Below are 72089 nucleotides of genomic sequence, written 5' to 3'. Positions count from 1 at the left end.
CATAAAATGGTGGACATAGATATTTTCTGAAACATTAAAGGTGACATTACATGGAAAAAGTGTTCTACATTTTTGAAAAATGTCTGTTTCTGGATTATTTTTGTATGTAAAATTGAACATGTTACATAAGCAAACTATCTGTTTCTCAACAATAATGCACTACAAAATACTGTACATTTATGCGAGAAGTGATTATTTACAACTTTGAGATTGATAAAACAGGGTTGAATGAATAAGCTATGATTTTAATGTTATATACTCCATATCAGTATTTAAGTGAAAATTAAATCATGAATAACCTATAGTTTTTTTTATTCACCTGCTAGTCACCTCATTTCACAATGGAAAGGTTTTAAGAGTTGCATTATTTGTTTGAGATAAAGCAATTTAGCATGCTATTTTATTAAAATTAACCACGCAGCTAATACCTTTTACTGGACAGTTTAATCTGCAAATGTAGTTCTGATAATGAATCTGAAGATGTCCTTTTACATGTTGATTGCCATTGTGAGATAAACCTTTATGAAATAATATGCCACGTTCACAAAATAGCCATTGCTTAACCCTATTAATGCCAATCATGTGCTATTATTAGTAAGTTTGTACCATTTTACTTTTGCAAAGCAATTTCTCTATCTTAATGCCTTAAAGAAAGCTATAGAACAGAGAAAACAAAATGAGTATTGCTTGCAGGTAGTTGAATGACACTACTTACTATGTTCCAGTATATTCCCAGAATTAACCAGGTTACTGATGGTTATTGGAAAATATTTTGAAAGCAAAAGAAAATATATCTAGTGGCAGTTCTGAGCATAGGCTGCAGAACTGGGTCACCTGTTTATTACTGTGAAAAACTTCCTATTGATTTGTGATAACTGATGCTAGACAGCTAAACCATTAGAGTTTTTTTTTATGCAGCAGTACTGGCAGCAAATAATCAGTGTTGCAGAACTGGTTAGAAATACAATGGAACTGTTCTTTTTTTATATTTGACAGCATATATATTGGATTTTTTTCCATTTTTAAACTATATTGCTTCAGATATAGCCTGGCTTTGGACACCATGAATTTAGGCATTAAAGTTACATTGGATGATTACTACATAACAAATGTTTTTCCTTAGCATGCAATTTTTTTAGTATATTATTTTAACAGAGTTGTTCAGCCGTTTAGCATGACTGTTACATAGAAGTGAAACAAATCGCAAATGGATGCATTTGCTAACTACAATTTGCATCTGTACTGCTCTATATTGTGGTAATACTAGCCAGAACCATCTAGGATGTCTTGGAGAGATCTACTGCTGCCAATCATGTTCACTGGTTTCATGCTGCCATTAGTGATACCCTGTGCTCTGAGCCCAACAATCTTCAGCTGTTTGATAAATAACATTTCCTCCATCATCAGGTCAAAAGTCAGCTGTTACTAATGATTGTACAATGTTCAGCACTATTTATAGTTCTGTGGCTACTCAAGTGACCCATGTTCAAATACAACAAGATCTAGACAATATCCACACTTGGGCTGACAAGTAGCAAGTAACATTCACACTACATAAATGCCAGAGAATTACCATCTCCAGGAAGAGATTATCTAATCACTCCATGATGCAGTCCAGGATGAAGGAGCTCACATGATTGGCACTACACCCACAAGCATCCACTCCTTCCACCAAACAACTATGTTTAATTGCAGCAGTGTGTCCTATCTAGAAGGGAAAGGGCAACAGGTGTGTGGTAACACCACCACTTGTAAGTTCTTCTCCAGGCCACTGACCATTCTGAATTGAAAATATATCACTTTTCCTTCATTCCTGCTTTGCCAAAATCTTGTAATTCCCTCCTAAAGGACATTGTGGATTGCAACATGTGAACTGCAGTAGTTCAAGATGGCAGATAACCACCATCTTCTCAGCTAGGGGTGGGCAATAAATACTTTCTAGCCAGCAAAGCCCATGTCCCATGAATGAATAAAAAAATACATGGCCACACAAAGTCTGTGGCACCAGATTGATTTAGTGTTGTTAAACTGAATACATATATTTCATATTACTCAATAACTAGCTACATTACATCTAAAATAAATGAAAGTATTTTCCATTTTTTATTTAAGAGGATGCAGGCATCACAGGCTGGTTTGATATTTATTGTCCATCCTTAGTTCTCTTTGAGAAAGTTGTGGTTAGCTGTTTCCTTCAACCGCTGCAATCCATGTGCTACAGGTCGACTCTTAACACCTGAAGAAGGAGTAAGACTCCAAAAATTTGTGTTTTGAAATAATCCTGTTGGAATCTAACCTGGTGTCATGTGATTTCTGACCTTGTCCGCTCCTGTCCAACAGCAGCGTCTCCACATTATGCTTTTAGGGTGGGAATTCTAGGATTTTGACTCAAACACACAAAAGAAAAGACAATATATTTTCAAGTCAGGGCAGTGAGTGGCTTGGATGGGAACTTGCAGGTGGAGGTGGTCCTATGCATCTGTTGCACTTGAAAGCTAAAATCGACACAAAATCTAGCGCCTATGTGTTATCGATAACCTTAAAAGATATGTTCATTTCAATGCCACTGCATCAAAACATGTGACCTGAGGATATAAAAATCTCACAGATCATGTGAAGCGTAATTTGCTGCTGTTTGTAATTTAATAGCTTAATATCAGCCCAGACTCAATGTAATATAAATGTAATGTTTCATATCATAGTTAGTTGTCATAAATAACTTTGGATTCTTCAACACTACAATAATCTGTGCCCAGTTTCTTCTTATACAGCAGATAATATAGGCAATGCCACTTCAAATATAATGATCTGTTGGAGGCAAAATCATATCAACAAAGTGCAACATTTTTGCTCTTGCTGGTAACAAACCTGGAAGCAGGAAGGGAATTTATGAAGCTATTGTCCTCTTGCTTCTACCAAAATTCCTGAGTGGGAAGACTCATGGTTAGCATTACTGCAAGAACCTCAGCCCCACACCCGCTGGGATTACCCCATCACGAGGTAGGCCTGTTGCCATGTGGCAACATCTATAACTGTGTGGCCAGCTTTCCACCTTTGACAAGGCACAGTGCCCGATTGAAGGACTGGATATTAAGAAGTGGGGATGGCTGAGAACCATCCCCCTCCCACTCTTGCTGCCAACTCCTCTGAACAATTCTCTTTACAAATCTCATCACATGAATCCCAAACCTATTGTAGTAATTACCTGCTGACTTGCTCCTGGGTTGCTCAATGTTCCTTAGCCTCTAAGAATTATATCAACTGCAGCAGCCACAATCTCATCTGTGGCATTGCTGAATACAAGAACTGTGGTCTCTGATTAGTCAGTGCTTCTCTGTGACCTTGGACTCCACCGGTGGGATTGATTCCAGTGGAAGGCACAGAAAATGGCCTCACCACTTTCCAGTTCTCTGCAGAGCAATATTTTTTGGAGAGAGAGCTAGATGCTTTAAATTCATGAGTTCACTGTCAAAACCCCATGAACATTAATATGTTATGACTATGATGCATTGATTAAAGCATTTGGCTATGCTTTAAAAAAAATGTAGCAACAAAATGGGTGAGATACAATAAACAACATAAGAGTTAGGGACAATCATTGGTAAGATATTGTGAGCAGAGTTCTGATGATGAGTGAATTAGAGATCATACAGCTCTTGATGTGAGGGTTGAGAAGTTATCAGGTTTCTTTCTATCCAAGGAGGATTTAAAGTAGCAATGGAATTCACAGTGTAAGCAAAAATTCATGGCCGAAAATTAGCACCATGAGGAAACAACAGGGATTATTCAAACTTGGTAGAAGCATAAGAAGCATCACCCTCCCAAAAGCACAAAAAATGCAAAAAGAGTCAGAATCAATTTTTTTTACCATATAATGTTACACAAGAATACACCGAATTACAAGAGCAACAGCTGCTGCGAATGGGGATCTAAAAGCAATACTTGTAGCCAGTTCAAAAACATTAGAAAATGTTGTAAATGAACAGGACCACTTTTCAATATTTGTGTTTCTCATTTGGTGTAAGGCTTTATCATATCATTTTCCCTCTTGATTGTGTTCCTTCTTCATTTTATTATGCACTAACTACTAACCTATGTAGCCTTTGATTCTGAAATAACTGCACAGCGGGTGGTGTCCCATCACCAAATCACTGTATATTTACATGTTCATAGTACATGGGCTCTGACCAGCCATTTTAGAGCCAGGGCATAGAATGAGGAGACTCTCCAAATCTCAGCCAGGCCTCCCTGGCTGGCCCAGGTTAACAACCCCAATCAAGAATTTCAAAGCCAGTACGATCCAAATGGCCCTCATTTCAATCACTATGGGTTCCTTGTTTCCTTTCTAGTAATCTAAGCTTTGCCCTTTGAGGTGTCTGACACACAGGAGAACTCAAATGATAGATGGCTGAAGCAACACTGCCCCATTGGTACAATAACTTCATAGATCATAGGCCATAGAATCCCTACAGTGTGGAAACAGGCCCTTTGGCCCAACAAATCCACACTGACCCTCTGAGCATCCCTCCCAGACCCATCCCTCTAATCTACATCTTCCTGAACAATATGGGCAATTTAGCACGGCCAATCCACTTGCAAATCTTTCGACTGTGGGACGAAACCAGAACACCTGGAGAAGACCCACACAGACACGGGGAGAATGTGCAAACTCCACATAGACAGTTGCCTAAGGTTGGAGTCGAATCTGGATCCCTGGCACTGTGAGGCAACAATGCTAACCATTGAGCCACTGTGCCGCCTCAACAATCTTGACTTTGTTCTAAGGGTATCTTCCAGAACACGCTATTGATATCCAACTTTGTGAAAAATTCAAATTTGCCAAATTATCAATCATCAACACATGGAATAGGATGGATTTTAACTGAAAGATATCCACAGTTGACAACAGTAGAAGATTTAATGTTCTATGACCACAGGATACTTTTATGAAGTTAATGTGAAGAAAAATCCTACAACAACACCATGGACAACATCTAGGTGATGGCCTAATGGTGTTATCACTGGATCATTAACACAAAGGCTGAAATAACATCAGTTTCTGGAGACCTGTGTTTGAATCCTGCCAAGGCAGATGGTAGAATTTTAATTCAATAAATACCTGGAAATAAGAACCTAATGATGACCACGAATCCATTGACAATTGTTGGAAAAACCTTTCTGGCTCACTAATGTCCTTTAGGGAAGGAAACTGCCAACTATTCCTGGTCTGGCTGACATGTAACTCCAGTCTCACAGTAATGTGGTTGACTCTTATCTGCCCTCTGGGTAGTGAATGAGTAAAGGGAAAGAAAGGGTATCACAAAACACAAAGCAGACACAGACCAGTCAGTGTGGCAGGAAGTCAGAAGTCATGGCCAGCAATCAAAATCATATTTCAAGAGGAGCAGGAAGGCATTGAGACTAAGTATAATCCAAAGGAAAATATGGGGTAGTCATATCTGTACTATGCATAATGGAGAGCATGGAGCAGCTATTACTGACATTGTACTACTTCATCAACATAGTCTTGAACTCAAGTGGACCAGATGAGAATAAGTTCAATGACCTCAACTTTTGAGAGTTGGATTTTGGGAGATGTTGGATGTGGGGTAGAATTTATTATTTGGAATAGTTGATGACAATGGTGATAATAGTCATGTGGTAATAATCATGTCAATAATGATGTTAATTAATACAAAACCTATGTAAGTAATGAAATAATATATACCAGTAGGGAAAAATCTAGGGGGCGATTAGCATGAGATTCATGTAAATTGTAATGATGTAGTTGACTCCGAAAATGGTAAGGGAGAAAACACCAGCCTAGAATGTGCTTATGAACAGAACAACCTCAGACTCTACACAAGAGAGCTGTAGTTAGTAATTTAATATTTACAGATGTAAATAATGTGGTGTTACAGTACATTAGGCATTGAACAGACTTATTTAGAGACAAGGAGTAAACAATCTTCAGGATAATACATAGCTCAGAGAAATTCCAAACAGGAGCTCGATGCTTCAATAAGCAAATTGTATTGACTTAAAATACAAGATTAAACAATGTCAAAATAGCAAAAATTGAAGTATCTCCCCTGGCAGTTAATGGCATATTATTACTGAACCCCATGATCAACATGCAAGGGAGTACAATTGACAAGAAACTTAAGTGGACCAGCCATATAAATACTATAGTTACAAGAGCAGGTCAGGGGCAGGGGATTCACTTCATGAGTCCCTACCAAATATCCACCATCTACAAGGCACAAGTTAGGAGAGAGAAGGAATAGTTTCTGTATGCCTGGATGAATGAAGCTCTAAGAACACTCAAGTTCAACACCATCCAGACAAAACAGCCAATTTAACTGGTGCCCCAATCACTGTTTTTATGTTTTATCTATAAGTGATGCACAGTAGCAGCAGTGAGTACAATATGCAAGATTCAGTTCACCAATGCTTAAACGGGACATTCCGAACTAGCAATGTCGATCACCCAGAAGGACAAGGGAAGTCGATGCCTCAGAGTATGTAAATAGCACATTCCCCTCCCAGCCAAATAAAAGAATAAGGCATACATCATCTTAATTTTGAATTATATTACAGTTTCTCCACTGTTGCTCGGTCAAAATCCTCAACCTCCCACCCTAACATCACTGTGGATGTACCTAAACCACATGGCCTACAGCATGTCAAAATAACAGTTCACTATCAATTTCTTGAGAAGGGCAATAGGAGTGGGCAACAAAGCAGTGGGCTTATGCCTTCATTTGTCTCTGTTTTGATTGTGTCAGCATCACAGTCTAATGTCTGTACTCTGCTACTGATTTTATGCATGAACTGCAATGTAATAATGAGCAGGTGATCATTTTTTTATGGTGATAGTTGAGGAACAAGCATTGATCAGGAGTGGGACACCTTCCCTCCTCTTGTTTGAACTAGCGCCATAGGATCTTTTATATCCAATTGTACAAGCAGATGGGAGCTCAATTTAACTCATCTGAAAGACAGCAATTCCCTGTATTTCACAGAAGTGCCAACCTTGATATCTGTACTCAAGACCTGGAGTAGGATTTGAATCCACACCCATATCCACATTCCAGAATTTAGAAAAGGTGTAGTCAGGAAGACATTTGTTAGTCACTGTTTTTTCCTCTCAGAAGCCAGAGTTCAAATGCAATTTTCAGATAAAAGGATGAAGGTTTTTTCTCTCTCTCTCTTTGCTGGCCTCACATGAACTTAATTTTAGAAGTTGCATTTGAGTTCCTATTGGTTAAAGGGCTGCAATGATACAAGGCCTAAAATTGTGATATCCCAACATCACTCAATGCAGATTTAAGAGGGGAGGTGATGGCCAAGTGGTATTCTCACTGGACTGCTAATCCTGAGATCCAGATAATGTTCTGGGGACGTACATTCGAATCCTGCCATGGCAGATGGTGGAATTTGAATTCAATAAATATCTGAAATTAAGAATCTAATGATGACATTGCTGATTATCAGGGGGGAAAAAAATACTTCTGGTTCTCTAATGTCCTTTAGGGAAGGAAACTGCCATCCTTACCTGGTCTAGCCTACATGTGACTCCAGTCCCACAGCAATGTGTTTGATTCTTAACTGCTCTCTGGGCAATTAGCATTGGGCAATAAATGCTGCCTATCCAGCAATGTCCTCATCCTGTGAATGAATAAAGAAAAAAAATGTTGCTATGGTAAAAGGGAAAATGCACCTCTGACTGCATAAAATTGAGAACAGAAAAATGTGAGACCTTATTCTGTATCCAATTGGACCGCCTGATCTAGTGGGGCTTGTCATAACTAGCTCATTCGTGCACAGAAGATGTGGTTGAGGGTATCAAATCCAAAAGGATGAAGTTATCTGATCCCCTAGCATGCCTAATGGTGCCATCATGAGAGGTTTGTGAAAACTCCAAATTTGCCTTTCAAGGTTGCAGACTTAATTCCACGCCTGGATTACTAAGGTGGATCTCACTCCATCTTTGGATGGTTTGTTACTCCCAATCTCACTTGGAGCATTAACTGACTAATACCATTTCATCTAACCGGTGCTGTGGGACTGTTACACCAAAAATATGAGCAGTTGTTAAGAATGTAGACTTTCAATAATTGAATAAATTGAACGAAATGCCATAGGAGGAACAGTCATGAGGTGTGCCTCCACTGAAGCATTTGGTAGTTTGTCAAATTCCTGTACAACCATACCTAAGATGATTATTTGCACACAGAGAAACATTAGCTCAGAGTCGCTGAGCCGGAGTCTGAAATACCCATCTAGGGGTTCACTATTCCCTTTTAGCGAAGGAAATAAATCATCTCACCTGGACTAGCCTGAAAGTGATTCCACACCCCTAGCAAGTGGTTGACTCTTAACTGCCCTCTGAAATAGTCCGGCAATCTCAAAAATAAAATGAAATCACTTGTGTCCAAGTAAGCCAACATTGGGAGAGTTGTCTCACAGCCAAGTAATCAAACAACAGCCTAACATAGTCATGCTCATGAAGTCATATCTTACAATATCTAAGACACCACTATTATTATACCTGCCTATGTCCTGTCGCACTGATGGGACGGACCTACCAAAGGTCTACAGAATGTAGACCCTGGGAATCCTCAACACTGATTTCAAATCCTACGAAGCCTCATGATGTCAAATCAAATATGGCAAGGAAACCTCCTACTGATTATTGTGTATTCTGTCCCCACCCAAAACTCTCAGCTAATGTTGAACACCACTTTGAGGAAACACTGATGGCGACAAAGGTGCAGAACATACTCGAGGTGGGAGGCTTTGATATCCATCATCAAAAATGGCTTAAGACCATAAGACCACACGACATAGGAGTGGAAGTAAGGCCGTTCAGCCTATTAAGTCCACTCCACCATTTAAATCATGGCTGATGGGCATTTCAACTCCACTTCCCTGCACTCTCCCCGTAGCCCTTGATTCCTTGTGAGATCAAGAATTTATCAACCTCTGCCTTGAAGGCATTTAATGTCCTGGCCTCCACTGCACTCCGTGGCAATGAATTCCACTGGCCCACCACTCTCTGGCTGAAGAAATGTCTCCTCATTTCTGTTTTAAATTTACCCCCTCTAATTCTAAGTCTGTGCCCATGGGTCCTAGTCTCCCCGCCTAACAGAAACAACTTGCCAGCATCCACCCTTTCTAAGCCATACATTATCTTGTAAGTTTCTATTAAGTCTCCCTTCAACCTTTTAAACTCTAATGAATACAATCCCAGGATCCTTTGTCACTCATCGTACGTTAAACCTACCATTCCAGGGATCATCCGTGTGAATCTCCACTCGACATGGTCCAGCGCCAGTATGTCCTTCCTGAGGTGTGGGGCCCAAAATTGGACACAGTATTCTAAATGGGGCCTAACTCAAACTTTATAAAGTCTCAGAAGCACATCACTGCTTTTATATTCCAACCCTCTTGAGATAAACGACACCATTACATTCGCTTTCTTAATCTCAGACTCTACTTGCAAGTTAACTTTTAGAGAATCCTGGGCCAACACTCCCAGATCCCTTTGTACTTTTGCTTTATGAATTTTCTCACCATTTAGAAAATAGTCCATGCCTATATTCTTTTTTCCAAAGTGCAAAACCTCGCATTTTCTCACGTTGAATTTCATCAGCCATTTCCTGGACCACTCTCCTAAACTGTCTAAATCTTTCTGCAGCCTCCCCAACTCCTCAGTACTACCTGCCTGTCCACCTATCTTCGTATCATCGGCAAACTTTGCCAGAATGTCCCCAGTCCTTTCATCCAGGTCATTAAATATAAAGTGAACAGCTGCGGCCCCAACACTGAACCATGCAGGTTGTCCCCGGTTGCCAACTCTCTGCCTTCTGTCAGACAGCCAATCCTCAATCCAAGCCAGTAGCTCACCTTGCTCAGCAGCCTCTCCTGAGGCACCTTATCAAAGACCTTTTGGAAGTCTAGATAGATACTGGGTGGAAGTCTAGATAGATAACATCCACTGGGTACGCTTGGCAGCATTTTTGCTGGTTGAGTCCGAAAAGGCAAAGGTACTGCATTGGGTCTGTGGTCTGTGAGGGAACCACCAAATGCAAACTTGACCTCATCTTCAATAATCTGACTGCTGTAGATGCTTCTGTCCATGACAGTATCAGTAAGTATGGACATTGCTAAGTCCTCACGGAGACACAGTCCCATCTTTACAATGAGGATACTTTACATTATGTTGTATAGCTCTATCACAGTGTTAAATGGGACAGATTCCAAACAGTTCTAGCAACTCAAGACTGGGTATTCATAACAGGTTGTAGGGCAGCAGAAGCATTGTAATTTAATCTGCAACCTCATGGCCCAGCTTATTGTCCACTATCATTACCATTAAGATGGTAATCAACACATGTTCAGTGAAGAGTGCTGGAGAGCACGTCAGGTGCAGCACCAGTTGAATCTAAAAATTAGGTGTCAAGCTGATGTAACTGTAAAATAAGACTGCTTGTGTATAAAACAGCATAAGCAGTGAGTTGGAGAGAGAACTAAGTGATTCCACAATGAACAGAACAGATCGAAGATCTACTGTACTATCTCATCTAATCGTGAATGTTGATGAACAATTAAACAACTCAGTGGAGAAGGAAGCTCTGCAAATATCCTAATCCTCAATGATGGAGTACCCCAACACATCAATGTAAAAGAAAATGCTGAAGCATTTACCACCATCTTCAGCCTTATGTGGTAAATAGATAGTCCATTTCAGCCTTCTCCAGATGTCCCAAGGATCACAGGTGCCAACTCACAATTTCAGGATGCAGCTGGAGATACTGAATACTACTAAAACCATGTGTTCCTGAATTTTACATGTCTCCAACTAACCTGTTTCTATCCTGTCGTAACACTTATATCTACCCACCAATGAGGAAAATTGCCCAGCTATGCCCTGTTCACAATGTCCTGTACACAAAAAGCAATACAAATCCAAATCAGCTAATTGAAACCCATCAGTCTACTCTACATCATCAATAAATTGATAGAAGGTGGCATCAATAGTGCTATCAAATACCACTTTCTCAACAATAACCTGCTCACTAATACATAAGTTTCTCCAGGACCACTCAGCTTGTGACCTCATTACAGCTTTCGTTCAAACATGAGCAAAAGAGCTAAATTCCAGAAGAGCAGTAGGCATGCCATTGATATCAAGGCCAAATTTGACAAAATGAGAAATGAAGAAGCCCTGGAAAAACTTGAATCAATGGGGAAAGCTCTCTGCTGGTTGCAGTCATCCTTAGGGCAAACAACGATGGTCAGTTACCTCTGCTGCAGGCCAAATCTATTCCTCAAGGTAATGTTGTACAACTTACAATTTCCAAATGGTTTGTAATGGTATTCCCTCAATTGTAAGATCAGAATTGGGGATATTTGTGAATGATTACATAACGTGTAAAACCATTCACAACTCATCAAATACAGAAGCACCCCAGGTCCAAATGCAACAACTCTTGGAATATATTCACATTTGGATTAACAAGTGGCAAGTAATATTTGTGCCACACAAATCCCGGTCAATGACTATCTCCAAAAAAAGCCAACCTAACCATCAACTGCTGACATTAAATGGCATTGCCATCATTAAACCATATACTACCAGGGAGAGGGTCTTAACCAGAAACTAAACAGGACTAGCCATATAAATAGTGTGTCTACAAGAACAAATCAAAGAGGCTAGGAATTCTGCAGTGAGTAACTCACTTCTTAATTCCCCAAAGCCAATCATTACTAAAAGGCACAAGTCAGGATGTGATAGAACACTTCAGAGATAGTAGGAACTGCAGATGTTGGAGAATCTGAGATTAAAAAAGATATAGAGCTGGGTGAACACAGCAGGCCAAGCAGGCACTGCAGATGCTGGAGAATCTGAGATAAAAAAATGTATAGAGCTGGATGAACACAGCAGGCCAAGCAGTATCAGATGAGTAGAAATGCTGACTTTTCAGACCTAGACCCCTTTTTCTGAAGAAAAGCCAAAAAAGTCAGCCTTCATGCTCCTCTGATGCTGCTTGGCCTGCTGTGTTCATCCAACTCTACACCTTGTTATCTGTGATAAAACACTGCCCACTTGTCTAGATGAGGGTAGTTTTATCAAAATTCAAGAAGCGTGACAGCATCCAGGACAAAGGAACTGCTGATTGGCACTGTTTCCACAAACATCGGTCGCTCTGTAATGATATTCAGTAGCAGCAGTGTGTACCATCCACACAATATATTGCAAAAATTCACCAAAGATCCTCTGACAGCACCTTCCAAATACATGATGACTACCATATTGAAGGACAAGGGTAGCAGGCACATGGGAATACCACCACTTGCAAGTTTCTCTTCAAGCCACCCACCATCCTGCCTTGAAAATATGTCACCATTCCTTCATTATCACTGTGTCAAAGTCTTGAAGCTCCCTCCATAATGGTGTTGTGTGTGTACCCAGAGCAAATGGACTACAGTGGTTCAAGAAGAAAACTCACCACCACAATCTCTAGGGAACCTAGAACAGCAAAAATAAAGGATACCAGTGATGCCCCTAATTTGGGAATAGATCAAAGAATTAAGTAGATTCTCAAAACTGGTATGGAGAAGTCTCAACTTGTCCACCTATCCAAAAGGTACCCTGTTCCCGCTGCTTATGTTTGTGACTGCAAAGTTGGATAAGCAAACTGACCATCACATGGTACAGGTTACTATTCACATGTGAGGGAGGGAAAGGAATGTAATAGTATTAAAGGATCATATGGGAGAATGAGAGAAGAACTTGAGGTAGTAGAAGCCAACAACATATTAGAACCAGGAATGAGGGTCTGCAAAGAAGGTTTGAGGAGTTAGGATCAAATCAGAAAATCAAAACTTCACGAGAAATGATCTTTGGATTGTTATTTGACCCATTTATAAATGGCATAGGGACAAATTGATTAGAAAACTAAATGTCTGATGCACATTAATATAAGAGACAGATGGTTCATTTCATGGAGCACTCCAGAAGAGTTAACTGAGCCATTAGGATTAGTTCCATCTAAAGCAGCAACCAGTGAGCTGATGAATTAAGTAGTTAGAAGGAAAAGATAGGGATAAATTAATGAAAATGAAATATTAAGACTCAGGAAAGGGCAATCTAAAGCAGTAAGAGAAATGTCAACAAGTGCATCAGCAAAGGAGAACTAACTCAATTAGTTTCATTTGAGGCCAAAGTAACATCAGGGAGAAAAATATAGAAAACTGGCTGAGGTGAAAGGGACCAAATCTGGATGTGCACAGCCATTTCTGAGATAGATTAATAAAGAGCACACATGGAAATAAATGGATCTAATGTCATGACCACTTCAGAAGCCTGCTTAGTGACTAAGGTTGAAAACTAATTATTCCATCAAATTTGACCTTTAGAAGTGCTAATCAAAATAGCAAAGGAAGCAGTGTGCCTATGATAATAAACTATTGGCAGAAGGAAAGTAGATAGAATGGATCTGAACTCAGAAAATTAAAATCTAAACTCAGTTATATTGAAATAAGGAATAACAAGGAACAAAACACTTGGCCTGTTTTCTTGCTTGGACAGATTACCCCTCCCTCATTGTAAAGTAACTCATTGGGGCATTAGGCCTATTTCAGAGAGTAGTTAAGAATCAAACACAGTATTGCAGCTTTAGAGTCACATGTAGGCCAGACCAGGTAAGGATAACGGATTATCTTCCCTAAAAGACGGTAGCAAACCAGATGATTGTTTCAAGATCTCTGTCACTGGTGCCAACTATATCTTCCAGGTCTATTAATTGCATTTAAGCTGCTGTTGCAAAACTTGAACCTGTTTCCCCAGAGGATTAATCTGGGCATCTGGATTACAACTCTAATGACATTATCACTGTTCCAGTATTTCCTCTCCATGGAATGCAAGTGGTTTATAATAATCTTACAGGAAATATAATGTAGAGCAGAAATTCATCAAGGGTCCTTCCACCACATCTTTCAAACACATGACCACTACCATCTAGAAGAACAATTGCAGCAGATACATGGGAACACAACAACCCACAAGTCTCTTTCCAGGACATTCACCAATCTGACCTGGAATATATCACTATTATTTCATTGTCACCAAATGACAAAATTTTAGAGCTTCATTCCTAGCAGCATTATGTGTCTATCTACACCAAGTGGACAATGGCAGCTAGCTTCTCAAGAGCACTAGGAATGGGCAACAAGTACCAGTATACCTGCATCCTGTCAGTGAATTAATAAAGATATAAATCAGGAAATTAGAGATGCAGGTGCCAAGAATACAGAGACAATTAAAGAACTACTTCACATGTGTCTTTATGGTAGCAGGCACAAAATGTATCCCAATAATAATAGGGAATTAAAGCTCAGTGAGAATAAAGAAATAAAGAAGAAAATATTCATAAACACAGACTGGAGAAATTACTCAGACTAAAACTTGTCAAATTTTTCCAGACCTTGATGAGGATCAATGGAGGTTGGGACAGAATGGGCTGACTGTTTGTTTCGACCTGAATCTCAGAAAATCCACTAAAAATGGGCAATTGTGATAGTAGGCACTGTACAAGTAAGCTTGTGATTTATGACTATTATTGCAGTGTTTTGTAGTGAACTTTACCTCAATAAAGAGCAATTGGCTATACCGATTGTTGGGACTGCCTTGGGTTATTGATATCCAGTTTAAAACTGACGGACCAAATAGGAAGATAGGAATAAAAATTCACAAGCAAGATGATGGGTTTAATACATATTATGGTAATTAATGGATTATATCAGAACAATATGGAACTTGGACCTGAGTGTGTGATGTCTCAGAGAAGTTCTCTCTAACCCTTTCTAGTATTCTGTATAATGCTTAATTATCCCTGTTAATATTCATACACGAATCAACCTGATTTCACTTTACTTGGGATATACATTTTTCCTCCGATTTTGTATCTAGTTATTTTAGTTGTCAGGAGGAAATGCCTGAATTTATTCCCTTGGTACCTAGAATATAGAACAATACAGCGCAGGACAGGACCTTCGGCCCTCAATGTTGCACCGAACTGTGAACTAATCTGATCCCCTCCCCCTACACTATTCCATCATCATCCATATGCTTATCCAAGGACTGTTTAAATGCCCCCAATGTGGCCGAGTTAACGACATTGGCAGGCAGGGTGTTCCACGCCCTTACCACTCTCTGAGTAAAGAACCTGCCTCTGACACCTGACTTAAATCTATCACCCCTCAACTTGTAGTTATGCCCCCTTGTACAAGCTGAAGTCATTATCCTCGGAAAAAGGCTCTCACTGTCCGCCCTATCTAATCCTCTGATCATCTTGTATATCTCTATTAAATCCTCTCTTAGCCTCCTTCTCTTCAATGAGAACAGACACAAGTCCCTCAGCCTTTCTTCATAGGGCCTGTGCTCCAGACCAGGCAACATCCTAGTAGATCTCCTGTGCACCTTTTCCAATGCTTCCACATTCTTCCTGTAATGGGGTGACCAGAACTGAATGCAATATTCCAAATGAGGTCGCACTAGCGTTTTGTACAGTTGCTGCATGACATCACGGCTCCAGAACTCAATCGCTCTACCAATAAAACCTAACACACTGTAAGCCTTCTTAACAGCACTATCAACCTGGATGGCAACTTTCAGGGATCTATGTACATGGACACCAAGATACCTCTGCACATCCACACTACCAAGAATCTTTCCATTGACCCAGTAGTCTGCCTTCCTATTATTCTTCCCAAAGTGAATCACCCCACATTTATCCACATTGAACTCTATTTGCCACCTTTCAGCCCAATTCTGCATTTTATCCAAGTCTCCCTGCAACCTATAACATTCTTCCACACTGTCCACCACTCCAAAAACTTTAGTGTCATCTGCAAACTTACTAAAACATCCACCTATGCCTACGTCCAAGTCATTTATAAAAGTGACAAGCCGCAGTGGTCCCAAAACAGATCCTTGAGACACACCACTAGTGGCCTGACTCCAGGCTGAATATTTTCCATCAACCACCACTTGTTGACTTCTTACAGAAAGCCAGTTTCTAATCCAAACTGCTAAATCTCCCTCAATCCCATGCCTCTGTATTTGCTCCAATAGCCTACCATGTGGAGCCTTATCAAAGGCTTTACTGAAGTCCATGTACATTACATCATCTGCCCTACCATCATCCACATGCTTGGTCACCTCCTCAAAGAACTCAATGAGGTTTGTGAGACACGACCTGCCCTTAATGAATCCATGCTGACTATCTCCAATCAAATTGTTGCTTGCGAGATGATTATAAATCCTATCTCTTATAATCCTTTCCAAAACTTTTCCTACAACAGACGTAAGGCTCACAGGTCTATAATTACCTGGGTCATCCCTCCTGCCCTTCTTGAAAAAGGGCACAACATTTGCAATCCTCCAGTGCTCTGGTACTAAACCTGTAGACAATGAGGACTCAAAGATCAAGGCCAAAGGCGCCGCCACCTCCTCCTTAGCTTCCCAGAGAATCTTCGGAGAAATCCCATTTGGCCCAGTGGATTTATCTATCTTCACACATTCTAGAATTGACAACACCTCCTCCTTATTAACCTTAATCCTTTCAATTCTAGTAGCCTGTAACTCAGTCAACTCCTCTATAATATTCTCCTGTTCCTCAGTGAAAACAGATGAGAAATAATCATTTAGTACCTTTCCGATCTCCACAGGGTCCACACACAACTTCTCACTTCTGTCTTTGACTGGCCCTATTCCTACCCTAGTCATCTTCTTATTCTTCACATACCTAAAGGCCACCAAAAGTTTTCAGTCTCTGGCTTGAGAAACTTTAAACCTTGTTATCGTTTGGATGGTTGAGGAAGTAGTGGGCTTCACCCACGCAAAAGATTTGCAATGTTGTGCAAAGTCTTTTTAAAAATTGTTTATTGTATTTGGATTACTGATCAGGCCAGCATTTATTGTCTAACCCTAACTGCCTTAGAGAAGGTGGTGATGAGTTGTCTGCCTGAACCACACAGTTCACATTGTTTAGGTACATCCATGATGCTATTGAGAAAAGAGTTCCAGGGTTTTAAACCAGCAACAAAGAAAATGGTATGGTTTCAGGTCAGGATGGTGTTTGGCTTAGGGGAGATCATGAAGGTGGTGGTGTTCCCATTACATCTGCTGCTCTTGTCATGCTAAGCAATAGATGTTGTGAGTTTGGAAGGGAGCTCATTTTGAAGGTGTAATAGCCAGCAAAAATAGTCTTTCTACTTTCCATCATTAAAGTGGTGGCACTGTTTTGAGCAAAAGTTGGTATTTTTTTAAAAAAGGCTTTCATGTGATGTGATGGGTTAGCAGATGTACATTGCTGAAAAGGCCAGCATTTGTTGTCCATTCCCAACTGCACTGGAATTGATTAACTTGTTATCCCAGATGGCAGTTAACAAGCAGCCACACAGTTTGGGTCTGGACTCATGTCGGTAAGGTGAGAGTGGCAGATTTCCATTCCTAAAAGTATAATAATGAATGAGATGAGTGAATGCCATTGCAATAGCTTTAATAAACTTTACTGTGTTTAGCTTTCAATTCCAGATGTCACATTAAATTAAAATTCTACCACCTGCTATGAAGGGATTTGAATCCAAGTGCACAGAACTTTGGCATGGACCTCTGGATTGCCAACATGATGGTAATAACATGAATATTTATTGAACATTCAACTTGTTTGCAACAAAGGTGGGATATTATGCTCACTCGTGTCATAGAATCATAGAATTCCTACAGTGTGGAAATAGGCCACACCACCCCCACAAAGAGAATCCCACCCAGATCCATTCCCTTATATTTACCATGTCTAACCCACCTAACCTCAACATTCCTGGGCACAATGGACAATTTAGCATAGCCAATCCACCTACTCTGTACATTGGTCTGTGCCAGGATGTTTGGCAGTGGCCATATTTCATTCATTCTGCACTATTCCTGTGGATTATACCCATTCTAATCAGTCTATGAAGTGACAGGTTAGCTACTTGAAGATTAGATATATCCTCTTCAAATGTAATCCATGATTCTTGTCAGGAACAAGAGACATGCCCCCACTGAAATGGGATGGAACAGTATGCCTGGTGATCAGCTCTGCTTTAATGCAGCATAAATCTTTAACTAACAGAGGGAAGAATGTCGGAGGCAAAGGAGGGGCAGCATGAAGATTCGAAAGAGCTGGATCTACGCTGACCACTTGCTGTCAGAAAATTTGTAGAGAGAAGTAAGATTAATTCACATCATTGATCCTTCCCAGCCTCCATATGCCAATGGTAAAACAATCCTCGCTCTTTTGTTTACTACCATATTGAACAGATGTAAATGCCAATAAAACTGTGCAGCCTTTTGCTGATGCAATTTGTGCTTTTCTGATCTATTTCCATTTGGGAGAGATTTTGATCCAATAACACTGAAAGAACAGCAATATATTTCCAAGTCAGGATCGTGAGTAACTAGGAGGGGAACATGCAAGTGGTGCTATTCCCATGTATCAGCTGCCCTTGTCCTTCCAGATGGAAGTGTTTGGAGGTTTGGAACATGCTGTATAAGAAACTTTGAATTTCTGCACTGCATCTTGTGGATGATACTCAATGCTGCTGCTAAGCATAGATGGTGGAAGAAGTGAACTTTTGTGGATGTGGTGCCAGTCAAGCAGACTGCTTTGTCCTGGGTAAGTTGAAGCTTTTTGTGTGTTGCTGGAGCTGGGCTAATCCAGGCAAGTGACAGGTTCCATCAGGTTCCTGACTTGTGCCTTGTAAATGATGGTTAGGCTTTGGGGAGTCAGAAAATTCGTTATTTTCTGCAGGATTCCTAGCCTCCGACCTTTTATTGTAGCCGCAAAACTTATATGGAGACTTTCTGGTCAATGTAACACCCAAGAGGTTGTTATTCAGAACTTAGTGATGGTAACACCATTGAATGCGATAGGATGATGGCTAGATTTCACTTGTTGGGAATGGTCATTGTCTGGTACATGTGTGGCATGAATGTTACTTGAAGCTTGCCCCAATCCAAGTCTGGTAATTGTCTAAGCCTTTCTACATTTGGACCAATACAGCTTCAACATTTGAGGTATTGTGAATAGTGCTCAACAGTGTGCGGTCATCAGCAAATATACCCAATTCTGACCTTGTGACGAAAGAAAGGTAATTGATGACATAGCTGAAGATTTTGGGCTTAGCATACCACCATGAGGACCTCCTGCGGAGACTTCCTGGGGTTGAAATAACCGATCTGTAACAACCACAACCATCTTCCTATATGCCAGACATGGCTCCAACCAGCAGAGACTTTTTTCCTTGATGACAATTAATTCCAGTTTTGCTGGGGTTGGAGGGAGAGGGGATGATTTCCTTGATGCTAAACTAGGTCAAACATGGCCTTGAAATTAAGGCAGTCACTCTCACCATGCAAACTTCATTAACATAACAGCTTGTTTGGTACTGATCTACCAAAACATGCATTTCCAAACCAAATCAACACAAAACAAATTTGAAATAATCTCAGACCTCTAACGTCCTTTGAGACACTAATTAACAAGGGCTACTGACACTAGCTTCCTTAAACTGTAGTATGTACTTCAATCTTAGCAAGATTATTATTTATCAAATTATGTGTTTTTTTAGATAGATGTCACTGGGGCTTGAACAAACACTGTTGACTTATGAGGTTATCCATGTATTTTGAAGCTTAGAAAAGAAATTTGAATCAGGAATTTATTTTGTGGTGAACAAAGGCGGAATTTCAACTTACGGTGAGTTGAAGTTAATCAGCGATACTATAATACCATTGTTACTCACTGTCTTGGTTGCAATTTCTTTTTATGTAATTAGAGGTTGATTTCCAGCAAACAACATTGGCAAGCTCTTGTTTGGAAAATTATGCAGTCAGAACAGACTTGATGGGTTTCAACAATCCTTTCCTTCACTGTGTGCTATTTTCGTCTGTGTGCTTACAATAAATGATCTAAACATCCAATTTATAAAAATGCAGTGTTTTATGAAAAGAATATTTAATTTGTAAAATTTATCATACATACCTGGTCAATTTTTAGATTTATCAGCCAGATATTTAACTTGATTGAAAGCCACACATATAGTGTGTCATTTGAATTTTCTGCCTAAATACAATGTATTTGCATATGTAAGTACGAATGATGCAGTGTCATGTATTGTCACCCTGTGCTCTTGGTATCATGTACTGTTCTGGAAATTGCTAAAATAAATGTTTCTGTTCACATTACAAATGTAACATATTACTGATCCATATCTTTAGCACCAAATAAAACATAGGCAGAAGTCACATAATATCAGGTTAGAGTTCGACAGGTTTATTTGAAACCACAAGCTTTCAGGGTGCTGCTCCTTTGTCACCCAATGAAGGAACAGTGCCCTGAAAGCTTATGATTTCAAATAAACGTGTTGGACTATAACCTAATGTAACCAGGCTTCTGACTTTGCCTACCCTATATACATGAAGGGTTCCTTCCAACACTGGCTTATATCTGGCCAGAAAGAGGTACTTTCAATTTATTCATTATAACTTTTCCGAACTTTCTAATAACAAGAAAAATAAATCACTTTGAGATGTATTTTGATACTACACTGCTGATTGTGAGGATAAATCATGTGATTAATTCAGGTTGTCAGATCGGGTCATCTGTTTTGAACCCTTTTCGTTAGTTTTTCTTTAGCCATTTGTTATTGTTGCCAAAACGCAGACAATAATGAAGCCTCGACATGTTGTGACCCAAGCAAACATTTAATCTGTACTTTAAAACATTTTTAATTAAGTGGCAGATAAATAGATGCCAGAGAGTGCATTTGTATTCTATATTAGAGAACATCACTGAGATACTAACACATCATTTTGATTTGCTTAATGACAGTTGAATGTGATGGCTAGATTTGCAGCATTCCATTCTGAAAATCAGGAATAACTTATGTGACTTGTTTAATTATTATATTTTGAAAGATAGTGGAATGCCCAGGGTCCTGCTAATTAGGTTTAAGCTGACTGTTTTGAGTTGTTAAGAAATAGCGACATAAATAGGACATTCAGCCTTTTGAGCCTGCTTCTAATGTGGCCATTGATCTCCAAATGCAATTTGACCTTCTTGGATTATCCACTGTCCCGTCTTTCCATTTGTTTCCAAACTATCAATCACTTACTTGAATGCACTCACTCAATGAACAACGACAATTTCCCAGGTAGAGAATGCCATGGTTCCTCACTGCTCTTAAATGAAGAAATTTTTCTTCATTTTAATCCCAAATAGTCAATCCATAATTGTGAACCTGTGAGTTCTCAGTTTAAAGTGTCTCAACAAGGAAACATCCTTCAGCATCAACCTTGACTCTCATCTTCAGATTTTTTTTTAATATTTCTATTAAGTTGCCTCTCTTCTTCTAAACTTATTACCTTCAAGCCTAGTATAGACTCCACTAGACAAGGAGACCAAACTATCTACAGTGCTATTGCATATCACCCCACCAAGTGTTGCATCCAATACATCATACTCTGCCAATTCCGCCACCTATCATGCAACTCCACAACCAAAGAGATATTTCCCTAACCACCCCTAACTGCCCTTCGTTGGGATCATTTTTTCTGAAATTCCGTCATCTGCTCCAAACTCTCCACTAACCCTACCAACCCCGGCACCTTCCCTTGCAACTGCCTGCCCCACACCTCCCTCCTCACTTCCATTCAAGGCACAAAATAAACCTTCCACATTAGGCAGGGGTTCACCTGCATATCCATCAACTTGGTTTACTGTATTCGCTGCCCCCAATGTGGCCTCATCTTCATCGCTGAGACCAAGCATAGACTCAGAGACCGTTTTGTAGAGCACCTGCGCTCTGTTCACAACAAACAACAGCGCCTTTTGGTTGCCAATCATTTTAATTCACCCCCCCCCCCCACTCCCTGGGTGACATGTCCATCCTGGGCTGCCTCCAGTGTCAGAATGACATCAACCACAAACTGGAGGATCAGCACCTCATATTCTGCCTCAGGAGCCCACAGCCCATTGACCTAAACATGGAATACATCAGTTTCAAAATCTCATCCCATGTCCAACCCTCCCACTTCTCCCCGCCTCTTTGACCTGACACAACCTGTTCATTTTCTCGCCCATCTATCCACCCCTCCCTGTCCATTAACCAATGCACACCACTTCCTATCTGCACTCACCAATCACCATCCCAACCTGCATTCACCAATCACCATCCCACCTACCTTCCCCAGCCCAACCACTCCTCTCTCTATTTATTTCCGAGCTCCCTTCCACCTCCTCATTTCTGAAGAAGGTCCCTGACCCGAAACATCAACTTTCTTGCTCCTCTGATGCTGCCTGGCCTGCTGTGTTCCTCCAGCTCCACACTGTGATAAATCTACAGTGCTTCACTTCTTTACCCTTATACTCCAACTTCATTGTGATAAAGATTGCCATAGTGTTTGCCACCTGGTGTTAATTATCTATGACACATAAAAGAGCAGCCTGTTCTTTCTGATAATCAACATTTCTCAGTCTTAGTCTGCTGTTCTATTTTTCCAAACAACATGAATAATATTGCACTTCCATATCACACTCAGTCTGCCATGTTCTTGACCTGTTATCAACCATGCTCATTTGCAGACTCTTTGAATCCTCTGCGCAGTTTAATTTTCCACCTACTCTATCATCAGCAAAGCTAGATATAGAACACTTGCTGTTTTATCTAAATAACCACTACTGACTCTTGTGCTACCCTGCTACAGCTTGTCAATTCAATGGTTACCTGTTTATTCCTTTTCTCGGTTTATACATAGTAACCAGCTCTATTTTCAAATGTTTTGTTGATGAAATGTGGTTATCTTTGGCAGTGCTTAAATTTGTTGTCTTTTCTAACTGTCCTTGAGAAGATGGTGTTGACCCACCTTCTTAAACCATTGCAGTTTGTGCGGTGTAGATATTCACACAGTGATGTTTGATAGGGCATTTTAGGACTTTGATTCAGCTGCAATGGAAGAATAATTTCATGACAGGATAGCACACAACTTGTTGAGGAGCTTGCAAGTGGTTACATTTCAACGTGTCTGTTGTCCTTGTCCTCCTACAGGTGCTGGGGTTGGAAGGTGCAGTCAAAGAATTACTTTATGCTACTATAATGCATGCAATATCCCATGAGCTCTGCTTTCTTATAACTAGCTTTTTGCATATTTTAAATATCCAACTGCACTACATCCGCTAGTCCCTCGTTATAAGACCATAATATATAGCGGCAGATTTAGGCCGTTCAGCCTATCGAGTCTACTCCAGCATTCGATCATGACTGATATGTTTCCCAACCCTATTCTCCTGCCTTTTCCCCATAACCTTTGACCTGCTATCTATCTCTGACTTTAATACACTCATTAACTTGGTCTGCACAACCTTCTGTGGCAATGGGTTCCACAGATTCACCAACATTTGGCTGAAAAAAATCCTTCTCAACTCAGTTATACAGTCATCCCTTCACTCTGAGGCTGTGCCCGTGGGTCCTAGTATCTTCTATTAATAAAAACATCTTTTCCATGTCCATTCTATCTAGGCATCTCAGTATTCTATAAGTTTCGAAGAGATCTCCATTAATATTTGTAAGCTCCACTAAATACAGACACAGAGTCCTCAGTTGCTCCTCATATGACAAGCCCTTCATCCCTGAATAACTCTTATAAAATAGCTGCAGGCTCCCTCCAAGACCAGCATTTCCTTCCTTAGATACAGGGCTCAAAACTCCTCATAATATTCCAAATCTGGTTTGACCAGAGTCTTATTCAGCCTCAGCAGCATATCTCTCAAAATGAATTTTAAGATTACAATGGCCTTTCTAACTGCCAAATGAACCTACGTGTTAACCTTAGCAAAATCCTGAACTAGGACTCTGAAGTCCCTTTGATTCAGAATTTCCAAAAGCTTTATCTAAAGTGCAAACTCCACACTTTCCCACATTCTATTCTATCTGTCACTTCTTTATCCAGTCCCTTGGCCCATCCAAGTGCTTCAGCAACCTTCCTGTCTCCTCAACACTACCAGTCCCTCTACTTGTCTTTGGCTCATCTGCAAACTTAGCAACAATGCCCTCAGTTCTTCATTAATGGATAACATGAATAGCTGTTGTTTCAGCACTGATCCCTCGGAACTCCACTAGTTACCAGCTGCCATTCTAATAAAATACCTCTTTCTCTCCACTCTCTGTCTTCCCCACTAATCTTGGCCACAGTGTAAGCTTTTCCTTTTTCTTTTACACAGCCCCTGACTTCCTTTGTCAGCCATGATTGCCTTGTGCACCCCTTTGCATGTTCTTTCTTCCTTGGGATGAATTTCTGCTGTGCCTCCCAAATTATCCCTCGAAATTCCTGCCATTGTTGCTCCACCATATTCTTTGCTGGGCTGTCCTGCCAATCAACTCTGGCCAGCTCCTCTCATCTGACTTTGCAGTTACCTTTACTCAATTGTAATACTTTTACACTTGATTAGGGCTTCTCCCTCTCTAACTGCAGGGTAAATTTTGTCATATTATTCTCACTTGTCCCATAGGGGTTCCTTCAGCTTAAGCTCCCTAATCAAGTCTGTATCATTACACATCACCAAATCCAGAAATGTCTGTTCTCTTGTGGGCTCTACCAATAAAAAAGCCACTCCAAAAACAAAATTGTAGACATTCTACAAATTCCTGATCTTAGTATCCACTGCCAACCTGATTTTCCCAGACCACTTGCATACTGAAGTCCCCATGATTATTGTCATCTCCTTTTCTATCTCCTGATTTATTCACTTCCCCTCATCCTGCCTTCTGCTAGGGAGTCTGTACATGACTCCCTTTCTTTACTCAACTCTTGCCACACAGAGTCTACATTTTCTGATCCTATATCACTTCTTGTTATTGATTTAATTTCATTTCTTACTAACAAGGCAGCCCCACCTCCTTTGTTCACCTGCCTGTCCTCTCATTTGGACATCTATCCTTGGATTTTTATTTCTCATCCCCGATCCCCTTGCAGCCATATTTTTCTGATACCTACAACATCATACCTGCCAATCCTAATCTGTGCTGCAAGTTCATTTACCTTGTTTCATACACTGCATGCAGTTAGGCTCAACTCTGCATTGACCACCCCCACTTTCATAACTGTCCCTCTATCTGCAGTGCCTGAAGGTAGATTCTTGACCCATTTCACACTCACTGTTCCATTACTTGATTTTGAAACTTTAATAACCTCTCCAAACCCTCCCCCAACGTTAATTAGGATAAAGTTCTTGTCATCTTGATTTACTACAATTCTTATTCTGAATACTTTGCTCATTACAATACAAAGTTTTTAATTTGTTCATTTATCAAATTTTCTGCACTTTCTTATTCTTTGGTATAACATGACATTTACACATTCTGTCCTTTCCTTTAATTTTCTGGCAATAATCAACCGCATCACTAACCAGCAATCCTTAATTGAATAATTTTCTATGCATTGAACTCCCACCACCATGCCACCCAGAGCATGTTGACCCAGTGCCAAATAGCTCATGGCTTAGGTAATAATATGGACATTATTATATTTTTGTTTCTGCTTTCTAATTTAGCCCTTAGCTGCCCATATTCTCTCTTCAGAACCTCTGTCCTCTTTCTACCTAGGTTATTGCTACCTATGTAAACAATGAGCTGGATCAATTCTCACCACCACCACCGCACCCCCCCACCCCCCCACACTTGAAGTTCCTCTGTAGCCAGATGAAATATCCTGGACTCAGGCACTAGGGGGGCAATACATCCTTTAGGATTCTGATCCTGGCCTCAGGATCCTGATAGTTAAAACATCAAAATCATTAAGAGATTTGTCAAACAAGCTTTCGCTTTTGTAGTTTATGTTAACTTCACCGAATAAGATGACGTTTTCCAGCTATTACATACGTTTTGAGAGATTATTGTATTTTTCCTCCAACTGATATCAGGCTCATTGGCTTTCAGATCCCTATATTCCATATGCTTTAGCTCTACTTCTTTTCCTGAACATCAGATATTTAATTATTAGCTTCAAATCCTCTAGGTCCATCCTGGATTCTAGGGAATTCTGGAAAATGAAAACCAACATAACTACAATTCTCTGTAGTCTGTTCTTAAATCTCAAAATGGATGTCATACAGCACCCATTCCAAAGCTAGCTAACTATCACTTTGTGGTACATTATCTTACATTTCTTTTGTGCAGAATCCCTACTGTGGAGAATAATACATTCGATACAGAGGTTAGTGGGGTGATATGTGAGGACAAGGAGGATTCTGTCATTTTTTTTTGCAGAGAGGAAATGTAAGGGCAGAGGTGCAGGAAATGCAAGACGCGTGGTTGAGAGCGTTTTTGACCAATGAAGGGGGAAAGTTACAGTCCTTGAAATAAGAGGATATTTGGGATGTTCGGGAGTTGAAAGCCCTATCTTGGTACCGGGCATGATGGAGGTGGAGGAATCGGGAGTAGAGGGTCGCATTCATGCTGCAAGTTTGGTGAGAGAAGTTGTAGTTTAGGTAGCTGTGGGAGTTAGTGGGCTTGAAATAGATGTTGGTTTTGAGGCGGTCAGCGGAGATGGAGACACAGAGGGCCAGCAGGGGAGAGAGATATCAGAGATAGTCCAGGTGAATTTGAGGTTAGGGTGAAAGGTGTGAGTAAAATTAATGAACTGTTCAAGCTCCTCATGGGAGCATGAGGCAGTGCTGATATAGCCATCAATGGAGGAAGAGGTGGAAGAGGATGCCAGTATAGCTGCAGAAGAGGGACTGTGCCACGTATCCTATGAAGAGGCAGGCATAGCCTTGGCCCACACGGGTTCCCACGGCCACCATTTAGTCTGCAGGAAGTGGGAGAAACTAAAGGAGCATTTTGTTGCAGCTTCTGTGCTATCCAAACAACCATATGATAAATGTGACTAATCATAATTTGTTTTGCTGTCAGTTGGCACACCACGCCTCGAGTGCACTGTGTCAGTTTTCAATCAAAATTTAAGCTATACACACTGTCTCACCAGTTCAGTTTATCATCCACTGAGGTGTATATATCCCTTTTAAAAACACTTAAGTCACCGTCCAACTGATTAATCTTAACAGAAGAGGCTTCTTACGTTTTTTCTTCATTTAGGCCAGCTGGCAAATTCAAGGTTCCCACCTACATAGGCTGCCCCAATCAGCTTCATATGCAGGGAAATTCGAAAACATTGCATGGGGTAGTGTATTGCCGATTAAGCCTTGATAAAGGTTTTTTTTTAAATTGTAGAGTTGTACTAGAGTTGACATCTATTCTAAGTGGCTAAATATGGGACAAATTTGCACATCATGTGTGGGACTTATGGCTTCCATACAAAAGCAAATCTTTATTTTAATTTTCAGTTTGGTGGTTAAGATTAGGAATATTCTAATTATAGTTGGACCACTTTTACACAATTTCACTTTCTTAACTCCAGTATTGTAACCAATTTCCACTGTACCTTAGAAGCGTGCTAGTTCTCAGCAAACTTAACCCTGAACAGTAAAAGGGACCGGGAGAGAGAGAATTTAATAAATCTCAAAGAACAGCATCAATATGATTTTGAAATAGATTATTTGGGGATATGCATGGAAAATGTATAATGTGAGGAATTGGCCACACATGGACTAGCAGCTCCCTCATCTCCAAGAATCCTTCTCCAGGTTAAGATTATGTTGAATGAATTCCAGCTAATTAAGGACAATGGCTACAAGCTATTGTTTTTGCCGCCTCTACATTTTGAGCCAATAAGCCCACATTTAGCTTGAAAATACATTCACACATCTACAACTAACAGACTGCGTGCTGGGTAATCTGTCGTGACATGAAAATATTGAAGACTTCAACTAAACTGAATGGAATATCTTCCTGCCAACCATAAATGCTCATTTAAAGCCACACTACCTCAGTGGGAGTTCCAGCAGAGGAGTGATGTGAATTCGCAAATTTTTGTCAAAATCAGCAGACTGTGTCTAAGGATATCAAGCTTCCTCTTGTCATGCTGGAGAGAATTCCTCACAAACAAACAGAACACTGAAGAAACTCAGCAGGTCTGGCTTCATCTGTGAAGAAGGATAAAGGGCTGATGTTTCAAGTCCAGGAAGACTGTCCTTCAGAACTTAAGTAGGAAGAGACTGAACAAGATGGGGTTGGGGGTGGTGGAGATAAATAGAGTCTAAGTAGGAAGAAATAAGATCAGCGGGAACAAGGACAAGCTGAAACGATGGGTCTGCCCAAACAGTCCTGTTGGTGTATTTTGGGAAAGAGGTAGAAGCAGGATGTCAGGGGTTGGCCATCTATGAGGTGAGAAGTTGAAGAGTCATACCAGGCTTGAAAAGCTAACACATCTTTTCTTTCAATGGGACATAAAACCTTCTCCTGTGCTATACACATTTCTATGGCTCTAATTTAATTTGTTTCAGCTGAGTTCCCTGAGGACCAGAGAAGCTTGACAGGTAGAAGGTACCAAATATAGCTCAGTCAGGAGGAGCTGGGATCTTCTGTCCAAATCTAAAATAGTGGATAAGATTAATATCTTATCTTACTCACTGTTACATAATCTATGTTGTGCCCAAACCTGACCAACATCTGCTCTTCCTGAAGCCCACATGACCAGCATCCCTATTCCATACAATCACTGTTGACATACCAATTACCACTGGATCTCCCCTGTGGGTGATTGATTACTCAGAGTTAATATTCACCAGAAGTTGTAATCATGCCACTTTGACTCCAATCTCCAATTCTCATTGATACCATCCCTTTCAACCACTAAACATCCCTGCTCTGGCTATGTTCATGTGCTGCAGATTTTCTCACCTAATATTCCTCTATCCTGAAAGTCTGGCTATCTGTAGGCAGATAAGAACATAATAGCTGATTTACTTCTAAAGAAGCCCTGATTCGTGAGGACTTTTCACTGAGGAAAATTTCACAGCTCAGTATCATCAGGGAGTTTCATTAGATTTAGTTTTGGATGTGCAATTTTTTAAAAAAATCCCATTTTTTGGCTTTATAAATTACATCTTATGAACAAATCATTACCTTTATGATTGAAATGGTTGGCAAACTGGGATAGATAAAATGATTCATTTCATAATACTCTGGTTTTATAAAGAATTGTGAAACCATTTTAATGCCCATATTCATTGTTAACTTCATAAATATTAATCACATACCACATTACTTGTTGTGAAATCCCTGGGCAGTTCAGCTCCATTCTACAAAATCCATGGAATTGCTACTAACGTTCATCTTGAGTTGGGTCCGAAGGGTGTTTGCAAATATAAACATTGATATCATTGCTAATTATGTCCTTCCACCAAGCAGTAATTTCTGAAAGAGTAACCAGATCTGCCACTGTACTAATGGTAACATAGCACATCATTTGACACTAACTTTAGCAGCTTACAGATGGCTTTGCATGTGTTTTGAGTTTTGATTAGTTTGGTGTTATCCAGGACAAACCTTCTTATCCCAGCAGTGTTCACAAAATTATGGTAAGTGAATGAGAAAAACTAATATCCAGATGCACTAGGGTCACTTGGGCATTGGATAAGATTCTAAAACAGGTAATGTTAACTTTGACATCTTGTACATTTCTCTCGGTTTCTATTTCTATTGGCATTTCATTGCTGAATCCATACTGCACCATTTAGATGTTCAATCAACCTCAAAATGACACCATTCTGTTTCATTGTATGTAATAAGATAACATTTGGGTGCTAGTACATGAGGATTGTGAAGTGGATTTTGCCCATTGATCCAATAATTTAGGAAGGAATGTAGACACAAGACTTTACTCTTCCACATTGAAAGAAAGTATTTCCAATTATGTGGCATCATTTATAATTTCAGCATCCAAATGTGCTTCACAGCTGATGAAGCTATTTGAAGAGTAGTAATTGTTATAATACAGATAGGACTTTAGTGAATTGGTATTTAGCAAGATCCCACAAGCTGCACTTAGATGTATGAGCAGGTGACTTTTTTATAGGTAGGCATTGAGTGTTTATTACATTAAAAAAAATCTTACAAATTCATTGGCTGGGAAATCCTAAGACTGTAAAAGGCAGTGTACAAATGTATTTCTTTTTCTCTGCAAATGCTAGTCAGGACACAACACTTTGAAGAGTGCTATAGCATCTTCCTAGGGTCAGTGAGAGGAATCACAGACCTATTGTTTCAATAGGGGCCCAGCTACGCCTGCCTCTTTGTAGGTTACGTGGAACAGTCCCTCTTCCGCACCTACACAGGCCCCAAACCCCACCTCTTCCTCCGGTACATTGATGACTGTATCGGCGCCGCCTCTTGCTCCCTAGAGGAGCTCGAACAGTTCATCCACTTCACCAACACCTTCCACCCCAACCTTCAGTTCACCTGGGCCATCTCCAGCACATCCCTCACCTTCCTGGACCTCTCAGTCTCCATCTCAGGCAACCAGCTTGTAACTGATCTCCATTTCAAGCCCACCGACTCCCATAGCTACCTAGAATACACCTCCTCCCAACCACCCTCCTGCAAAAATTCCATCCCCTATTCCCAATTCCTCCGCCTCCGCCGCATCTGCTCCCACGATAAGACATTCCACTCCCGCACATCCCAGATGTCCAAGTTCTTTAAGGACCGCAACTTTCCCCCCACAGTGATCGAGAACGCCCTTGACCACGTCTCCCGTATTTCCCGCAACACATCCCTCACACCCCGTCCCCACCACAACCGCCCTAAGAGGATCCCCCTCGTTCTCACACACCACCCTACCAACTTCCGGATACAACGCATCACACTTCCGCCATTTACAATCCGACCCCACCACGCAAGACATTTTTCCATCCCCTCCCCTGTCTGCTTTCCAGAGAGACCACTCTCTTCGTGACTCCCTTGTTCGCTCCACACTGCCCTCCAACCCCACCACACCCGGCACCTTCCCCTGCAACCGCAGGAAATGCTACACTTGTCCCCACACCTCCTCCCTCACCCCTATCCCAGGCCCCAAGATGACATTCCACATTAAGCAGAGGTTCACCTGCACATCTGCCAATGTGGTATACTGCATCCACTGTACCCGGTGCGGCTTCCTCTACATTGGGGAAACCAAGCGAAGGCTTGGGGACCGCTTTGCAGCACACCTCCGCTCAGTTCGCAACAAACAACTGCACCTCCCAGTCGCAAACCATTTCCACTGCCCCTCCCATTCTCTAGATGACATGTCCATCATGGGCCCCCGGCACTGCCACAATGATGCCACCCGAAGGTTGCAGGAACAGCAACTCATATTCCGCTTCGGAACCCTGCAGCCCAATGGTATCAATGTGGACTTCACCAGTTTCAAAATCTCCCCTTCCCCTACTGCATCCCTAAACCAGCCCAGTTCATCCCATCCCCCCACTGCACCACACAACCAGCCCAGCTCCTCCCCCCCACCCGCTGCATCCCAAAACCAGTCCAACCTGTCTCTGCCTCCCTAACCTGTTCTTCCTCTCACCCATCCCTTCCTCCCACCCCAAGCCGCACCCCCATCTACCTACTAACCTCACCCCACCTCCTTGACCTGTCCGTCTTCCCTGGGCTGACCTATCCCCTCCCTACCTCCCCACCTATACTCTCTCCACCTATCTTCTTTACTCTCCATCTTCGGTCCGGCTCCCCCTCTCTCCCTATTTATTCCAGTTCCCTCCCCCCATCCCCCTCTCTGATGAAGGGTCTAGGCCCGAAACGTCAGCTTTTGTGCTCCTGAGATGCTGCTTGGCCTGCTGTGTTCATCCAGCCTCACATTTTATTATCTTGGAATTCTCCAGCATCTGCAGTTCCCATTATCTCTAAGGTTCATGCTCTGTCACTCTCACTGCTGCCAGCAAAATCTTCCCCTCTTATTCTCATCCACCATAATCCCTGATACCACTAAATCTGAAGGCCTTCTGCATTGCCCACTTACTCACTCAAGACATCTCTCTACCTGCACCTACAGTGATAGCTGCGCCATCCACTTTCATGTCCTGTTAAACCTGCCTCTCTCTCATTTCAGGAGGGTAACAACTCACAATAGGCCAAGAAGAATTAGGATGAATGGTGTGCTACCCATTATTCAGCTACTCACCCCCGATGAGGAGACATCCTGGCTCTGACTGCCCTGAGCAGAACTGGACTATTAGATAATTCTGGCCTTCACTTACCGTACCAGAATTTCCTGAGTGAAAGCTATTTCCCATTACTCGACAAGCCTGCTGACAACTATGATATGATTCCTGACTTTGTGTTTGCAATAAAAATCATGGAAAAACTGCAGTAATGTGAGCATGATACCAAGGGCAAAGCACATAAAAGCAAGAAAAGTTAATGCAAGGCAGGGATGCTGTCAGCACTCAGGTAGGTTTAGAATGAGTGAGCAACTTGACAATGAGTGAAGTGCCCAGAGATAATGGCTGGGCCCTTTTGCCTGGAGAATTGGAGGATGAGGGATGACCTAATAGAGATTTATAAAATCATGACAGGCATGGACAGGGTGACTAGCCAATGTCTTTTTCCTCGAGTAGGGGAATCTAAAACTAAGAGCAATTGTTTAAGGTGAGAGGGGAAAAGTTTGATTGATAGATCAATTGGCCAATGATTGCCTTCAGGGAAGGAGGTCAAGAAAGGGCTCAAAGGGAGAAAAGAGGTTCTCCTATTTACATTACTTCACCCCAGAGCCTACAGCTTGATCCTACAGAACAGATCATGCAGGGTAAATACAACAGGAGGTCCTGAGTAATCTGTTGCATCCTACAGTTGTTCAGAACAGTGGAAATCATCGGCCAATTAATCTTTTAGTCGGGATGGTCTAGATGCCACATTGGCTGCTTTAGGTACTGAGCATCCTAATGGACGGGTAAGCCGGCCATGAACTCAGCTACTCCTACACAGAGGCATGGGCTGCGATGTTTCGCCCTTTCTGCACCCAGTCATCTTGGGCCCTGTCATTTTTTTATATTTACTGTGAAAGGATGGAATGAAACTCGGTTTTACATCTTGTCTGAAAAGCAGCACAACACTGATGTGAGTTCCAAGGTTACACAGTCAAAATCTAGAATGAGTCAAACATATTCAGTCTCAAAATGAAAGTGTTACCAGTAAACCAAGGGTGCTACCTTGAATATAGAAGTGCAAGGAACAGATTCTTAAGTCTTGCAATGAAAAAAAACGTTGTTATTAAGTGCCTTCAAATGCAGAAATGAGATCCTTTATACTGATAGCAAAGTGACCTGTGTAGGATTGGTGAATACTATGAGGCTCCGGTTCCAGCACACAGCTTCAAGAAGTGTAAGCTTGGGTTCTAGGATTGACCCTGGGAAGATTCAGCCCTATCTCCAAGCCACAATGGCATTAGCAGTTTAAGAAGACAGCTCACAACAAATCCCTCAATGGCAACTAGGAATGGGCAATGAGTACTGGTCAGCCAGCAGCACCCGCGTCCCATAAAAGAACTTTTAAAAAGGCAGTGCACTGAAGCTTTACATCAGTGACAGACAGTAGCAAACAGTAGTAGCAAATCCGTGCCAATATAATTTTGTCAATTATGTTGTGGTAAAGACTTTCAGTTTTCCCCAGAAACTGAACGTGAAGTGAGTCATATACAGATGAGACAGTACATATGAGAAGCAGCCACCCTTAAAGCTATGTTGTTCATCATTAAAATTAAATCTGTGGTTACCCATGTTATTCTTAAAATTGAGACAAAGACTAAGGAACTGATTGACTGAGGCACCACTCGGCTTGTTGAAGGAGCAACACCATGGTTGAGCTTGCCAAAAGCAAATGGTGAAATCACACTCTGTTTTGACACGTGACGGATGAATAAAGCAATACTGAGAAACCACCTCCCAATTCCCACTTATGGTGAAGTCTTTTGAGGGTTGTCAACAAGCAAGGTGTTCTCCAAATTAGACTTAAAATGAAGGTACTACTAATTGAAGCTTTATCTTGAATCAGGGAAGGTGAAAACATTTGTCCCACATTTGGCCTTCACCAACACAAAAGTTTGTTATTTAGTATCAATTTAGCACCAATATTTATCAACAGGAAATCCTTATACTGATATAAGTGATCCCGGAATAGACATCATTAATCATGCTACGAAGAGAAGAGAGCATAATGAGAGGCTGAGGTTAGCATTGGATAGATTACTGAAAGCAGAAATTATGGTCAACACAAAGAAGTATTTGCTGAGAGTGATGCAGCTAATTTTCACAGGAAATAAACTCATGAGCAATAGAATGTATCAAGCAATGTACCAAAGAAAATATAGGAACACATGCACAATAGATATGCATGAACCACAAAATGCTAGCAAAGCACAAGATGCTACAGATTTTTACAGGACAAGAAAACTAAATTGTTTGTGTGGTTTGTGGCAGTTCATGCTCCGTCCAGAGCAATGCCCAACTAGGGAGGTTGATAGAGAGTCAGATGAAAATCCACAATCAGACAACAACAGACAAGGGATCACTTGGGAGTGGTTGGTATGAAGCAAAATAATTAATCATAGTGTAGTGGACTGTTATGGAGCAACTTCACACAGTCTTACAGGGAAGAATTCAGCTGCATTGCTATTTGCATGGAAAATATGGCTGATACCAGAGCTGAAGGATACCAGATGGTTCACGATCATGCTATTGAGAAAAAAATGCGCTGCAAAACTTTATGCACAACACAGAAGAGGATCTAGGCTACCTGATATGATACCAAGTGAGGAAGCATTGCTGTGAATGGAGAAGCTGTGTAAAGTGGATATACCATTTTACCCCAAACTGCATATTGTCATCACCAAGAAATGGTGCCCAAGTCAGAGATACTGATGACAGACCAACAGCTTCCTATCCAGACAGAGATGACCAGAGCGAAGTGGCAGACCACAATATGTGAGGAGATCACCAAAGCAACATAAAGTTTTTAGGCTATGATTACTGCCAAATCCAAAAAAGCTACAGACAAAATATGTTGGAAGAAAGAAAGTGAAGTACTGGATAAAAGACTGAAACAAGACTTTAGTGTGATGCACTGAACTTCCATGATATTCATAATTGTGCAAATTTGTTTACTCAAGAGTGAGGCAAATAATATTTTGTTACATTTGTTTGAAAAATTTATCACTATGTGTTTGTTAGGGTTCACTTAGAACATAGAACATAGAACAATACAGTGCAGAACAGGCCCTTCGGCCCTCATTGTTGCACCGACCTGTGAACTAGTCTAAGCCCCTCCCCCAAATTATACAATGCCAAAAGAAACAGACATGTTTTTTAGTCTGGAAATATGAAGGATGTCAGGAATAATACTTGATTAAGAAACTAGAAGTACATTGGGTATTGAATAGAAGGTGAGATAATTCATGTAAAAACAGTATCATCATCATAGAATCCCTATAGCATGGAAACAGGCCCTTTGGCCCAACAAGTCCACAGTGAACCTCAGAGCATCCCACCCAGACCCATCCTCCTATAAACCCACCTAATTTGCTCTTTCCTGAACACTATGGGCAATTTAGCATGATCAATCCACCTAGCCTACACATGTTTGGACTGAATAAGAAGTACCTTCCATTAAAGCTTTGTTAATATTTGCTCAAATTGAACCTATGCATCTTTTTGGGTGTTCTTTTACCGTGAAATTTAACATAAATGGCACAGGATTTCTTCTCAAAAACAAAATTGCTGGAAAAGCTCAGTGAATCTCTCCCGATTTATTTCAGAACCCCCTTCCCCTCCTCCATTTCTCAAGAAGAGTCAAGGCCCAAAATGTCAGCCTTTCTGCTCCTCTGATGCTGCTTGGCCTGCTGTGTTCATCCAGCTCTGCACCTTGCTATCTTAGAGCCTCCAGCATGTGCAGTTCCTACTATTTCTGCTGGGAAAGCTCAGCAGGCCTGTCAGCATCTGTGAAAGGAAAAGCAGAGTTAAAATTTCGGGTCCGATGACCCTTCTTCAGAACTCAGAAATGAGGACTATATGGGCTAATAAAGGTGATCAAGGTGGAAATAGTGTGAGAAATTGAGAGTACGAATAATTTCAGTACTTAGAAAGCATTGTTAAACCTGTTTATGGAGGGAATTTATAGTCACTGATGCCTTTTGTTTACTTCATAAAATCTTATAGTATGGAAACAGACCCTTCTGCCCAACAGGCCCACACCAACCTTCAGAACACCCCTTCCAGGCACCCAATAACCCACGTATTCCACATATCCCTGAACACTATGGACAATTTAGCCTAGACAAACCACCTAGCTCGCAGAGATAGTAGGAACTGCGAATGCTGGAGAATCTGAGATAACAAGGTGTAGAGCTGGATGAACACAGCAGGTCAAGCAGAAAAGCTGATGTTTCAGGCTGAGACCCTTTCTAAAGAAGGGTCTAGGCCAGAAACATCAGTTTGCCTGCTCCTCTGATGCTGCTTGGCCTGCTGTGTTCATCCAGCTCTACATCTTGTTAACCTAGCACATCTTTAGACTGTGGGAGGCAATCCACACAGACACAGGGAGAATGTGTAAACTCCACACCTGAAGGTGGAGTCGAACCTGGGTCCTTGGCACTGTGAAGCAACAGTGAGAATCACTGAGCCACCATGTCACCCCTTCCTAGTGAGCAAGCCCACTAACCAATTTTGGAGCTCAATCCTTAAGACTGCTCAGGAACAAAACAAATCAGGTTTAACAATTAATAAATGTGCAAGTTTACAATTAATAAATGTACAAGAAAGACATGAGGAACACAGAAAGGTTAATCTGCTCGGGTTCATTTCAGTGATGTATAGCAGCTTTAAAAACATTTGCTGTGGCTGTTTCATTTTTATTTTATTTAGTTTGGCCCAGTTTTTCTTTTCTTTTATTGTACCTCTGACAAGGGCACATGGTGTGTCTTTATCAAGTAAAAGAGGCAGAGGATAGACGGGATGAAGCTAAATTGAATCCAATGCCATTTAAGGAGGATGTAGTATACAATGTATTATCTTTTTCACTCACATAAATAAATTTATAGGCTCACCCTAAGAGAATATTTTGACAATATTTCTACCAAAAACTGAACTGGACGCCACTGTGCTTTGCCGCTGGACCTCCCAAGCCATCAGCTTGTATTGTTACTTCCATGACTAATGAAAAGTGGCTACAGCCTTCAGTTTCCAACATAAGGGGACATTTCAGATATCTACAGCAAATCTAGCCAATACCAATCAGGGAGGAGTGCTATCAAGTATGTTTTAGTATGGGTTATTCAGATCTTTATACACGCTCAGACTAAACTTCTGAGTTATTTTTAAAGGTTGCTTATCAACACTCTGTTCACAATGGCAAGGCAAAACAGCTGCATATTCTCTACTGTTCAGGTTCCATCGTTCTAGTGTAACGAATCCCAGCTATGAAAAGGCATTGAAAATAGTTATAAAAGATTAACAGAATAAGTTCGCTATAATTTAAGGATTAAAGAATTAAATGTTGGCTCAAGCATGTATAGACACACACTGACATCGTCTGTGCAAAGGAAAAAGCACCAACATTCTGTGGCAATAAAAGAAGAAAGAAAATGCATTACACAGTCACTCTTTAATACAATAGTTCGACAACCAGAAAGTAGGATTTTTCAATTTTTTGATTAAGAAGTTAGGAATTTGCTTTTGGCTGCATCACCTCAGTAAGGTGCTGATAGGCCTTTTCACGCATACAGAGTGAAATATCAATTTGGATATTGAGGGTTAGTGCGAAATCAACTTGTTGAACTGCATCTGAAAAACTGAATTCTAGTTAATTGTCTACCAAGGAGATCACCATCTTTTAGCATACTGAAGGATACCTACTGAGATGAGGATTCTTTAACTTGCATGAGTACTCTTCAAGCTTCCCGCTGGAAACAGCTCTTTCAAAGGAATAAATATGAGAGAGTTCTGTGAAGTTTTAAATTCGTTGGGGTCACACACGCACCTTTTACGACAAGGATATTTTTACTGGATTAGCAATGATATTTCCTTCCTCTAATTGTGATACAGCTTCCTTATTAGATTCTGGAGTTTTCTACTTAGGGATTTGTAGTAAATCCTGCTTTAAGTATTAATGGAGATCTTCAATAACCCTATATGACATTAAAAAGCCAGGTTTTTCTCTTAGAAACAAAACCATACCTTATCTTCCTAGGACTATCAATGTTGCAATTGACTTTCCATCAATTGCCAATTACATTTTTCAGTTCTTTGACAAATGTTTATATATTCTTTTAAGAATGTATAAGCTCAAATTCCCAATTCTGCATACTCTTCAGTAGTGAGGTTCATCACTGAGGAAATATATGTACACCCTCATACTGTGCTTTTCTCATATAATCTGGCAATAACTTGTTAGAAAGACCATTGGTGGAGTGTAGTATTCTCAGATAGCTCCTTGTCTTCATGAGAGATAGATTCATCTTTATGATCCATTGAAACAGCTGAAACTGAACAGGGCTAGCAGTATCAGAAATTGAGTTCTGAAAAAGCATCACAGGACCAGAGACATTGACTCTGTGTTCTCTCTACTAATGGAGAGGTGAGTTTCTTCAGTAGTTGGTGTTTTTGTTTCAGATTTTCAGTATCCCTCGTCCTTTGCTTTTAGTCAAGCATCTAAATGATCTGTCATATTCAAACTTACGAGAGCTCAATCATCTGAGGTGCATGTCTGATCTGGAATAGTCCCAAAAAAGAGGGCTTGGGTTACAATCTACTTCACTAATAGAACACAGACACATTACACCAAGGAGAGACTTACACCACAAGATACCAAAGAAGCTCATCTATACACTCATTAAACTCTATTGCTACATTCTTTCCAAGTACTTTCACAATTTCAAGCAATATTAACTTACAATATTTTCTGAACATTCTTGGCTGAAACATTCTCCGTTAACTCCAAACCCACAATTTTCCCCCAAATCCACTGTTCACAGATTCAAGGGCTGTGGTGAACTCACAGTTCACCTCCCAGTCGCAAACCATTTCCACTCCCCCTCCCATTCTTTAGATGACATGTCCATCATGGGCCTCCTGCACTGCCACAATGATGCCACCCGAAGGTTGCAGGAACAGCAACTCATATTCCGCTTGGGAACCCTGCAGCCCAATGGTATCAATGTGGACTTCACCAGCTTCAAAATCTCCCCTTCCCCCACCGCATCCCAAAACCAGCCCAGTTCGTCCCCTCCCCCCACTGCACCACACAACCAGCCCAGCTCTTCCCCCCCACCCACTGCATCCCAAAACCAGTCCAACCTGCCTCTGCCTCCCTAACCGGTTCTTCCTCTCACCCATCCCTTCCTCCCACCCCAAGCCGCACCTCCATCTCCTACCTACTAACCTCATTCCACCTCCTTGACCTGTCCGTCTTCCCTGGAATGACCTATCCCCTCCCTACCTCCCCACCTATACTCTCCTCTCCACCTATCTTCTTTTCTCTCCATCTTCGGTCCGCCTCCCCCTCTCTCCCTATTTATTCCAGAACCCTCTCCCCATCCCCCTCTCTGATGAGTCTGGGCCCGAAACGTCAGCTTTTGTGCTCCTGAGATGCTGCTTGGCCTGCTGTGTTCATCCAGCCTCACATTTTATTATCTTGGATTCTCCAGCATCTGCAGTTCCCATTATCACAGTTCTCCCTGTTCTGGTCATTTAAAATTGCAAAGGAGGGCAATGGTCTGAGGGTTGGTCTTGTATTTTACTTTCAGCAGTGAACTGAGAACGGTAGGATTAATAACATTATTCCAAAGCTCGTGGTCCAGGAAGGTTACCAGTTAGCTGTCACATCAGGTTAAACACAGGTTGGTGCTTGTTGAAAGAGTTCCATTTCCACTTGACCTGACACCAATTATTTTGATCAGAGCTAATCGGAACTGCAGCTGCTGGAGAATCCAAGATAACAAAGTGTGTAGCTGGAGCACAAAAGCTGATGTTTTGGGCTGAGACCCTTCATCAGAGGGTCAATTACTTTGATGCTTTACAGAGTATCATCATGTGAAGTGAAAGATGAGAAAGAAAGATTGCCTTTTGGTGAAGTTTAACCATCAAGACATGAAGAGTATCAGCATTGTTATGATGACAGACCAAAATCCCAGATCAGCCCTGGAGCTTTTAGTTACATTTTGTTTTAAAATTTTTTTTATAAAATCAGTGGCTGCCTGGAGAGAGAAAGAGAGAAAGAGATACTGGAATGGCCTATGTGATGAGATACTGTGAGAAGCTCCAAAGGGTTGGACTTAAGAGGTGGGAAATGCACTACAATTTGAACTGTATTTCCAGGAGATAATCTCACATTATGAATATGATTGGAGAAAAGATAGCAGACTGAAGCAGAGACATGATTTATATCTTCTCCTTTCAAAAATACATACAAACTGGGGTGAAAAGCCAGTTCAATCTTGGCCTGTGAGTGCTGGGTAAAGCTTATTTGCTATTGAACTGAGGTAATTGTGTACTTGCTTGGATTGGAGTTCTAATGAACTATGATAATCATGATTCATTAGTGACTCATTAGCCACCCAAATATTGCGGGTAAATGACATTTTCACTCTGCATGCTAGAAGCCAGCTAGCCAGCAGACCAGAGACTCTTGGAGCTCCACAGCACACAGAAAATGATCCTTCAGCCTATAAAATCTTCAGCAGGCAAAGGATAACAGGATGAAAGGACGCATCTATGATTTGGAATGCTGCCAGCTTGCCACTGTCAATAGATACCAGGATAAAAGAATTTTGATCAACCATCAAAGCTACAGGTCTCAAAATCAACAGTTTAACTAGAAATATCAACACTCCAGGTAACATCTACTCTAATGGCTGCAATGCTCTGCTGTCCATTTCTTACAGACAACTTAGAGATTGATCAGTTTATCTTTTGCTAAATGTTGCCTTTTATTGAACTCATTTCTTATTCCAAATCTTGTGTGATGCATTATTGTTGCTTCTTGTGTTTTGTAACTAATAAACTCAAATTTTGTTAACTCAAGGAAACTTGCTTAAATTAGCTCCTTTTAAAACATAAGTTCATTTGCGTCTGGGAGAAAGGTATCAACAAGGCAATGGATCCTCTGTTAATTAACCTTCCTGTGAATGGGAGAGGTGATTAAATAAAGAAGGGCAGCCAGTACATCTCTCTTTATATAGGAGGTTGAAAGTCTGTCATATCCTTTTTACAGCACTAATAACTTAGGGATATTGCCTGGAATCTGGCTGTAATAGTATTCAACTGCAGTAACAATATAATAATGTCTGAAGTTTCTTCAGACTTATTTACATGTTGAGGGTAAAGGAAGGAATGAATCAACAGCAAGACTGCCAAGTATAGACTTCTTTCTTGAAGTGATTCACACAGAGCTGTGAAGGATCAACGAAAGTCTCCTCAGAGATTTTTCTCGCACTGAAAGATTTGTAGCCAGGACCCTTGAGATTTCATCTGTACGTACTTCAAAATGCTATGGATGAAAATATGTGATGAGATGCACTTCAACATTGACTGCGATCATTTCTGACAGTATATCTGGAGCATTAGACAAAGATAAAAAGTCTTTTTGTGATTGCATACAAAAGCAGCATATCATTCACATGTTTCTACATGAAGAATTTTGCTGCATGAGCAGAATTTCCTGTTTACTGTAATCTCAAATAATTTAATCAGCAGTCTGTCTAACCCTAACCCTATCGCTTTCTGCTTGCTACTGGTTCAAAGATCATTACAAGCACCAAGAGAAGCAAGAATTTCTATCATGTTGACACCAAGAGTATGAAGAGTTTCTTTTACTGTTAGTCACAGAACATGGCCTCACTATCGGACTTTTTAAAGAATTCCACTATTCTAATCTGGAAGAGTATCAAAAGAATCTTGATGTTCTGCATCAAAGACTGAAGAGTCATATAGAACTGTAGGATTTATTCCTGAAATGATGAAACTGAGACTGATTGTAACTTGCCATCCTCTTTGCTTCTGTGTCTGTCTCCAAACAAAACTGGAGAGAAATCATAAAGTTGATTGAACTCATAAGCACACTATAATTTTTTTCACCATAAGTCATCCAGTCTTCTTGGCATTCAACTTTGTTAGGCAGAGAAAACTATGGGGGCTCTTTACAAAATGTTGTCCGGTCTACTATAGATTAAAACTCAGGTCCCTGGACAATCTGACGTAATTCCTGAAACCTTGCAACGTAATCATTTTGGCATAGAATGACTTTTATTGGTAAAACTGAACATCTGGTAGCCACTGTAGAAAGGTAAATGTAAAGTCACCATAAGCCCACTCTCTTGGAGGCATTGAGCCTGAGGGTCACCATACCTCAGGCTGAGAAGGCAGGACATTCATAATCTCATTTAGTGCAGGAATTGAACCTTCACTGCATCACAAACAAACTATCCAGCCAACTGAGTTTAACTAAACCACGGTAGAAGAGTGAGCAGGCCATAAGTTTGCCAACTCAGCAGGACTTGTTCTGACTCAATAAGACTAAAGTAGACTCCTTATTCACTGTATCATTACAGGTAGGTGTTACTTAAAAATACATTTGATTGAAAAGGCAAGCCATCCCAGAATTGTGGCTCTAAATTAACCAGTTTCTAAAGTACCCAAATATCAATTATGTCTTTTATTGTCAGTCTTTTGACATTCTACCAGTGCACCAGGTAAAATGGCAGTCATAGGGCATGAGCAGTTTCAAGCAAATTCCTGACCATAACCTTAAATCTTTCCTCTTAAATCTTTTTTACCAATTTACACTCATATACTTAATACATACATTGCCTTCAGACTCTAGCTCCATGATCTGCTTACTTTTTGCACTTACAAAGATATAGCATGCCTAATTGTGTCAATTATAAATTTGTGATCAATTTTAACACTAATTCATATCTGTGAAAAACTTATCATAACCTTCAAAAAGAAAGATAATGCAATGTGTTAGGTTGTGACGGATCATAATTTTTTGCAGCATGATCCTTAATCCCACATCTGTAGTGTCAGCTGAATTTTTCATTGAATTTTTAGTGTCATAGAAATTTGAAAACAGATCTTGCATGAGAAATCTTTTAAGTACTTCCTTTTCTTCCAGTTTTTGTGATTCTAGCTCCATTCAGTAATCTTTTTGCATAGATTTTTAAGTAGTGATACTACTCCAGAGATATTTGTAGTGACTTAATCCGGATAATAGATCACACCTAGGTGCCTAGGCACATCTATATTACAATGTGAACATGCTATCCACTTGATAGCTGAGGCTTTCATGTTGTCAAGCTTAATGGTTTTGTTGGGGAGAATATCATCAACAAATGTCTGTTCAGTGATTCCAGATTAACATTTATCTTTATTACATTTCCAGTTGGCATTTTCAGTCACTTCAAATAGCTTCTGAAGACTAATGTCACAATTTTCTTTTGTTCAAACCCCACACCACCATGCCATCTATCGATGTGTCAAGACAGCTATTTTATATAGATATCATGTCGTTGGCAGTGAAATATACTCCTAGAGCAGTTGAAAGGACAGAAAGCCATATATTATTGAAAGTGCATACTTTTTTAACAGAGCACTTTTTTAACACAATGCTATCAGGTGAGAGCTCTGCTTATCAACATAATAGCCTTGGAAAAATTATGGTGATCGCACACTTGTGTGTTTGTTCAGCAGTATTAACTCCAGCTATGATTTTGAAATCAGAATATCAAAGTTCTTCTTCCATTCACAGTGAGTGATATAAATACTAAAAAGCAAGTAGCTCAATCAATTTATTTTGTTAGGTAAGAGCATGTTGGTATTGAGGTGGAGTCACTGGATTAGTAATCCAGAAACCCAGACCAAAACCTGATGAAATTTGAATTCCGTTCATAAATGTGGAATATAAAACTGGTAGCAGTGTTGTTGACCATGATAACTATCAATGTTTCTTTTTGTTGTGAAAATCTAATCAGTTTTAATAATTCCTTGGTGAAGGAAATCTCCCATCACTACCTGATTATTTTACTTGTGCCTCCAGGCCCACAATAATATGGGTAACTTATAACTGCCCTCTGAAATTTATCAGTCACTCAGTTCAAGGGCGGCTAAAGTTGGGGAACAAATGCCGGCCTTGCCATTGTTGCTCAGATCCCATGAGAGAATAAAGAAATTGGGAATTTCTGTTCTGGCCTGCTGCTTTATTGTATAAGAGTGTAACTGGAGTTTGGTGAAGCAGGAAGTTAGGTGAAAGAGAGAGGTGGTGATCAGCTCCTCCTTTTTTGAGGCTCCAAGCCTACACACTTACCAGGGCAGAGAGTAAGAGAGAGAAAGTGAGAGAGAAGCCAATGGGCGAGGAGGTTCAAGGATCAGAAATAGTGGCAAAAGTAGTGACATTGCAGGAAAAGCTGTAAATTAATTGGTTTGTAAGAAACAGATAACTTGAATACCTATTCTAAGTTGTTTTCATGTTAAGGGGTAGATCAGAGAAATATTTTAGAGATGAATAGTTAAAGAATAGTTGGAAAATTAAAAACACAAATTAAAATGAAAGCAAATAATTTTGTTTGGAAGACCAAGCGATGTGTGGTGTCTGCATGCCACGGGAGCTGGTGAACCCCACTGTGCTTCATTGAGACCACTTCTGGAGCAAGTGTTGGTTGTTCGAGAAATTCCTGCTCAGAGTTGATGATCTGGAGGCTGAGCTTTGAACACTAAGACACACCTGGGAGGGAGACAGCTACCAGGACACTATTTCAGGAGGAAGTCACACCATGTAGATTAATATTTCAAATTTGGTCACTGATCAGGGACATGAGGGTATGAACCAGGGAAAGGATCCCGAATAGAGCATTGGCAGTACCTAAACTGGTTGAAAGGACCTTCGAATGGGAATGGAGGATCTAGTTGTTTACAGAGTGGGACCAACAACATAGATAAGAAGTCCTGTTTGGGGAACTTCAGGAATTAGGAACAAATTTAAATAACTGGGCCTCAAGAATGATAATCTGGATTTTTTTTTACCAGACCAATGTGCAAATTGGCTTAAGACCGTAAGAAATAATAACAGAAGTAGATAACGTGGTCCCTCAAGCCTGCACTGGCAATGAATAGGATCATAGCTGATCCAACATTCCTCAAGTCCATTTTCCTGCTGTTCTCCATTCAGATAAGAAAATTAAGGAAATAAACACATGACTAAAGAGGTGGCAAAAGTGCAGGAAAAAAGGGCCACATTTTGTGGGGCACTACCATCAGTATTGAGACAGGAAAGAACTGTATCATTGGGACAGGTTTCACCTGAACTGATCTGGGACTAGTGTCCAAGCAGAAAGGACAACTAGGATGTTCCAAGCGCTTTAACCTAGTAAATGGATGGGAGGGATTGGGATATCAATACAGCTTTAAAATCAAGTAACGACACATAATAAAGAAATAGTGGAGTCCTATTTCAGGTATGGTATGTAATGTGAAAGCTATAGATGTATTGACTAATTTAGAAGAGAAAATTAATAAATAGGTGAACAAAGCACCAGGGATGGTTTACGGTGTCTGGCCCAAGTAAGCGTTCTACGTAAAATGTATAAAATATAAGAAATACTTAAGCTGTAGACACAAATTCAAATTACACCACAATTTAGTGGCCATTACTGAGACATGGCTACAGGATGGCCAGAATTGGGAACTAAATATCCCAGGTTAAAAGCTTTACAGGACATGAAGGCAAATTGGCAGAAGAGGTAGAGAAGCCTTATTGATTTGAAACAAAATTACTTCATTGTTTAGGGAGGATATAATAAGAAGATAGGGGAAAGCATTCAGCGGAGACTGTATTAGTGAGTACTGAGGAACATATAATAGGTGTTGTATACAACTTCCTTGTAGCAACTCTGATTTGCTAGGTTGTATAAATGCTGACATTCAGCAAATGGGTTGCAAAGTGAAAATAGTATTAGTGGAGAATTTTAACTTTAACACAGATTGGGAGAGGCAGACAAGCACCTATCAGAAAGGTAGTGAATTTTTGGAGTTTGTCCAGGGTAGTTTTCTAAATCAGTATGTTTCGCATGCAACAGACAAGTAATTTTGGATGTAGGAATGAGTAATGAGCCAGATTTAATTAGTAATCTAATTGTGTGTGAACACTTATAAAATAATGATCATAATATGATCAAGTTCAATGTTCAATTTGAAAGAAGAAAGCATGAAGCAACTGCTAGAGGTTTAGATTTAGGTAAGGCTGACCTTAATGAGATGAAACAGAGGTTGCCCACATTAAACTAGGAAAACCTGCTAATGGGTAAAATAGCTGAAAACCAGTACCAGAATGTTTAAAGAGACATTTAACGTAATAAAAGTCCAGTTCATACTTCTGAGAGAAAAAAGCTCCACTTCACAGAGGAAGAGAAAAGCCATGTGGAATTAATGAGATAAGGGACAGTATAAAATGAAAAGAAAGTGCTTACAAAATGTAAAAAAAAAGCGCAGATTCTGCTGAATGGGAAAGACACAAAGACAAGCAAGAAGTCACATGCAGTTTGAAGGAAATATGAACAGGATTATGAAAGAAAACTTGAGCGAGGCTTCAAAATTATTAGGAAGAAATGTTATAGTTCAATACAGGGAAAGCTGGTTGTTATGTGCAATGTTGACCCACTAAAGACTGAAAGTTGGGATATTGCTGATGACTCTGGGGAAATGGCAGACATATTGAACAATGGTTTTGCCTCAGTATTTTCAGTAGAAAAGAGGGATAGCTTGCCAGAAGTCATGAGGAATCTAATAATGGACCAGGTAGGGGACTGAATAAAATTAACGTAAGTAAAACATCAGTCATGAGGAAATTAACGGAATTAAGGACTGAAAAATCCTCAGAAAGTGAAGATTTCCATAAAAGGGTGTTAAAGGAAGTAGGGGAGCACATTATTAATGCATTAACTATAATCTTTCAGAATTCCAAGAGAAAGGAGTTATCCCTCTGGACTGGAAAATTGCATATTATTCCACCTTTTAAGAAGGGTATAAGATAAAAAAAGTCTAGGGAATTATAGACCAGTTGGCTTAACATCTCTGGTAAGGAAATTGTTGATGTCTATAATCAAGGACGGGGTAACCAAACACCTTGAAAATTTTCATCAAATCAGGAAGGAGCAGCATTGATTCACGACAGGATGTAGAGGTGGATGAACATAGCAGGCCAAGCAGCATCAGAGGAGCAGGAAAGCTTATGTTTTGTGCCTAGGCCCTTCCTAAAAAGGATCTAGGCCCAAAATGTCAGCTTTCCTGATCCTCTGATGCTGCTTGGCCTGCTGTGTTCATCCAACTCTACACCTTGTTATTTCAGATTCTCCAGCATCTGTAGTTCCTACTATCATTGATTCATGACATGTAGGTAATGTATGACAAACCTCATTAAATCTTTGAAGGTAGTAAACAGAGGAATGGCAATGGGAGTTATTTATGTGGACTTCCAGAAGGCATTTGATTAGAGACTGTTAACTAAGGTAGAAGCCCATAGAAGTGAGGGAAAATTATTAACATGGCTAGCAAATTGATTGAGAAATAGATGAAAGAAAGTAGGCACACTGGATAGGTGCTCAAATTAGTAGGATGTGACCAGTAGTCAAGGATCTACATTAGGGCCACATTATTTATTATCAAAATGGATAATAGCACAGAAAGACATTTATCCAAGCTTGCTGATGTCAGACAACATTGTAGATAGTGTAGGTGATTGCATAATATTAAAAAGGTATATTGATAGACTAAGTGAATGGGTAAAACTGTGGTAGTTGAAATTCAGTGTAAGAAAGTGTGAGATTATCTATTTTTCCGAATAATATGAGGTTAAAAACAATGACAACTAAAGAGAATTAGGCATTCGGATCATAGATATTTAACATATCATGAACAAGTGCTGAAAATAATCAAGAATGCTAATGGAATTCTGACATTTATGTTGAGAGAACTGGGGTATAAGGATACAAAGTTATGGTTCAGTTATTCTAAATACTGGTTAGTCCCCACTTGTTGTACTGTGAGCAGATTTGGAAACTACAACTTAGAAAGTATCTATTGGCTTTGGAGGAAATATAATGTATGTTTACAAGAATAATACCTGGGCTTCAGTGGTTACATTGTGATGGAAGATTATACAGATGAGGCCTGTGTTCTCCAGAATTTAAAATGTTAACGGGGGATCTGATCAATGTTTTCAAGATATTAACAGGAAAGGGAAAGGTAGATAAATATAAACCATTTCTACTTGTTGGAGATTCTAGACTAGGGCATAGTCTCAAAATTAGGAGCAGACCATGCAGGAGAAATTTTGGGAAGCATTTTTACACACAGAGTGTAGTAGATTTTTGGAATTCTCTTCCACAAATGGCACTGGATGGTGGATCAGTTGTTAATTTTAAATGTGAGATAGGTAAAGCTTTGTTATATAAAGGTATTAAGGAATATGGGCCAAAAGCAGGAACACGGGGTTAGGGCACAAATCAGCCATGATCTTATTGAATGGTGGAACTGGTTCAAGGGATTGAATATTTACTCCTGTTTTTGTCATCCTACGAAATGTTCTCAGCCGCTACCTTGAGCTGGCACATTAAAATGTTGCTTTTGATGGTTTGGGTGATGAAAAACTGCAATGTTGCTGCTCCTTTAATCAAAGATGATCAAGGGAGCTGATCCAGTCTGTTGATTCATTCACCTACTTTATGACTTCAAAGTTTTGCTTATAACTCAAACTAACCTTTCATTTTTCCCATGGGGGAAACAAATCTCTCTCACATGGCCAGATTACCTGAGTATTTTGCGCATACATCGCAACCTAATGCTCCGCAGGCAAATAACCCAATTATTCAGATGGATCCCCATATTTAATTTGAGCCTTGGTAGAGAGGGGTTCTTCAAAGAAAAATACAAGCTCTTCAGAAATAGACAGAATCAAGATTTTCAATGGAAATGGCAAACATGCATTTTTTTATAACAGGGGACCTATTTACAAAATCTGTTTTATGCCTGGAAGGGAAATTTTAAATTGTGTCAACCGTTGTTCTGTTGTAATTGGCAAAATGTATTGGAGTTCTAATATGCAATCCTGACAGCTCACCTTCCATTCATTTCTCAATATACTTTCCATGCCATTTAAATTTTATATTCCTGAGTTGCCCATCATTGACAATTTAGCCTGCCACAATTTAGGTACATTGTTTGCTCTGATTCAATTACACTCCTATGTCTAATTTAAATTGTATGACTGTCTTATTCACCATTAACAGCATCCACCTTCATCTTCTCCATTTGCACGATTTGTTCTAACTTCTGGTCAAGATGGCGGGGAGTAAGCAGCGCTGCTTATTCAGACTGTTGAGCCCAGAAGACAGAACCCATCTGCTCTGTACACTTTTCCTATTGTTTTCTCTTTTCCTTTTTTCTTTTTTTTCTACTTACCTTCTTGACGAGAGCTCAGATGACATAAGCGTCTGTGATGCCAAGTGTGTGGAAGGAAAGTTTGTATTCCTGGCGACTGCGGTGGTTGGAGGTAAGTTTGGACCCATGCAGGAGCCTACAGCATCGGCACGAGTGCTTCGATGTGGTGGGCCCACTGTAGAGTTTGGACCCCGTGTCAAGTTTGGGCCCAGCTCGGATCTCGGTAGCTTCAGAGGTAGCTGCAGGGCTCATGGTTGCAAATAATGTCAGTGGAGGCAACATAGCACTGAAGAATGGTGAGCCAATTCCAGCAGTGGCGGCACAGTGAAGGGATTTGAGGCTGGCTCTCTGCTTTGTGCTGGTGTTAGGCTCAATGTCAGGAGAAAGACCCTGGAACCAGGCCCATGGCTAAAGAACTTAGGAAGGACTGTAATGTTGAACTTTTGACCTTTTTTTTACCTTTACATTCTTTGTCTTGGTTTATTTTCTGTATTTTTAAGATGGTGCTGGATAGTGCTGACATTAGGCAACATTTTGCACTGTATTTGTAACAATCACATGTAACAAGTAAATGCGACAATAAGTAAATCAATTATTGGTATCAATTATTATGTTCATGTAATATTCTTCAAATAATCATTTTGTACCATTGTGCAACATTGAATCTACAATCCGACAATTTTTGACTCTGTATATATGTTTGGAGATATACTCTGTGACGCGACTAGAACCATTGAGTAATTACCAGCTTTGTAATGTTTTCAGATCTACAATATCTTCAGCTGTCACCGATGCTTTGAAGTAGTTGGTAATGCACACCAGCTGGTATACCTTGGTACCTCATTTGGTACGCTAAATTCATTGAAGGCATCATCACTTTTATCCATTGTTGATCACGGAGATCACCAGACTAGGAAATGAAGGGAGGAGCAATGGAGGGGGGAAAATGGTCATGGTGAGAGGAGAACGGTTCTAGGCTGGATAGTAAAAAGACGTGTGAAAACAGGATTGTGGTCAATCATGCTAGTAATTATTATCTTCTACTGTTTAGAAGATAGAGGATCATCAAACTGTGCAAGGTCATGAAATTTTCTTTTGGAAAACCTAAAAGTGATTTTAAGATGTAGGAAAGATAGAAAATTAACATTTTTGGTCAGTTTTTCCAATTAGTTCTCCCATTCTTACTTTTACCCAGCTGAGCAAGCCATTGTGCTGTAATCATGGCTTTATTGTTTTCCTCACAGGAACCATCATTCTCACCAGGGCTGCACTTTAGACCTTGCAGGTTTCAGTGAGATTTTTTGATCTTCCTTCAAGCATCCATTTGAGTGTGGTCTGATGCTGGGTAGTCAATGGACTTACTGGAGACACGGCACATGCACTAATAAATAGCAGAGGTGGGCAATGAATCATCAATGGCAGCATAGCTGAATCAAAGGTGGGTCCTAGCACCTTGGAATCTGCTCAACACTGTGGATGTGCTCCATCTGTTGAGCAGCATAGAAGGCCCCAGACATATTGCTTGGTAGCTTTCTTTAGACATAGTATGTGAAAAGACACTAGGTAGCACCATAGCTTATTGATGCCTCCCTGTATGTTCACCTCTGAGAAGTGAGGTTATTACAAGGGCTCCACTTCCACAGCAGATAGCATGGAAGAGACTGGCAGACCAATAAAGAGATAAGATTGCCAAGGAGATCAGCAGCCTTTGGTTCACAGTCATCTCTCTCTGTCTGCCCTATACCCTCCCACCATGAACATATGCAGACAGTGAGATAAAAGAGTTTTATGTGTGGGAAGGGGCTTTATGAATTGCCTGTGGAAACATGGATTCTTACTTATATTCTGGTAGCATTCAGTATAAAATAGATGAAATAATGGTATAAATAGAGCTGATTGGGTATGTTCTGACTGACATTGTGAAGATATGGTTACCAGGAAATCAATGCGAGGAACTGACCATTCAGAGTTACATGACATTTTGAAAGGACAGGAAATAAGGAAAAGGATGATGCAGTATGTATGTTTGTATGGGATGTAATAGATGTGAAAGTAAGAAATGATCTTGGATGTGAACATGGTGAAGATAAGAAATTACAAGAATAAGAAGGTACTGGTGGGAGTAATCTATAGGTTCCTCCAACAGTAATCATATGGTAGGACAAGAAATATGTTGTGAGTAAATGTGGGCACAGAGAAGAGGCAGCACATCGATCATTGTGTGGCTTTAATCCTCACTGAGGCTGAGAAAATCAAATTGGCAAAAATGGTCATGAGGGAAGATTTATAAAGTATGTTCAGGACCGTTTCCTGGAACAATATTTTATGGATCCAGCAATGAATCAGGCTAGTTTGGATCTGCTAGTGTGTAAAGAGGCAGCTTTAAAAAAAATCTCAGAGTAAAAGATCCCATAGGGAACAGTGACCATAACATGATAGCATTTAGCATGCAGTTTTAGAATGAGAAGCCTAGATTGGAAATACCTGTGTTAAACCTAAATAAGAGTAATTACAAATGAATAAAGACAAAGTTGACTGAAGTTATCTAGGAAATGAATTTTACAGAAAAGATAGTTGTTGGACAATGGCAAATGTTTAAGAACATAGGTCATAACTCACAACAAAGATAGGCCATAGGAAAGAAGTAGAATTTTAAGAATAGAATAAAATTACATTGGTTAATGAGACAATTGGTAAATTCAAATTGAAAGAAAGCACATACAGTGTGGCAAGTATTAATGTGAATCAGTTGAGTGAGAAAATATTAAAAGCCTACAAAAGGTAATGAAATATAAAAACAAGGAATAGAACTACAAGAAATATATTTATACAAGAAATATAAAAACAGACCGTAAGAGATTCTTTAAATCTATAAAAAGGAAGAAGGAGGCCAAACCTCATATAGGCTTCTTAGAGAATATGTATGGGGCAAAAATAATGGGATATCAGGAAATTTCAAAAATACTAAATCAAGGGGCAAACATTTGAGAGGAATTAAGTGCAGTAACTATCACTGGGAGGAAGAGTACTTACAAAATAAGATGGCGCTGGCATGATAAGCAGCATTCAGGCTCATTAGAATCTATTTGCTCTAGTCTGTTGTATTCCTCAAAGTGCTTTTTATCTTTTTTCTTCTTTCTTCTTCATTTTTGAAGCTGGAGCATTACCACTGCGGACAGTGGCTGCAGCGCTATTGACACAGACACAGACTCCTAGTAGTGGTGGCAGTGCCGAGAGCCTGGCCTCCTGGTAGCTATAGACCTGGAGCTGGAACCCCAGTGGTGGTAGATCTGGTGCCTGGGCTCTTGGCAGCTGCAGGCCCAGAGCAGGGACTCGTTGTGGCTGCATGCCTGGATCCCAGTCTCTTGTCGGTGTGATGGCAGTAGAGCTGGGATTCTCTTGGGGGCATTGGCATCATTGTTAATATTTCTAAATCGAGACTCTTTGAGGACCAGAACACCTTGCAGAAGCCCTGAACCCATGGCTGCAACCCCAACTTGAACAGAAGACAAACTCTTATTTAAGTAATTTCTTTTATTCTTTATTATATCTCAAAATGGTGCCGGATTATGAGGACAAAACACTCTTCACTGTATCTTCAAGCTGTATAATAAATAATAATAAATCCGCAATAAATAAATCATTTTTTCAATCATTCAAGTGGTACCAAAAGCTGATAAGTCCCTTGGGACTGACGAATAGCATTTTAAAATACTAAAGGGGACCGCTACAGAGATGACACATAAAATAGTCAGAGGAATTATAATAAATAATGTAAAGATAATCATAATCATAGCCAAGGGAATTCATGCAGCCAAAATTATTTGAGTTCTGTGACACCAATCCCTCCTCATTCCTTAAGGAACTAACAAGCAGGATAGATGAAGGAGGAGTCATAATGTACTTGGATTTCCAAATGGCATTTGATAAGGTACCATTTATAAGATTACTTAATAAGAAAACAACCCATGGAGTTGAAGATAGTATGTTATCATGGTAAGAAAATTGGTTAACTAATAGAACTCAGAAAGTTGGAATAAGGGATAGTAGGAATTACAGATGCTGGAGAATCTGAGATAACAAGGTGTAGAGCTGAATGAACACAACAGGCCAAGCAGCATCAGAGGAGCAGGAAAGCCGGTGTTTCAGGTCTGGACCCTGCTTCAGAAAACTTTTCTGAAGAAAGGTCTGGGTCCGAAACATCAGTTTTCCTGCTCCTCTGATGCTGCTTGGCCTGCTGTGCTCATCCAGCTCTACACCTTGTTATCTTAGTTGGAATAAGGGGCCCATTTTCAGGATGGCAATTTGTAACTAATGGAGCAGCACAGAGATCAGTGCTGAGACCATAATTAATTTCTATATATGTTAATGACTTGGATGACAAGAAGAAATGTACTATCACCAAGATTACAGAGGGTTTGGGGGTTCCCATTCACTTACCGCAAAAATCTAACGTCCACATTCAATGGGTAATTGGGAAGGCAAATGCAATATAGGCATTTTTTTCAAAGAGACTGGAGTATAAATATAGAGAAGTTTTGTTACACAAGACTCCGTCAGACCACAAGTGGAATACTGTTGTAGTCCTATTATGTTTGATTTGATGTATTGGAGCAGAAGAAGGTTTATTAGGTCTATCAGAGGTAAGGAGAGATTTCCTAATGAGAATAGGTTGAGTAATTTAGGCTTTTACTGATTGGGCTTTAGAAGAATGAGATGAAAACTTTTTGAAGTATTCTTGGACAGAGCTTGACAGAGTAGATGCAGAAAGTCTGTTTCATCTTGTGAGTTCTGCATCCATAATTTCACAGCAAGTTGTTGCCCATTTAAGACAGAGACAAGAAAGAATTTCATCTCTAAGATGGTTGTTAATCTGTGGATGTGTTTACTGCAGCATGAAAGCTGTATTATTAAATATCTTCAGTGCTGAGATAGATTTTTAATTAGTAACAGAATCTAGAGGAATGTAGAGAAAGGCAGGAAAATGACATGAGTGAAGGATTATCAGATCTGCTAGGGTTTCATTCAAAGATTGAGCACATTCAATGGACCAAATGACCTGCTTCTACTCTTTTGTCTTATGGCCCCAGATGAGTAGAGAATGACCATCTACCTTCTGGTAAGCTCAGGATGAATAGCAGTAAAATACTTTAGGGATAGCTGCATCTTAACATGAGGTGTCTTTGTGTATTTTTTGGAATATGAAGGAATGGACAAGGCATTTTTGATTCTCTATTATTGATTAAAAGGCTGCCACCAGCATATATGCGCTTGTCCTTTTTTGGGGAAGGAGCAGTGTTTCCTCTCTCCTTGGAGGACAAACAGGCTCCTATCTCAAGTGCACTGTCACACCTTCCATCACACCAGTGGCAGCCAGCATGCATTTGGAACTTGAATAATGATTGCAACCTGGTGGGAGTGCACAACAGTTGAGCTTGAGCAGCTAATGAGAGCCGGCAGTTGAAGCCACTGACAGGCAAACGACTATGCAAAGCCAAGCTCACGCAACAAACAGGCATCTGAAGTTGTTGACATCAGAGCAGTTACTGCGGCTGTAGTAAGGGGTGAGGAGATAGTGAGAAATGCCTTGCATAGAAAGTGGAGGAATCCATCTAGACTGTGAGCGCAGTGATGTTTCAACACGGCAGGGATGTGCAAAAATGGGAGGAGGAAGAGCGGCTCAATTCAACATCTGCCATGATCCTACCAGGGTGTTCCCAGTGTGGGCAGCAGCTTCTTCACCCTCTTCAAGTGGCCTCAGCTCCTTTAGTTGTAATATGAATGGAGAGGGAATATGCAGTGGCCCTTCAACAGATCAGAAGACTACCCTGAGCCACAAGTCATTCAAATCAGTAGCGTGCTTCCTTATCAGCTGCTTCATCTTACCTTCAGGAGAACATGTGCCTATAATAAGAAGGGCAATGAGGTTTATAAGGTTGCATCAATCAACAAATATAATGCTCATTGTTATTTGTAATCCTTTAAATGCTTGCTGTCTTTTCAAGTCATGGAAGGATTCAAATTGGGTATTTGAATTGTTAGAATTAAGGCATAAAGGAAGCCAGCCTTCAGGACCAAAAATGATTTCAGGTTTATTCCAAAAGTTGACATGTTTGGTTCACTTTGTAAAATATAACTGGAGAGGCATTTACAGTTGCTTTAAGAGTTAATTGGGGATCTTTACTGTATTTTAGAATATAAATTGCCAACTGAATATCGTTCAGAAAGTTTTTGTTTTATTTTGTTGAATAAGAGTCCTTATACATAAAATCTTTTCACTCAGTCACTGGAAATCATTTTTTTTAAGTTATTGGTCTTTGCAGGTATCACACAATGAGATGGTAGTGTATGAAATGGAGCCATTGCATCTGAATTATATCTTCAGCAGCTCAACAACCTCCTTGATGGTGAATTGGGTGAACCCACAGATGTTGTACTTTTCTTCTGCTGCAGTGTGAGGTTGCCTTACAGGCATGAAGTAGCCACAACTTCAATGAATGGCCTCTGTGTCAAGATTTCATCCCTGCAGGCTCACAGGGAGCTGGAACAAATCTGGCATGTGATACTGCCTAATGTGAACACTGCCTACCAGGAATAAGATGTACAACTGAAAAAAAAACTGTTCTGATTGCCTCACATTAGTTGGATAATGATGAAATGATTCCTCTTCTTCTTAATGAGGTGATTGACTGCTCTGCTGAAGTCTTGATGGCCACATGTATGCAATGGATCACATCCTTCAAAGACCTCTGCCCCTCAACGTCTCTTCTGAAATATGGAAAATACTAGAATATAATAGATTTCTATGAGATCCCCCTCATTCTTAGAATCCCTTAGGCAGAAAAAAGCCATTCAGACCATCAAGGCTGCACCAATCCTCTGAAGAACATTCCACACAGACCCGGACCTCATGAGATCCCTATAGCCCTTACAGCCTTGGAGAGTACAGAGCAATTTAACATGGCTAATCCACCTAGCCACTGGACTGTGAGAGGAAACTGGAACACCAGTCAGAAACCCATGCAGACTCAGGGAGAATGTGCAAACTCCATACAGAAAGCCATGCAAGGCTGGAGTCAAACATGGGTCCCTGGCATTGTGAGGCAGCAGTACTGACCACTGAGCTACCATGCCAACCTGCTAAACTCCAAGGAATATAATTGAGCCATTCTCTCCTCATACATGAGTCCTGCCATTCCAGGAATCAATTTGGTCAATCTTCATTGCACTCCCTCTATTGCTAGAACATCCTTTCTCAGATAACGTGAAATGCACCTTACTCCCCAACCCCAGTTTATCCTGTTGCTTTTTCAGGCTTGCTCCCACTCCCTACTATCCCCATCAAAGGTGCTGCCACCTTCACAGTTTCACCTCCACTAACACCTCTGCTCAACCTACATAAGTGCTGCCATCTTAAAATGTTTTCTGCCACGATTGTGTAATGGCCTCCATTGCTTACCCACCCTCCCACCAAAACTGGGTTCTGAGTATGTTTGGATGAAAGAAACACAACTCAACTCTTGTCACCTGGCAGAGATAATGGGAACTGCAGATGCTGGAGATTCCAAGATAATAAAATGTGAGGCTGGATGAACACAGCAGGCCAAGCAGCATCTCAGGAGCACAAAAGCTGACGTTTCGGGCCTAGACCCTTCATCAGAGAGGGGGATGGGGGGAGGGAACTGGAATAAATAGGGAGAGAGGGGGAGGCGGACCGAAGATGGAGAGTAAAGAAGATAGGTGGAGAGGGTGTAGGTGGGGAGGTAGGGAGGGGATAGGTCAGTCCAGGGAAGACGGACAGGTCAAGGAGGTGGGATGAGGTTAGTAGGTAGCTGGGGGTGCGGCTTGGGGTGGGAGGAAGGGATGGGTGAGAGGAAGAACCGGTTAGGGAGGCAGAGACAGGTTGGACTGGTTTTGGGATGCAGTGGGTGGGGGGGAAGAGCTGGGCTGGTTGTGTGGTGCAGTGGGGGGAGGGGATGAACTGGGCTGGTTGAGGGATGCAGTGGGGGAAGGGGAGATTTTGAAACTGGTGAAGTCCACATTGATACCATATGGCTGCAGGGTTCCCAGGCGGAATATGAGTTGCTGTTCCTGCAACCTTCGGGTGGCATCATTGTGGCAGTGCAGGAGGCCCATGATGGACATGTCATCAAGAGAATGGGAGGGGGAGTGGAAATGGTTTGCGACTGGGAGGTGCAGTTGTTTGTTGCGAACTGAGCGGAGGTGTTCTGCAAAGCGGTCCCCAAGCCTCCGCTTGGTTTCCCCAATGTAGAGAAAGCCGCACCGGGTACAGTGGATGCAGTATACCACATTGGCAGATGTGCAGGTGAACCTCTGCTTAATGTGGAATGTCATCTTGGGCAACCATCTTCAGGCAACCAGCTTGTAACTGATGTCCATTACAAGCCCACCGACTCCCACAGCTACCTAGAATACACCTCCTCCCACCCACCCTCCTGCAAAAATTCCATCCCCTATTCCCAATTCCTCCGCCTCCGCCGCATCTGCTCCCACGATAAGACATTCCACTCCCGCACATCCCAGATGTCCAAGTTCTTTAAGGACCGCAACTTCCCCCCCACGGTGATTGAGAACGCCCTTGACCGCGTCTCCCGCATTTCCCGCGACACATCCCTCACACCCCGCCCCCGCCACAACCGCCCCAAGAGGATCCCCCTCGTTCTCACACACCACCCTACCAACCTCCGGATACAACGCATTATCCTCCGGCACTTCCGCCATTTACAATCCGACCCCACCACCCAAGACATTTTTCCATCCCCACCCCTGTCTGCTTTCCGGAGAGACCACTCTCTCCGTGACTCCCTTGTTCGCTCCACACTGCCCTCCAACCCCACCACACCCGGCACCTTCCCCTGCAACCGCAGGAAATGCTACACTTGTCCCCACACCTCCTCCCTCACCCCCATCCCAGGCCCCAAGATGACATTCCACATTAAGCAGAGGTTCACCTGCACATCTGCCAATGTGGTATACTGCATCCACTGTACCCGGTGCGGCTTTCTCTACATTGGGGAAACCAAGCGGAGGCTTGGGGACCGCTTTGCAGAACACCTCCGCTCAGTTCGCAACAAACAACTGCACCTCCCAGTCGCAAACCATTTCCACTCCCCCTCCCATTCTCTTGATGACATGTCCATCATGGGCCTCCTGCACTGCCACAATGATGCCACCCGAAGGTTGCAGGAACAGCAACTCATATTCCGCCTGGGAACCCTGCAGCCATATGGTATCAATGTGGACTTCACCAGTTTCAAAATCTCCCCTTCCCCCACTGCATCCCTCAACCAGCCCAGTTCATCCCCTCCCCCCACTGCACCACACAACCAGCCCAGCTCTTCCCCCCCACCCACTGCATCCCAAAACCAGTCCAACCTGTCTCTGCCTCCCTAACCGGTTCTTCCTCTCACCCATCCCTTCCTCCCACCCCAAGCCGCACCCCCAGCTACCTACTAACCTCATCCCACCTCCTTGACCTGTCCGTCTTCCCTGGACTGACCTATCCCCTCCCTACCTCCCCACCTACACCCTCTCCACCTATCTTCTTTACTCTCCATCTTCGGTCCGCCTCCCCCTCTCTCCCTATTTATTCCAGTTCCCTCCCCCCATCCCCCTCTCTGATGAAGGGTCTAGGCCCGAAACGTCAGCTTTTGTGCTCCTGAGATGCTGCTTGGCCTGCTGTGTTCATCCAGCCTCACATTTTATTATCTTGTCACCTGGCTGTTGTTTTTAAACCCTAAAGTCCATCATAAAATTTTGAGTGTCAAACGATATTCAATTTAGGTGTCACCGAAGTCAGTTTAATCAATATCTAGCCATGCCACTGCAAGACGCCCACCCTCCTCAGATCTGCAAAAGCTTGCAACCGAAGTCATGATATTAGACATCTGTGTGGACACACCCTTACCAAAATATTTGATACTGCCACACTCTATCAGCAACTCTGTTCTTATAGGCTTGGTATAAGTTAGCCCATTATTTAGCCATTGATATTAGTTGGAGGATGAGATTCACTCACAGGATGTTGCATGTTTCTCTGACTGCCTCGGAGTCAAGCATTTCTACTCTTCCTAAAGGCATTGACCATATCGAGAATTTTACTATTCATAAAGCTGTCAAGACTAGAGATGGAATGATTCCAGCTGAAGTCTACGGGGCCTGATAAAACATGTGATAAGAGAGAACCAAGTAATTGTAGATCTATTAATTTGTCTCTAAGGCATTGTAAAAAATGGCAATGTTAATGGGAAGTGTTTTATCAGGCTCACTTAACTGCAAGGAAATAAAGTAGTGTCTTTCAAATTGATCAAACATTTTGAAGCTGCTCAATAAGTGAGTGAAAGTAACCTGGTAAATTTTCAAAAAGTACTGAATAAGGCATTTTACACATGCCTATTCGAAAATAGGCACCTTCTAGGAATACTGGTAACTTACTGTATTAAACATTTGGTCTACAAAGGAGTCAATGCTTACGGGAAGAAAAGATGGATTTGAGATCACAAGCCGATCAGCCATACTTAAAAGAACTGTGGAACAGGTTTGGACGTACTTGGACTGAACCTATCTCTGAATGGTTTGGAGATCTGATTATCTGATAATATGAATCAGGGTCAATATGGTCTCCTGGACTAGCTTTTATCACCTCAAGGGGCTGAACAAGGATGTTGCCTAATATTTTCTTCTTAGCTACTATTAATTCTGAGGAAGGGTCACTGAACCCAAAATGTTAACCCTGATTTCTCTTCACAAATGCCGCCAGACCTGTTCTGCCTTTCCAGCGATTCTTGATTTTGCTTCTAATATTCGCTCTGTTTGGCTTAGGTTTTTTCATTTGCTTCTCCCAGGAGATTTTATGGTGCAATCTTGCTTCAAGCTTGCGACAGGAAATGTGACATGTTATAGCCTCCAGTAATGAAGCAAAACATGTTGCAAATTTCCACAATAATAAACAAGAAATGCACATCACCTTTAAATATCAACAGCAACTCTCCAAAAACAATAGCAGTAAACAGGACCGGCATGTTCAAACTAGATTGGAAGTTTGATTTATATAATTAGACTGAGCATTATATATGGAGTTGATCCTGTAGTCTTCCCTCAAGCAGTTCTGTTTTGGAATTAGACCCAGAAATATGGCCTATAAATTGAATTTTGGTTACCACTTAGTGGTTACTGCATAGTTGCATTATTTTATGATTGAAAACTATTGTTTTCTTGTCCTTTGCTTTAGTTGGAAGTATTTGTACAACTGAATTTTTAAAAATCTAACTGGAATAGGTGTAATTCTGAGGTCCCCGAAGGAAAACTGCAGGGGTTGCCTTTGAAGAAAGTAATTCGCGTTCATTAATATAACTCTTAATGGGTCTCATTGGAAGATTGCCTGAAGGGATAGCTCTTTAGCAAACACAAATGAAACATTGCATAAAAATCTAGTTAAAGTATATATCAGAAGACAGAATGTTGGTATGGTGAAGGACTCTTCTCTTCTGACTTGTCTGTTAATACTACCTGACATTCTGACAGTTTTTAATCACTCATGTGGCAAGGTTATTAGAACAGTTTGCAAATTTTACACAGCACGTTTAAGAAGACAGAGAAAGATAAAATTGTTCTCATATTAGAGCTATCATATATCATGGTGCTGCATTCAGTTCTTGTGTTATTCTCAATATGATTATGACAGAGATCCTTGGGGTGTAACTGGGTCCAATGTATCTACTTAGACTAATTTCAAATTAATGTTTACCTGTTTACTTTTTGAGGTCTTGTTGAGAAATAATTCATTGCAGTCAAGACGGCTAGATTTTACAGGGAGTTGTATACCCACTCTCCCTTGAACAAAAAAATGGTTGCCAACCTACCAGTCTGAATCCTGGTTGGTGTGTATCAAGATATTACTGGCAGCACCCCTAATTGTTTGAACAGAGGGCTTCTAACCCTCATCTCAGAGATCAGATCAGCTCTGTGGCCCCATCAGTGTTTGTCACAAAGGATGAAGACCGACAGAGCACAGACTTCAGTGTAAGTCTGGGATTTGGACAGGTCTGACTGGCCAACCTTAGGGTCTGGAGGGGTCAGGTTGAATTTGAAAAGTGGGATGTTTGACAAAGCAAGTAAAGTGGAGGATAGGGACAAATTTTGGGAGTGGACAGGAATATATGACAATACTCCCTCTAAAAGAAGGAAAACTTATTTTCTGTCTAGCCCAAGCTGCAAAAATTATCACTTTACCTAATCTGCCCCCACATTCCTTTATTGCATTTGAAATAGTCACAGAAGATGAGATTTTGGGAGGAGACTAAACATCCTAATTATGCCACCGAAGGACTGAGTCATTACCCATAACTATGTCATAGCGTGTCATAGAGTTCCACAGCATGGAAACAGACCCTTTGTTCCAACTAGCCCACGCCAACCATATTCCCAAACCAAATTAGTCTCACTTGCCTGCGTTTGGCCCATATCCCTCCAAACCTTCCCTATTCATGTACTATTCCCTCAGTTTCCATTTTTGCTCAGTAAAATACAATTTAACTGAACTGGTGGATGCTAAATGTTCCTGACTAAGTTATTAACTCAATGAGTATCATTATTACTCTTATTGTAGTTTATCCTATTTTAGAAGTAATGCACCGTGTGATTGTGGCCCTTATTTGTGCTAAAATGTGATTGTTAAGTTTAATGAATGACTTATATGTTTGTTCACTACTGACGGCAAAATCCAGATCAATTTTTAAATTTATTCCATTACGGTACATGGGTGTCTTGCATGAGGCCATTATTTATTCTTCATATTGATTCCATTGAGAAAATAATGGTAAGCCATCTTACTGGACCACTGCAATTCATATAGTGGTAGGTACACTTGGAATGCTGTTAGTAAAGGTGATCCAGGAATTTGATGCACCTACAGTGGTATAACAGAAATATAGTTACAAGGCAGGCTGGTGTATTATCTTGGACTGAAACTTATAGTTGTAGGGGGCTCCTAAAAATCTACTTTGTCCTTCTAGATGGCAGGGGTTATGAATTTGGAACGACACTTGGTGAATTGCTACAGTGCATCTTGTGGATGATACATACTGCTGTTCATGTGCATCAGTAGTGAATAGGATGTCAATGAAGCAAGCTGCTTTGTTCTGGATGTTTTCGAATTTCTTAAATATTGCTGGAGCTGCACTCATCCAGGCAAATGTATTCCATTACATTCCTGAATTGTGCCTTGTAGACAGTGGAACAAACTTTGTGGAGTCATAGAGTCATAGAGATACACAGAATGGAAATATGCTTTTCAGCCCAACTTGCCTGTGCTGCCCAGTTTTCATAACTTAAACTAATTTTATTTGCCTGAATTTGGTGCATAATCCTCCATACATATCATATCCACGTACCTGGAAAGGGTACAGAAGAAATTTACCAGGATGTTGCCTGGCTGGAGAGTTTCAGTCATGAAGACAGATTGGACAAACAGGATGTTTCTCGGAGCAGAGTAGATTGAGGGGATATGATTGATATTTAGAAAATATGGTGGGAAATAGATTAAGCAGACAAGAAGAAACATTTGACTTTGATGGAGGGATCAATGACCAGGGAGCATAGATTTAAGGTAAGCAACAGAAGGTTTAGAGGAGATGTGAGGATAACCTTTTTCACCCAGACGGTGGTAGGAATTTGGATTCATTCTCCGAAGGGGTGATAGATGCAGAATCCCTTATAACATGTAAGAAGCATTTTATGTACATTGTGATGCCAAGGTATACAAAACCATGGTGCGGGAAAATGGAATTAGCATCGATCAGTTGTTGTTTTTGCCTGGCAAAGACACAATGAACTGAAGGATCATTTTCTATGCTGCACATTTCGATGGGACAGGAAATATATTATTCAGCACAGCATTCTCAGCATCTAATCTGCTCTTGTAACTACAGTATTTATATGCCTGGACCAGTTCAGTTCCTAGTCAATAATAACACCCGAGAACATTGATACTGCAGCATTAGTATTTGATAGCATTGGTTCCAGTAATAATACATGGTTATGATACTACTTAGGATATCGTACGGATGAGCTCAAATAAATTGCAATGCAAATAAATTTTACCTAATGGCAAGTAACTATATTTTAAATCTTGGAAAGAGGATTATTAGTTCCTTTAGCCCAGAATGAAAGCAATCAGTCTACTTCATTTTAATTTTTTTTATTATGCAAGCTCTGAGCCTCCACTTTTTTTCTTAACCTAAGTACTATTGAATTGCTTGTTTTAGGATTTATTCGGTTTACTTTAAAAATGCACTCATGAATCTGGTTGAATCGCCCTTACAGGAAATGCTTGCAGTTTAGAAGTCACTGCTTAGAAATATTTCTCCTCATTTTTCAGTTAATCATTCATTTTCAATCTGTGTTCATTGCTTCTGACCTCTGGTAAGAAAACTGTTTCTACCTAACAACTCTTAAAACCACTCATAATGTTGAACACATTTATTAAATCTCCCTTCAATATGCTTCTACCAAGTTCTTTATCATTTGCTGGGGTCTTCTGTACTCTCCATGACAGCATCCTCCAGAAGATCGTGCGGACGGTGATGAACTGAAAGAAGACAACTCATTGGGGGAAGAGCAGGAGGGGAGCAAGCAGGAGAAAGCAAAACCAAGAATAAGTGATGCACAATGGATAAATGCCCATCTTGCGAGAAGAGCTGGGTCTTGTCCTGCTACCAACTGGGAAATGTGCATTCCTCTTCTCTCACAGGGTCTGTAGTGTTAGTTCTGAGCTGGCATTGATGAATAAGGACAGTGAACTGAGTAACAAGATGCTCACTGATTGGGAGGATATCAGGAATTGCCACGAAGGAGGCATTGAGCACGATGTATTAGGACTTGGAAGGGCAGGGCTGAGCATAAGGATGAGGAGGGAGATGTTCAACACCAAAGAGAGGAAGTAGTGAACATGGGTTGTGAAGGGAATGGTATTTAGGCAGAAGGGGCTTTCTTCCAAATTGTGCTTACATTATTCATTTATATGTTCATTTCTTTGAATTTTACAAGCTAATATATTTTTGGTTTCAAATTTACTCATGCGGTTCATTTTAACTGGGATAACAAGGTGTAGAGGTGGATGAACCCAGTTTGCCAAGCAGCATCAGAAGAGCAGGAAAGCTGATGTTTTGGGCCTAGACCCTTCTTCAGAAAATTTTCTGAAGATGTGTCTAGGCCCGAAACGTCAGCTTTCCTGCTCCTCTGATGCTGCTTGACCTGCTGGGTTCATCCAGCCCTACACCTTGTTATCTCAGATTCTTCACCACCTGCAGTTCCTACTATCTCTGAAATCATTTTAACTGGCACAGTCTCCAGTTAAAAGAGTCATTGCTTTAGGTGCATGTTAATTGGCTCCAATTATTTCCAACAAGTTCTTGCTTGCCTACGACCTTATTCCAGTAGAAATCAAATGGTTCCAGTAAAATTGAAATTAAGTTAGAGTTAACTGGGCAGTTGAAATCATAACTGTTTCCTGAAGTAAATACCTGCTATCCCAGACGTTCTTGGCCTAACTGCCTTCAACTGCTTCATCAACGATCCCTCTTCCATCATGAGGCCAGCAGGGCATCACTTTGCTGATGACTGTGCAGTGCCCAGTGCTTATCACAATTCCTCTGATAATGAAATAGGCAATGCACAAATGCAGGAGAGCTGGATAACCTTCGGGGTTGAGCTTTTAAGATGCAAGTTATATTAGCATCGGGCAAGTGCCAATCAATGGCTAGTCAGACTGCAGTAATTTGAGAAGACATATAGTGGCCTTTTGAAGGACAACTAGGGACACCCAATAAGTGGTGATCTTGTCTGAGAAGACTAAATTTTCAAAGAACAGTAATTCATTACTTTGGCATAAATGCTTTCAAAGGTTAAATGTTTCTTGCTCTGGTATACAATTGTCAGAAATGATTATGAATGCTTTGTACCTTATGTACCAGATGATATTCAGAGGTTATTACTTATAAAGGTGTATATTTTGGGTTTTATCAGCAGGTTTTCTTTGTTTCAAAATATTTGTTGTCTTGGTAACACTGCCCCACATGATACGCTCAAGACTTAGGTTAATTCATAATTTCAATATTTGGATAATAATATCAATGTTTGCTATCACCACTGGCATATTTTCTTTGCCTCATATTGATGGTTATGTTAATGTTCCTTTGCAGTCATGTTGTTTGACAGCCCCTGAAGTTTATCAGTTGACCATTACTTTGAGAGGAAATTGCTTTTCAATAAATGTCTCTTTAAATTATGTCAATTCAACATGGATATGTAAGTATATTTTAGAAAGAAATGGAAACTGGTGAATAGTAATTATATTAGTGGGAATTTCTGGCACTGCTTATCAAATTCCCTACCACATAGGTAACATTAAATGTCTTATTCCATTATGTAACTATACTTACAGTTTACATGGCACTGCTTAAGATGGGGGCATGGGTAAGAAGGGTGTGGAGCTAACCTCTTGTTGCGTCAATATACCGCCAAAGTACAGAATGATAATGTTAACAGCAGACACAACATGTTTAACAAATGCTGTTAACACTACTAAAATCATATTTTAAAAGCAGCCAAATAAAAAATTCCAAGCATGAACTCCTGATAATTGAATATGATTTTCTTGGAACATTAGTCATTATAATGAATTAGTTGTATTGTAACAAGGATTACAGTTTATTTTCATAGGCTTATGCTATATGTCCTGCCTCCCTAATCTCAGCATTCATATTGCATCTTGGTGAGGCAGAATCCACTCAGGCTTTTGAGAAGAAGGCTTTGACATATTTTGATTCCTGGCAGCAGGGCCTCAGTGGAAATGAAGTTCTACTCACACATCTTGTTAACCTCTTCTATGCACCCTGTCTAAATATGGCTGAGAAGGCATCAGAACATTTATAATGTAAGCTGAGATGTCAGTCAATCTTAATTACAGTTTCAGACACAGAGCTGGTGGCAGTGTTGTTAATTTCTCAGCAGGATGGGTTGCTGATTTGCATATGCACAAGGTCTCAAGATTTGGTTTGCCTTTCATTGTGAAGGTCATCACATATATCCCAAACAAACGCACATCATAAACTGTTATCAGCTGTTCAACAACATCATGAAATACCTAAGATTAAAACAGTTCTAAATTTTGGAATTGTTCCTATGTGTTACGAACATAGAAACATAGAAAATAGCGGCGGGTGTTCTACTATTGGAGCCTGCTCCACCATTCAATTAGATCATGTTTTACCACCCAACTCAGCACCCTGTCTCTGCTTTTTTTTGTCCCATATCCTTTGATCCCTTTGGCCCTAAGTATTATATTTAACAATATATAACATTTTGTATACAATATAAATTATAAAGGATACAGACAATAAGCATGTACCTCATGGAGTCATAGAGTTATTCAGCATAGAAACAGATCCTTCAGTTTAACCTGTCTATGCTGCCAAGATATCCTAAGGTGAATTTGTCCCATTCACCAATATTTGGCCCATATCCCTCTAAAGCCTTCATATTCATGTACCCATTCAGACATCTTTTAAATGTTGTAATTGTAACCACCTCATCTGGCAGCTCATTCTATTCGTGCTCAACCTTCTGTACGAAAAAAGCCCCTCAAGCCCTTTTTAAGATCTTTCCACATTCACTTCAAACCCATGCCCACTAGTTTTGGACTCCCTCACCTATTAGGTTTAGACAGACTTGCCTTTTTGTAGCTTCTTTCATATCTTGGGATTGCTCCAAAATACTTTGCAGCCATTAAGTTAGTTTCAACTTACAGGTGCTGTTTCTTTGAAGGCATCAAAGTTGCAAAACAGCACTGCACAGGCAATGAAATAAAAGACTTCTTGGTTCAGTTCTGGTGTTCACTAGGACACTGATAGAACACTAATATCCTCTTATGTGGAATCACAGGATCTTTTACGTTACACAAACTAGAAATGCCTTCTCATTTTAACATCTTGCCTTAAAGACTATAATTTTGATATGGTTATTCTCTTTCAGTACTAGATAGAAATGCCAGTTTAGGTGATATGTTCATGAAGGGGGCTTTGACCCTATGATTGACAGACTGAAATATGAGGGTACCACACAACTGCTGCTTGATAAACCATCAGTAACAATGTAATAATACTTAATTTTAATGACTATGCAGCTGTGATTTCAGCTTCCTGGCCATTACAATTCATCTTTAAGTTCAAAAGATAATAAATATGAAACCTACATTGATTTAAAGACTAAATTCTCAGTGGTAGGATCAGAAATGGTTTATAGGAGTATTTTTCTAAGTGTTATAAATATAGAAAATAGGAGCAGGAGTAGGCCATTTTACCTTTACAGTATTCTCTGCCACGTTCTGTAAACCTCTATGAGATTGCTGTCTGTAGCCAATGAATTAAAGTAACCCTACAGTGTGGAAGCAGGTCATTGAACCACCAAGCCCACCAACCCTCCAAAGACCATCCCACCCAGCTCCACTCCACTTCACTACACTCTATGGGCAATTTAGGCTGGCCAATCCACCTAATCTGGACATCTTTGGACCGTGGGAGGAAACTGGAGTACCCTGTGTGTAGCCACGCAGACACGGGTAGAATGTGCAAACTCCAGTCAAACAGTTGTTCAAGATTGGAATTAAACCAGAGTACCTGGTACTGTAATGTAATAGTGCTACCGACTGAGCCACCCAAGTGGTCCAGTATGCTAGATATTCACCTTATGTGTGACTTCCTGCTGGCATTTTTTTGTATCAACAGAACCCTCTTGTTCTGTTGCATATGCCTGAAAATTGTGGTATTTGAATAATTAACAGTCTGTTCACTCACCAGTATTGTCTAGAAATGGTTGGACGTTTAATGCAGTAATGATATAGGACTAATGCATTGAGTGGTTCATGGTGCAGTATGATTTGTTTCCAAATGAATTTGAATGCTTCATTGACAAATGAAGTACATTCAGCACCGTGGGAAATGTGAGAGCTTTTCTACACCATAATTGTTTCGGGTAGAAATGCTGATTCCCAGAATATAGCAGGCTCTTTTAATTGCACCAAAAACAGAAAGTACTTGCTGAATGATCTATCCACAATGGATTACAGCCAACATCTCAATTGGCAAATTTGGGAAAAATTGTGATTTCAATTTAACTTGTTCTGAAAAACTTGCTTGAGTCATCAAAAATGCAGCTCAAGCATTTTTATAAAGCCAGTTAATGCAATTTAAAATTTCTGCAGAAGTCTATAAACACTTTTCTTGTAAACTATGTGAAAATTAACCTGCAATTGTTGCCTAATACCCTTGTGCTCTCCAACCTTCAAGCAATGCCTTGATTTAAAATGTTGTTTTTCTGGCTTTCAAATCTTTGCTGGGCTTCCCCTCTTCCCTCTCTTGGTCATTTCCTCTCAATAGACAACCCTTCAAGATATCTGTACTCTTCTATTTTTGTCTGCTTGATATTCCTGAGTTTTACTGGTCCACTCTCTGGCTGCTGCACTTTCAAATTTTAATAGCAATGTGATAATTAATTTTGGGCACTGTGCTATTGATTGTCCAAATCAGTCTTGGAAGGGATTTGGCATAGGTACACCAGAATATTAATGAGCATAAAATACTCACATTATTCACAAAGATGACATACATTTGACTTACACTCCTTTGAGATTATCATGTAGAGGTACGTTCTAACTACAGTCTTAAAAATGGGAAAATGTTTTCATTTATGAGGGAATCCAGAATAAAAGAGCATAACTTTAAAACTAGAACTAGACTATTCAGTACCAGGAAGAACTTTTTCAAAATCTAAAACACCTTCTCCTGAAAAGTCAGAGATGCATGACGATTATAATTTTTCAAGTCAGAGATCAATGGCATTTTTAAAGGTTTAAAGCAGTGCCAGACAAAAGCATGTTATATTATGTACAGCAGAGTTCACATAGTGATTAATAATGATTCTAATTCCTACAGTGATGATTTGCCATCTGGTTGTCTGCAATTTTGCACCAATTTGCTCTGCTACAGGTTAGAGTGCAAGATGATTAGGCTCGCAGCTGAAATTCATGTGCCATTTGGAGTATAGAGGTGAAATAAGTAATCTGTAAAGGTTGGGGCTGATAAAGTGCAGAAAAAGAGTTTCAAGGGTTTTATTTAAGACTTTCTAACAGAGAAGTTGAATGGTTTAAGGCGTCAAGTTACAACTGCCTTATCCAGGTGTGATTTGATGAGACTATATTGATTTAAGAAAGTAAAGAATATGGTGCCACGTAGGGTGAGGAATGAAAGAGGTAAAAGAATCCCCAACATGTAACCTTTCGAGCCCTGGAAATGTTTCATTCCTGAGAGTACAGGAGTTGTATTCAGTCCCAATGCCACCTGTCTCCACTTTGGGCGTTGTGGGCTGATCTAGAATTACATTACCTCAGAATGGGCTGCGAGCTAACAGAAAGAGCATTGTGGCCAATGCCAGTGGTGGGATTTGAACACTGCCATCCTGTGAGTGCACAACAGATTTGTGCTTTTGAGGCTAAGGACTTCCACTCCTCTCGCACAATATTTCACTAATTCTTGTCATCTTCTGGAACACAGAATGTGGGGCGCTGTGAGATCCTGAATGCACCCTTGAATATTTAAATCTATCTGTCTTAGGAGTTGCAATCTGAGCTTGTATGGCACCAAGCTGAACTGCCATAGTAACAAGTGTGGATCTCTGGAACTCAATCCAAAATTCTACAGTTGCAGTCAGATATTGGCTAGGGTCCTGTGGAAACAGGCATATCTGTCACCAAATTTTACTCATGGCCAGTCCACTCATGAACTTGATCACTACTTCTATGAAGGCAAAGATGTGTCACAAGCTTGATGTAAAACTTGGTGCTATGTGGGAGAGACAAACTTATTGACAATAACTGTCAGCTTTGTGGTAGCTCTTCTAACACATTAATTACACATCTAAGGTGTTGGAGTAGATCTGTAGCTCGAGTTGTGGGGTGTTGAGGTTGGTTGGATCGCCAAGCTGGTTTGTTGTTCCGTGGACGTTTCATTACCATGCTTGGTAACTTCCTCAGTGCAGCCTCTGATGAAGTGTCGGTGTGTTTTCCTACCTGGCTTTTAAACTCTCGGGTCCATTGCGATGCATTGCCTTACTTCCAGGTTTCCTCTACACTCCACTATGGAAGAAACCCAAAAGTTAGGCAATCCATTGCAACGGACCCCAGAGTTTAAAAACCAGGTGAGACAACACGCTGATATTTCATCAGAGGCTGCCCGGTAATGAAACGTCTGCGGAACAACAAATCAGCTCGGCGAGCCAACCAACCTCAACATTAGTTACACATTTATTGGCATTGTCTGGAATGTTATCCCATCAAAATGCTTTACTAAGTATTTTTTTGCAGAGAAACTTGTGCACAACTTCACCCATCAGGGTAATGGCACCATCATCAACCTTTTAATTTGCTTGGCATAGTGCACTTGTACCTGATGACTTACCATGTGCTGAACCTGACTTTACACTTCTCTGAGAAGCTTCTACAGTGCATTTAACTTAATTTGATTATTCTTAAGTGCTTTTCTGTCAGAGGTCTAACATGATCCTCTCTTTCTCTCCCTCCCTTCTAACATGGTTCTCTCTCTCTCTCTCTCTCTGTGTGTGTGTATCTTTCCAGTCAGTGGGGAACTAGGAGGCATTTATTAAACTTGGATTCATCTTTTTAGAACAGAAATGAAGAGTAACTTTTCTTTGAGAACATTTTGTGACTTTGGAACTCCCAGTCTCAAAATGCGGTGGAGTTGAATCATTAAATACTTGTAAGGATGAGAGTGTGGATTTCAATGCACAAACAGAATGGCACAACAGCCTCATGGAATTGAACAGTCTATGTTTTCTCTTATTCTATATATTCACATGTTTATACTAATCTTGTCTATGTGAAAGTAAAACTATTGAGGGTGACAAGTAGGGCGTGGGAAAAGAAGAGGAGTAAAAATCACACAGTCTGTGGTCACACCATAGGCAAGTTTGCAATGGATGTCATGCAGCATGAGGAGAATGAAGTAGGATTTGAGATGAGCCAAAAGGCAGATACGTCAACCTCAATGTTTCCAGCAACGTCAAAGCTACATATTCAGTTAAAGCCAGTCACACAGTGCCTTCTTTAAAAGGTTCAAGAATTGACAGTAAGTGTGCCTGTCCCTCATGTGTTTTGCTCTAGTTGTCCGGGATTATATACCTTTCATTCTGTAGTTGGGTGGGAAGATTGCTGGTAAGCACCAAGTGACAACATGTCTAGGTGAGGTAGCTACAAGAACTGAATAAGCCTGGAGGTATGGAGAATAAGCCTGGTGCTAGAGATGGTCATGAGCTGGCAGCATTGGTATGTGAATGAGAGTGACATGGAGCACTTGAATGTTACACATGATTGTGGTACAATAAGCAGTTGAGGGAATAGTGATACAATGGATAAGAGGCGTTTATATGCAGATGCATTTACTGACATTTAGTAAGATGGCATTCTTCTTCTGTTTCATTTTGTTACTTTAAACACCGGAGTACATCAATTGTAATGAT

This window comes from Stegostoma tigrinum, chromosome 5 (genome assembly GCF_030684315.1).
Source record: "Stegostoma tigrinum isolate sSteTig4 chromosome 5, sSteTig4.hap1, whole genome shotgun sequence".
Lineage (NCBI taxonomy): Eukaryota > Metazoa > Chordata > Chondrichthyes > Orectolobiformes > Stegostomatidae > Stegostoma > Stegostoma tigrinum.
Note: the sequence above shows the minus strand (reverse complement) of the source record.